Source organism: Lathyrus oleraceus, chromosome 3, assembly GCF_024323335.1.
Source record: "Lathyrus oleraceus cultivar Zhongwan6 chromosome 3, CAAS_Psat_ZW6_1.0, whole genome shotgun sequence".
NCBI classification, from domain to species: domain Eukaryota; kingdom Viridiplantae; phylum Streptophyta; class Magnoliopsida; order Fabales; family Fabaceae; genus Lathyrus; species Lathyrus oleraceus.
Genome location: NC_066581.1, coordinates 445,904,106 through 445,976,194, shown reverse-complemented (window position 1 = coordinate 445,976,194; position 72,089 = coordinate 445,904,106). Strand labels below are relative to the sequence as shown.

The 72,089-nt window shown below is 39.9% G+C and overlaps 2 protein-coding genes and 1 long non-coding RNA gene across 3 annotated transcripts; 2 read left to right on the top strand and 1 right to left on the bottom strand.

Moving 5' to 3' along the window:
* The first annotated feature begins 44,742 nt into the window (after positions 1-44,742).
* LOC127131622 (DNA mismatch repair protein MSH1, mitochondrial) lies at positions 44,743-46,640 on the top strand. The gene is made up of 2 exons (XM_051060537.1): positions 44,743-45,093; positions 45,201-46,640. The coding sequence occupies exons 1-2, from the start codon at positions 44,743-44,745 to the stop codon at positions 46,638-46,640; spliced, it is 1,791 nt and encodes a 596-aa protein (XP_050916494.1).
* Positions 46,641-48,107: 1,467 nt separating this feature from the next.
* On the bottom strand, positions 48,108-49,290 carry LOC127129378 (uncharacterized). Its single transcript, XR_007806322.1, has 3 exons — positions 48,849-49,290; positions 48,625-48,725; positions 48,108-48,515 (listed from the first exon to the last, which is right to left on the bottom strand). It is a non-coding gene; the product is annotated as an uncharacterized LOC127129378 (long non-coding RNA).
* Positions 49,291-61,371: 12,081 nt separating this feature from the next.
* On the top strand, positions 61,372-63,865 carry LOC127128112 (DNA mismatch repair protein MSH1, mitochondrial). The gene has a single exon (XM_051057358.1). It carries the CDS (start codon positions 61,386-61,388, stop codon positions 62,844-62,846), a length of 1,461 nt encoding a protein of 486 aa, XP_050913315.1. The 5' UTR covers positions 61,372-61,385; the 3' UTR covers positions 62,847-63,865.
* Positions 63,866-72,089: the final 8,224 nt, after the last annotated feature.

Sequence of the window (72,089 nt, the reverse complement as noted above, 5' to 3'; positions counted from 1 at the left end):
AACAATCACAACGTCAACCAGCTCAGTATCAATAGCAACAGCAACCGGGTAACATACCCGCTTATCAACAGAGGCAAAGGATGATGGACCGGCGTTTTGACACCCTTCCAATGTCGTACGCTCAGTTGCTCTCTAGTCATCAACAACTACAACTTGCGCAACTGCGCACTCTGGCTCCTCCTATTGGTAGACTTCCGATGGGTTACGACGCCAACGCTAGGTGTAGCTTCCACTCTGGGGCACCTGGCCATAACATTGAGAACTGCAAAGCTTTTAAGCACGTAGTTCAGGACCTCATAGATTCAAAGGCCATCGACCTTGCACCGGCTCCTAATGTCGTCAACAATCCCATGTCGCAGCATGGTGGTGCAAACATTAATATGATGGAAGGAAAAGCCAAGTCCATTAAGGATGTGTTGAAGTTGAAGACTCCATTGTTGGATATCAAAGGATGCTTGCTGACGGCCGATGTTTTCCCCGGTTGTGGGAAGGATTGTTTGGATTGTGCCACTCAGAGTGGAGGTTGTTTGAAGCTACAGCAGGGTATCCAGGCCTTGCTCGACAAAGGTATCCTCCAGGTTGAAGATTTGTCTGTCCAAGAGTCCGTGGAAGGGGTTGAGGAAGAAGTGTTCGAAGATGCTACTGATGAATTCGCAGATGTTGTTCCTGTTAATTTTGTGATTCCCAGTGAGGTCTCTGCGGTCAACGAAGAAGATGGGGATAGTAATTGTGACATCGATAACTGGGTGCGTCCGAGGATCCCGGGTGAAGTTCTCAACAATTGGTCTTCTGAGAAGATTGTCCAAGCCACTTGTCTGGAGGAGTAATTTTCTTTGTTTATTCATGCATATCCAAGTCTTACGTTCCGCCAGGGCGTAATGACTCATTGTAGGGCTCATCTATGTGACACTTGCATTTTTTATCATAAATAAAGGACGTCTTGTTGCATTCAAATATTTCGTTCCCTGTCTTTCTAGTTTTGTGGTTTTTCAAAATAAAAAAAAAAATGGCAATGTTTTGTTTAGTTTCCACTCTTTTTTTCACACTCATAAGCACATACCATCACTCATGCAGATGCACATCACCTGATCCTATTGATAACGGTTCTGCTATGGCTCGTTTCGACTTTGAAAATCCAATCTTTCAAGCTGAAGAAGAAGGTGATGAAGACTGTGAACTCCCTGAAGAGCTTACCAGGTTATTAAAAAAAGAGGAAACGGTTATTCAACCGCATCAAGAGTTTGTTGAAGTGATTAATCTCGGCACCGAGGACGCCAAGAGAGAAATCAAGATAGGGGATGCTTTAGAAGACAATGTGAAGAAAGGGCTGATTGAATTGCTGCAAGAATACGTTGACATCTTCGCCTGGTCTTATCAGGACATGCCTGGGCTGGACACAGACATCGTGGTACACCGCTTGCCTCTCAAAGAAGGTTGTCCTCCGGTCAAACAGAAGCTCAGAAGAACAAGACCAGAGATGGCTGTCAAGATAAAGGAAGAAGTGCAAAAGCAGTTGGATGCAGGGTTTCTAGCAGTCACCAATTATTCGCCATGGGTTGCAAACATCGTCCCAGTACCTAAGAAGGATGGAAAGGTACGGATGTGTGTCGACTACCGGGATCTGAACAGAGCTAGCCCTAAAGATGATTTCCCATTACCCCACATCGACGTTTTGGTGGATAATACAGCTCAGTTATCGGTATTCTCTTTCATGGATGGCTTTTCTGGCTATAACCAAATCAAGATGGCACCAGAGGACATGGAAAAGACAACTTTCATAACCCCATGGGGCACCTTCTGCTACAAGGTGATGCCGTTTAGTCTGAAAAATGCCGGAGCAACATATCAACGAGCTATGGTAACTCTGTTCCATGATATGATTCATCATGAAATCGAGGTTTATGTGGATGATATGATTGCCAAATCTCAGACAGAAGAAGAACATTTGGTGAATTTGCAGAAACTGTTTGAGCGTTTGAGGAAATTCAAACTGAGACTTAATCCGAACAAGTGCACTTTCGGGGTGAGATCGGGAAAATTGCTGGGTTTTATTGTTAGCGGAAAAGGGATTGAGGTGGATCCCGACAAAGTAAAAGCGATACAGGAAATGCCAGAGCCAAGAACAGAGAAGCAAGTCCGTAGTTTCTTAGGGAGGTTGAACTACATTGCAAGGTTCATCTCTCACCTAACAACCACGTGCGAGCCAATTTTCAAATTGCTGAAAAAAGATCAGGCTATCAGGTGGAATGAAGATTGTCAAAGGGCTTTCGAGAAGATAAAAGAGTATCTACAGAAACCTCCAATCCTTATACCTCCAGTTCCTGGGAGACCTCTGATAATGTACCTGTCAGTGACTGAGAACTCGATGGGGTGTGTATTGGGACAGCATGACGAGTTTGGTCGAAAAGAGCATGCCATATACTACCTTAGCAAAAAGTTTACCGAATGTGAAATCAAATATTCGCAGCTTGAGAAAACTTGTTGTGCTTTGGCCTGGGCTGCTCTTCGACAGAGGCAGTATATGTTGAACCATACTACCTTGTTGATTTCTAAGATGGATCCAGTGAAATACATATTCGAGAAGCCAGCTCTCACCGGAAGGGTTGCTCGTTGGCAAATGATTTTAACAGAGTATGATATTCAGTACACGTCACAGAAGGCCATCAAAGGTAGTATTCTTTCAGACTACCTTGCCGAGCAGCCGATTGATGATTATGAGCCGATGAAGTTTGAATTCCCTGATGAAGACATCATGTTCCTCAAGATGAAAGACTGTGAAGAGCCAGTTGTTGAGGAGGGACCTGATCCAAACGAAAAGTGGACTTTGTTGTTTGATGGGGCTGTCAATGCCAGAGGAAGTGGAATTGGTGCTGTCATTACAGCTCCGAAAGGTGCCCACATACCTTTCACCGCTCGTTTGACTTTTGAGTGCACAAATAATGAAGCTGAGTACGAGGCCTGTATCTTGGGTATTGAGCAAGCCATTGATCTGAGAATCAAGACTCTGGACATCTTCAGAGATTCAGCTCTGGTGATCAATCAAGTGAATGGTGATTGGAATACTCTCCAGCCCACTCTGGTCCCATACAGAGATTACACGAGAAGACTGTTGACTTTCTTCACAACAGTAAAATTGTATCATATACCTCGGGATGAGAACCAGATGGCAGACGCACTTGCTACTCTATCCTCCATGATCAAGGTAATTCGTTGGAACCATGCTCCCAGGATCGATGTGATGCGCCTTGACAGGGCCGCATATGTGTTTGCTGCTGAACTGGTAGTCGATGACAAGCCTTGGTATCACGATATCAAGTGCTTTCTGAAGAATCGAGAGTACCCTGCAGGGGTATCCAACAACGACAGAAAGACTTTGAGAAGACTTGCAGGAAGTTTCTTCTTGAACAAAGACAATGTGTTGTATAAGAGGAACTTCAACATGGTTTTGCTCAGATGCGTGGACAGACACGAGGCGGACATGTTAATGCAGGAAGTTCATGAAGGTTCCTTCGGTACTCATGCCGGCGAACATGCAATGGCTAAGAAATTGTTGAGAGCGGGTTATTATTGGATGACCATGGAGTCAGATTGCTTCAAATATGCTCGGAAGTGTCATAAATGCCAGATTTATGCTGATAAGGTGCATGTACCGCCAAATCCTCTGAATGTGATGACTTCGCCGTGGCCGTTTTCTATGTGGGGCATTGACATGATTGGAAAGATTGAGCCGACTGCTTCCAATGGGCATCGCTTCATCCTTGTTGCCATCGACTATTTCACCAAGTGGGTCGAAGCAGCGTCGTTCGCGAATGTCACCAGACATATGGTTGCCCGTTTCATCAAGAAAGAAATCATTTGTCGCTATGGGATTCCCGAAAGAATCATTACTGATAATGGTTCTGATCTCAACAACAAAATGATGAAGGAGTTGTGTCAGAACTTCAATATTCAGCATCATAATTCTTCCCCTTACCGCCCTAAGATGAACGGCGCTGTTGAGGCGGCAAATAAGAACATAAAGAAGATTGTGCAGAAGATGGTCGTCACGTACAGAGATTGGCATGAGATGCTACCCTTCGCCTTGCATGGGTACCGTACTTCAGTACGTACGTCGATTGGGGCAACCCCTTACTCCCTGGTGTATGGTATGGAAGCAGGCCTACCTGTTGAAGTGGAGATTCCTTCTCTAAGAGTCTTGTTGGATGTCAAGTTAGACGAAGCCGAATGGATTCGGACAAGGTTCAATGAGTTGAGTCTTATCGAAGAGAAGCGAATGGCAGCCATTTGTCATGGGCAGTTGTATCAGAATCGGATGAAGAGAGCCTTTGATCAGAAAGTGCGTCCTCGTTGTTTCCAAGTCGGAGATTTAGTGTTGAAAAGGATCCTTCCTCCTCAGACAGATCACAGGGGCAAGTGGACTCCTAACTATGATGGACCGTATATTGTCACCAAGGTTTTTGATGGTGGGGCCTTAATGCTTGCAACTATGGATGGTGAAAACTTCACTTCCCCTGTGAACTCAGACGCAGTTAAAAAATACTTCGCATAAAATAGACCCGCTGGACAGTAAAAAGAATAGTCCAGGCAAAAATGGGCATCCCGACGAACCAAGAAAATGAAAAGGTTCGGGCAAAAATTAGGGATTAAAAATGAAAAGATCGTACACCCGGTAAGTTGAAAACCTGAAAAGGCAACTTAGGAAAAAATGGGTATCCCGGTGGATTAAAAACCCGAAAAGGGCGATCCAGGCAAAAGTTAGGGATTAAGCGAATGACTGCGTTCTGAGTTAGTTCTGAATCTCATCTCATGTCGATGACTGGAAATTTTCGAAAGGTAGGAAACAGTCCAATCACCTTTTCAGAAGGCTGATCATCTGGAGGATCTTGAAGACGAGCAAGTCATAGCAGAATTGGAACCCAATAGAAATCCATTTCACATTGCCATTAGATTAATTTCTGTTTTTATATTTTGTGCGATTACCTCTTTCTAGGGATTGCTTCCTGATGTAAATGCCTATTCAGAGGCCATTCAATCAATAAAATCATGTTATTCAGTATATCTCTGTTTTCATTTTCATTTTACTGTTTTGTTTGCAAAACTGACGTCCGAATTTTTGATAAGCATTGCATCATGACACATAAGGGCTTCACAGGTACATGCTCAATAAACATTTAAAATTGCTGTAAATTTTAAGTGCTTTGGATCGTCTATTCAGAACAGGTACCCTCGGGGCATTTCCTTAAAATCCCCTGCAGATGATCGTGAATATCTTCCCTAGTGAAGTCGCCAACAGACGAATCTGGTGTCTTATCCCTGTAGAGCTTATCAAAGTGTTGGATTCTTCAATCCCCAGCAGGTTCTCACCACTGTACTTCCCCAAGCGTTTGTTTCAGGACATACACTCCCCAGTAGAGTTGACAGTGCCAGATTGTATACCCCCAACGGAGTTGACAGTGCCAGACTGTATCTTCCCAGCAGAAGTGGCTGCTCCTTAGAGTTCGAGGCCAGATCGATAATCCCAATGCCAGATCCATGGTTTCTTTCCTTGAAGCAGAACCTCGGTACCGTATCAGTGTTTGCTTCCCCTGTTGAGTCATCTCTCACAGATCGTGGTTGCCAGAACCACTATCGCTTTCCCCAACAGCAGGTGTTCAGTGTCGTTCTCTCCCCAGTCTGAATCTTGGCATTTCGTCATTACTTGAAAACCGTGTGGCGGGTCATTTCCCCACAGAATTCTTTGCGCTGTGCATCTCTCACAGATCGTGGTTGCCAGAACCACTATCCAGAAGATGGTGATCATTTCCCCAGTAGATCCCCTTGCCTCAACTTGGCATTCTACCCAGCATTTCGCATCCCTGCATGTAGAATCATATTGCATTGCATCCTCCCAAATCGCGTAGCATTTCCATTTTCATGGAGCATTACGCCATTGAAACATTCAAACATACGCATGTAAGCATAAAACATTCTCGGTATCCCAAGTGATAAGCTAGAAGTTGTTTCCAGTACTCAGACTGAAGATTGTTCATGACCCACCTTTGTTATCCCCAGCAAGTGTCATTGGCCCATGCGCCGCCTCTATTATCGTTCCCTATTTCTGTCGATGCTGACAGGCATGAAGTTTCTGGTATTCAGACCGAAGTGGCGTTCAGGCCAGTTTTCCGGTATCCAGACCGAAGTGGCATTCAGGCCAGTTTTCCGGTATCCAGACCGAAGTGGCATTCAGGCCAGTTTTCCGGTATCCAGATCGAAGTGGCGTTCAGGCCAGTTTCTGATATTCAGACCGAAGTGGCATTCAGGCCAGTGTTCCGATGTTCAGATCGAAGAAGTTTCCGATGTTTAGGTCGATGCAACTTGTGGCATTCAGGCCAGTTTTCCGGTATCCAGACCGAAGTGGCATTCAGGCCAGTGTTCCGATGTTCAGATCGAAGAAGTTTCCGACGGTCAGGTTGATGCGACTTGTGGCATTCAGGCCAATGTTCCGATATTCAGATCGAAGTGGAATTCAGGCCAATGTTCCGATATTCAGATCGAAGTGGCATTCAGGCCAGTTTTCCCGATATTCAGATCGAAGTGGCATTCAGGCCAAGTCTTTCCGGTGTTCAGATCAAAGAAGTTTCCGACGTTCAGGTCCATGCGACTTGTGGCATTCAGGCCAATTTTCCGATGTTCAGATCGAAGTCCTTTCCAGTATTCAGACTGATGAGCCGCATTCAGGCCATGGTTATTTCTGTGTTACCATTTATTTTAGTATCCAGTTTAACATTCTTTTTCGATATTCAGACTAACTCTCACCGTACCAGACGGATTCTTCTTTCAAGGCCACCTCTTTGCCGATTCTGATAGGCATTGTCACTTCACTTCACTTCAGTGCAAATTTTTGGGCTTTTATTGTATTCAATCCCTTGATACCTCGAAAGTAAGAAAGCAGCTGCCATCTTCTTTCCGGGTCTCCAGTTGATTGAATAGGGGAAACTGTAATACCCCAAAATTTACCCTTCATTTTTCATGAAAAAAAAAACAAAAAAAAAACAAAACAAAACAAAAAGACAAAAAAAAAAAACGAAAAAAAAAGTTAAAAATAAATAAATAAATAAAATTAATTAAATAAATAAATAAAATATAACAACTTTTTTTGGACTTGGGTCTCCCTCATTTGAGCCCACTACCCACGAAAATCAGTCTATAAATACTGAAGTTTCAGTAGAGGAAAACACACTTGGAGTTACACTAGGAGATTCATTGGAGAAAGATTTTGAGAGAAGGAAACCTAGGAACTACTCTGCAGCGACCTTCAGGCAGCCCTGAGAAGTTCACTCCGCCTCACACAAACCCTAAAGATTGTTTTGTAAACCTCACGGGTGCAACTCAATTTCAATCAAGCTCTCCAATCAGGTTTGCCATATATCCATCATCTTTATGCCTTTAATTTGAATGCTCTAAATGTATGAGGTATTATGGGTGAATTTGATACCCTTTTGATGCATGTGTTTGACAAGAGGTTTAGGCCTCTTACCCTTGATTGCTTTTTGTGAGCTTTTTGTGAATTTTGATGGAATTATTCATGTGGTTACATTTTGATTTAGGGGCAACTCTTAGTTACCCTATTTTGTTTCTCTAACCTGTTTGTTGAGTTTTTTTGTGAGGGCTCACATGACGTTTGCAGGGATAACTTGCGTGGTTTCCCATTTTATTTGTGGGATACCCCCTGGAGGTTCATTCCTATTACCTGTACTGACCCACTTTCTTTGATGATGTTAGCTTGGAAGGATCTCAGGGTTTATCGTTCCTTTAATTGATGTTACTTCGGATCTTTATCCGTGTGGTACTTTTACATTTTTCCCGCATTTTACTGCTTTCCTAGCTGGAAGACCTCGATAGGAGGCAATGTTTTTGTGTTTACTTTATGCAGGTTCCTTTGTCCAGGGTTAAGAGCTATGAGGTCTTATCCTCATTACCCTTTTGCATGCGCGTTCCTACAATGCAAACAAACCCTTCATTGATTTTTCTTCTCCATAACACACGTTTACTCCTTCTACAACAGGCGAGTACGTCTCCAAAGGTCGAGCATCCGGTAGATTGCGTAGTGACGTTGTTCGTCCAAAACCCAATCCATAACCCCGTAGTTAGCCGAACTACGGCTTGCTCTGATTCTCATTCCAGATGAGATACGTAGGCATAAGACACGATGTCTTAGCGAGCACACATCCCCCAACCCATAGGTCAGCCGAGCTACGAAGACTTTGATTCTCATATTCAGATGAGATACATATGCAGTGGATGCAACATCCGTGCGAGTCATTTCTCTTAACCTTTTTAGTAAATAAACACATTAGGTAAACCCACACCCTTTAGACGAAAACCATAAAAGTGGATCCCGTAGAGTACTATGGATGCGTAGGGGTGCTAATACCTTCCCTTCGCATAACCGACTCCCGAACCCAAGATTTGGTTGCGAGACCCTGTCTTGTCCTTTCTTTTTTCAGGTTTACTTCGAGCGTTTCCTTTCCCTCCTTTGGGATGAATAACGCACGGTGGCGACTCTTCTGTCTTTTTCTTTCGCCGGTTGTTTTTTTCGCGCACTGTATTTTTCAGGTTGCGACATGGAGTCATAGAGATGACTCAAGATGCTCCTTTGCTTTGGACTTAGCACACAAATAAGCAATCAATAATTTGAATTCAAGCTCATAAGATCTCCATTTGGCTTGGCTCCTAACTTGGCTACTCATGACAATGGTCCTCTTTTCATAATCTTAAGATGGGATCCCTATCACACAAAAGCAAACATAAAAAATCTCACAACACAATAAAGGGAATGGGCAAAGAATAAGTTGAGGAGAAGTCCTTTGAGGTCAACTTTGAATTTTAGCAATCTAAAGGCATGAGGCCTAGTTTCTCTTCAACACATTTTGCATTCTAAAGGCATGAGGCCTAGTTGCTCTTGAACTCCTTTAAGAATGGGTAAATCCTAATTCTAAGTCCTTTCTCCTTTGGCATTTGGTTCAAATCAAAACAAACATAAGAACAACACAAAATAACAATATATTTATGCACAATAATGGGCTCAAATGAGCAAAAGAAAAAATGACATAAACATAAAATATGTGCTCAAGTGAGCAAAAGTGAAAATCAAGATGAATAATGAGCAAGAAATAAATGACATTAAAAGTAAATGACAAGAATTTAAAAGCTTAAATTAAAGTTAGTAGTTAGTAGGGTTATGTTAGCTTGTCATAAGACAATGTAGCGCTATGTTAAGCAATCGTAAGTGGACTAATGTAGTAGTCACACCTATCTGAGACCGGTCAATAAGAATATAGACAAAGAACACAAGTTAGAGGTCATGACTAGTAAGCCAAGCACCATAAACTTGTCATGCCAAACAAAAGGGGAAGGGCCTTGTATTGACTTTTGGTTATTTGCTTTACAAAGAAGTAACCTATCTTTGACACAAACTAACTCATTTGATCATGGATCAAGTTAAGTTTGGTTTGGATCAAAGAAGGTTAAACTCCTATTTGTCAAAACAAACCTCAAGACTTTAACTTCTCGGCCATTGATGGAAAGAAAAGGATGAAGATGAAAGGGAGGGGGTAAGAAGTCAACAACCAATCCCAATTGATCAAGGGATAACTCATCGTTGATCAAATTCATTCATCTTTCTAGGTAATGATCCTTAAGGATTTTCAAACCACAAGATTCAATGAATTTGATCAAAGTTGAATCAATTCAACCTCAATCAACACCAAACAGAAGAGAAATGAAGATAACAAGTCAAGAAATCAATAATATTTTTTTGGTATTTTTTGAATTAAAAGAAACTAAAATAAAAAATAAACAAACCAAATGGAACCTCAAATTTAATTCAAAGCAACCTTAAAAAGTCTAATTAAATTCTCAAAGGTTCAACATAGTCAAACAAGCTTTGACTAATTTTCTCACAAATTTTTTAAATCAGAAAGTAATTAAAATCAATTAAAAACAACCAAAAATAGCATAATATGAATTAAAATCTCAAATAATCTCAAAACAAAAAATAAATTGTTGAGACTATTTTTCATTGATTTATCATGATCCATAGATGCTATGAAAATATTTTTGTATTTTTTAAAAGTCAGAAAGTATTTTAAAATGAATAAAAATCATTAAAAACCAAGTAATTCATAAAAAATATCAAATGAAGTCACAAAAATAATTAAAAATCATAATATGAAACTAGATTTTTCAAGAAAAGTTTTAGAGTTGGTCTCATATTTTTCTGACTTCAAATGAATTTTTAATGAATTAATGAAAGTGAGATTAATTAATAGAAAATAAAAGAAAAATGAAATAAGCGAAAAATACTCAGCCACCTGATCCACATTCATTAATTGACATGGCACAAGGCACGACTTAGATCTGATAGCGCACGCTACACTCTAGTCAAACGCGAAGCATGGTGCATTAATACAAGTAATTAAAACGGATGATCAAGATTACATCGTGGAAGCAAGATCCAAAGGCCCTAGTTAATACACATGGTGGTGGTGGTGGAAACCACCGTCTTCTCCGGCCAACCATACAAACTCCGGCCAAATTTGCAGAGAAATGAACTTCATTGAAAATGAAAAACAAGACCATGGAAATAAAGCTCTTGTGATGTAGATCATCACTGTACCAATGGATTTCTTTCAATCTTCTTATATTGAGAGAAAGATGAAGGAGAAAATCATGGTGTCCACACGGATTGTTCATGAAATCGCAAATTGAAAGCACCAAAGGCTTGCCTCAAGTATGAGGACTTCAGAGAACCACAGAAACACAAGCAAACTACATTGAATTAAGAGTTTCAGATCCAAAAAGTTTGGGATTATACCTTTGAATTGGTGAGTTTTTGTCCATGAATTCTCCAAGATCTTTGCTCCTTCTTGATCTATGAATGTAGTGGAACTGATTGGCTAAGGAATCTGGCTTTAAAACTCAGCTAATATTGCTGAATTTCAAGCTCGAAAATATTGAAGCAAGTGATTGATTCCTTTAGTGAGGGCTATGGTTTCAGTGCAGTAACATATGGGATCTCCAAAAGGTTGTGAAATGAAAAGCTCATGAGGTGTTTATTTATAGCTGAATGTGGCTGAGTTCACACTTTGCTTATGTGCATGAGAATTTGAAAATTGGATGCATGGGCCTTTGTGGACGTGTGAGAGGCCCATGAATGACTGCAGAAGCTTGCTGAGTTTACATGAAAGGCATTTGGTCATGCACATTGGATGGGAAATGCTTGCATACCAAGTTATAAAATAAAATATCAAGAATGCACCTAAATGAAAATAAATTTGAATCTCCCAAATGGTAGACCCCAAGGAAATTTGAGAGTAATGGTTGGAAAGCACTTGAAATAAGGAACAAAAGTCATGTTCGGCAAAAAATCATTTCGCATGTGTAAATTGATCAAAACTGGCTGGGAAAATTCAAGTACAAAACAAGCTGAAATCATTTTGAAAAAGTTCACCAAAAGTAAGCTTGGTTAAACCCCTTTGTCCTCATGATACAATCTTCAAATGAAACAATATCCAATATAAAAGTTGTATATCGTTTCAAGATAGTCAAGTTCGACTCAAAGTTTGCATCATTTGGATTTTCTATGACAAAGTTATGGGCATTTGAAGTTGGGTACTTTTTCAAATTCAATTAATTAGGTCCAAGATGACCTATAATGTTTTGCATTATCACATGTATTTCTTTTAGGATTATGAAATTTTGTCCAACATAACATTTTAAGTAGATATCTCAAGATTTCCAATTCCTTTGGTATCACCTCAAAATCATGAAAATTAAGAACGTTATACCCTTGGTAAGTTGACCCAAAATTAGGGTTTCAGTCAAAATTTCATATAATGTTTTGAAATAAATGATGACCTTCCAAGATTTAAATGGATTTTGTATGAATATGAAAGTTGTTCATATGGTTCTTAGGAACATGTTTTATTTTGGGTTCATCTTTATTTGACAAACACATCAAAAATGTATAGTTCATTGACCCTCAGCTTAGTAAGATGACTTAATTGGTCAACTTTTCAAGGCCAAACTTCCAATCTTGATGAATAAATAATTGAGGGGCCTCAAATAGGATCATATATGCGTAAAATGATAAATGAAAGAACTTCCCTTGATTAAATTTGATCAGAGGTTGAGATTGCTTCATGGGCAAGGCATAGTCAAAGCATAGTGAAATTGGGGTTTCATTGGGAAACAATCTTCAAGCCCTTTGGGTTATCTTGATCAAATTGGCCAATTAAGATACTTGGGAGACATATATGATGATTAGTATCTTTGTGGACCATTTCCATGCTTTTTCTCTTCTTCATCTAACCATTGCATTGGGCTTCGGAGCCTCTTAGGAGCATTGAGGAGCACATGATCACTTGAGCTTCAAAACAAAAAGAGTTAGTGGCATATTTTTGTGCTTTTGGTTAGTAATTAAATAGGAAAAGCAATAATATATAATACAAGCATGCTTGGTGATCCCAAAACACTCAAACAAGTCCCAACCCTAGGGTTAAGGAGCCAAACATGCTATGATCCTTGAGGCAATACACTTGTGCAATAACATGATGCCATGAGGGATCTTAGGTTCAAAATTAGGGTCTTACAAATGCCCCTATTTAAGGTCATTATAGCCGGAGATATGAAGGTTAAAATCTTCGTCTCGACGAGCTAAAATGAGCTTAAATAATAGCAAAGAGACAAATTTTGGTTTCTAAGAGACCTCATGATGCCAATGTATGCATGCAAAATAAAATCTTCATGGTGAATAATTACCACAAAGGAAAAGAAATTGGGAGAAATTGAATATCCATAGGATAACACACTCACTAGGGAGGCAGAGACTCTAGGGGAAATAAGGTAAAAATTCGCGAGCAGGTCACAACTTGAAAACTAGCTGGGAGACACGACGGGATTCCACGAAAATAAATCGATGGAGAGACTCGAGCTGACGCAAAGATGCATGTATTGGGGAATATGTCAATACAACAAAACTATCCACAAAGGATACATCGGATAAAAAATATGTACTCAGACGGGGACGTCCACAAAGGACTCAGCTGAGGAAGAAACCACGAGATATTACCGGTTACTGGGTAACAAACTCAAAGAGAGACATGATATAAAAACACCGGTTACTGGGTGAGAGGATAACACGCTCAGGGAGACAGAATATCTAAGACTGGTATAAGGGTGAAAGATATCAATCGTCCAAAACATATGAGGAGGACCTAAAAGGCACATCTCAACTCAGGAAAATCTGACTCCACAGGGGACAAAAAGTCATAATAGGGAGCTGAAGGATGCAACACCAGTAATATTGGTTACTGGGTATATAATAGGTGACCAACCATGCGTGAATTGGGAACATATCCAAGACACTCATCATCCGAAAGGAGGGATGAACAAGCAAACTCGACTTACAGGATGGAAATTCGATTCCACAAGGAAATACGAATCTTACTCGATAGGGGAAGAAAAAGACTTCGACTGAAGAGCGCATGAGATATATTATCTACTACCGTTATATGGGTAAAAACATAGATAACATACTCGCATGGAAAATTATCCGCAACCAGTTACTGGGTTAATAAAGGATGAATCGACCGCAAAGAAAGGATATCGGGATACCGGTTACTGGGTATAAAATGATGACCAATCAGAAGGAGAAACATTCATTACCAAACAAGGGTAAATGAAAGATGACTCACTAAGGGATAAATTGCCTGACAAAAGCAATTATCCAAGAGATATATCATCGGTTACTAGGTGGTATACTCAAAAACGAAGGAATATCAATACCGAATACTGGATAGAGATAACCAACAAAGAGGGGATTACATCTACCGGTTATTGGGTAGAAAACCATAGAAATAGGACTTACAACTACCGGTTACTAGGTAGAAGGCAACAAAATCCGTTGGGGAAAGGATTAACAATTACTGGTTACTGAGCAATTGAACAACTGATCCACAGGGAACTGCAGGGGATAACAAGAAAGGAGTCAATCCAGGAACAAACTAGAAAGACACAATCAAACAAGACTCAACTCGATGAGGATATAACTCAGGGGAGTAATTTCATCCCGATACACAACTGGGGAGGAAACTGAAACAATAATCATCCACAAGGACATAACTCAATGGGGAAGAAAGAAGAAAAGATAGACACTTTCTGCCTATGGGGCTGACTCTATATGGAGAGATCAGACACAAACATCTGCTTGGGGAAGAACTTTTCACCAATAGCAGGAGATAACAAGCAAAGATATATGGTAAAGAATGCGTCATGAATATCTGAATGCTATGATTATGCATGTATATGCATGATTTGTGTATGATTAATGCTGACAAACAGACATATCTAACACAAATAAGTCCAAGAATCACGAAAAGACACTAGGAAAACGTCTCGACAAGAAGGGTGAAGCCCATTGGAGAACTCAGCTAGGGAATAACCCAGAGAAGGATGAAAATAAATCATCGGGTATATCAAACCCTATCCCAAAGCTACACTCGCATAGGATACAAAGAAGATGTATTCAGGTGCAGCAAAGGAAGATGATCAAACATAGAACTCAACTCTGATGGGGATTATCTCTGGAACAAGGGGAGACTTTAACCACAACTGGGAATAGGCAAAGTCAAGGCTTCCAACTGCAGGATGCAACACTCTGCATAGGAGAAGTCTTCATGGAGCAAACAATCCTAAGATAAGGAAGATGCAAGAAATCTGTCAGGGAGTTTCCAGCAACTCTCTTGGGGACAGGTAGTTTATTAACAAAAGATCCGCCAGAGAAGAAACTCTACTGGGGAAGCTTATCAAGGAATGATGTAGAACTCGTTGGGGAACAACCACCAATCAGATGTACATCAATCAAAACACTCCCTACTGGAGAAGGAAACTCTACAAAGGGGAATAATAACATTTTCTCTACTGGAGAAGGAAATAAACATCTTCACCACCAGCTCTAATGCTAGAAGAAATCTTCAGACTCGGAGGAGATACAAACATCAAACTCTGATCTGGCAACCCTACTGGGGAACAAGCTGCAAATGCTCTCGAGGAAACTACCCTTGCTGGAGAAACTAGAAGTGAATCCTTCATCAACAAGCAACATGTCGGGGATACCTCGTTTCAAAATAAATGAAAAGGGAAACAAGCCCTCCATCAACTGCACTAGGCAACTTCCTGTTGAGGAGATAACTATCTGGAAAGACAGCTCTGCAGGGAACACATGCTTACTCCGGGAGATTCTTACTCATGCTGGGAAAAGACAAACTTCCTCGTGAGTAGACAGTCAGGATAGTGAGACAAGGGATATTCTCAACTTAAAGCATAACAACTTTTATCAATCTATGAGGGATTTTAGGTTAGTCCATGCAAGGGATGACAACCATACAAAAGATAAAACACAAATGCCAGTGCCTGATAATAGAGGGATACACATCTCTAAAAGATCGAGGCAAAAATTTGAAAAGAAGGGATCATTCACAGATCAACCACATACCAATCATGGATTGTTAAAACTCCACGGGAGAAACAAGTATGTATACACAAACAAAACTACCGGGAATGGATTGGATGAACATCCAACTAGGGGAATGCAATCCGTAAGACAAATCAATCCATTGCCATCAAGGAGAACTTCTCGTACCAGACTCTCTGGGAAGCTGATGATGTATTATTCTTTCTGCGCTCGCTGGGGAGACAACTTAAATACTGATGAAGAGGATATAAGAATGCCAGAATATGAACAAACGTCTTACCCTTTGGTGATCATACGATCCTTGGGAAAGCACTGAGGACATTTCACTTATCCTTTCAGTCATTGTGAATGTTCACTTTGTTTAAAACAATTTATTTATGAAAAATTTATTTGTTTAAAACAATGATATTCATCAGTTAAAACATGCAAACATTTGTTAAACAAAAACAAATAAGAGTGCAAAGAATTGGATAAAGGTTTAAATTTATTTAAGAGAATGGTAGTCCGTAAATGGCGAGACTCCATGGATCTTTACAAATTTGAAATAGGTGATATACATGGAAAAGGGCTACATTGAACATAATGACCGTTTCTCCACCAACTCTGAATCCACTGTATTCGAAACTTCAGTTGATGATGACTGAGCGAGAATCTTTGACAGATGACAGTTGTAGAACAAAGTCTTGTCAGGATGCAGTTACTTTCCAAATCCCTAATTTTTGCCTAGATTGCCCTAGGGTGAGGAACTCAATCTAGCAGGATATATATTCCTTTTTTTTATGTCTCTAACTTTTGCCTGGATCGCCCTTTCGGGTTTTCTATCCACCGAGACCCTCATTTATGCCTAAGCCGCCCTTTCGGGTTTTCAACTTAGCGAGCTATTCTGTTTTTATTTTTTTAGGCGAAGTATTTCATGACTGCATTTGAATTCACAGGACGAGTGAAATCCTCCCCATCCATATGGACCTTCATAGTTTGGGGTCCACTTGCCCCTGGAATCGGGCGCGGAAGACAAGACTTTCTTCAGCACGAGGTCACCTTCTCGGAACACACGAGGCTTGACCTTCTTATAAAAGGATTTCTTCATCCTTTGTTGATATAACTGACCATGGCACATGGCAGTTAATCTCTTCTCTTCAATGAAATTCAGTTGGTCATAACGACTCTGAACCCATTCAGCCTTAGTCAACTTGGCTTCCATCAAGACTCTCATTGATGGGATCTCGACTTCTATGGGGAGCACAACCTCCATGCCATATACAAGGGAGAAAGGGGTTGCCCCTGTTGAAGTGCGAACGGATGTACGATAGCCATACAAAGAAAATGGCAGCATCTCATGCCAATCTTTGTACGTAACAACCATCTTCTGAATAATCTTCTTAATGTTCTTGTTAGCAGCTTCAACAACCCCATTCATCTTGGGTCTATAGGGAGAAGAATTATGACGTGCAATCTTGAACTCGCTACATAGCTCTTTCATCATCTTATTATTCAAGTTAGATCCATTATCAGTAATGATCTTGTCTGGCACACCATATCGGCATATGAATTGGTTCTTGATAAACCTCACAACCACCTTCCTGGTCACATTTGCATACGATGCCGCTTCAACTCACTTGGTGAAGTAATCAATGGCTACGAGAATAAAACGGTTACCTTTTGACGCCTTAGGCTCAACCATGACAACCATGTCAATTCCCCACATGGAGAAAGGCCATGGTAAGGAAATAACATTCAAAGGTATCGGGGGAACATGAATCTTATCCGTATAAATCTGACACTTGTGGCATTTCTTAACAAACTTGCAGCAGTCAGACTCCATTGTCAGCCAATAGTAGCCTGCTCTCAACATCTTTTTCGCCATAGCATGTCCATTGGAATGATTACCAAATGAACCCTCATGGACTTGAGTCATCAACAGGTCTGCTTCGTGTCTATCCACGTATCTGAGCAGAACCATGTCAAAATTCCTCTTGTAAAGCACATCACGATTAAGGTAGAAACTGCCATATAATCTCCTCAAAGTCTTCTTATCTTTAACATATGCCCCAAGCGGGTAAGTCTGATTTTGGAGAAAACACTTGATATCATAATACCACAGCTTATCATCTTTCACCTCTTCAACTGCAAACACGTGAAAAGGATAATAAACATCCTATGGAGCCCTAGAAGCAGTCATCTAAAGCCTTCGAGATTGGAAGATATGTCGGACGAAGCTTCTTCTCCTCTCTCTCATAAGCTACTTCCATGCCAGCCTTCTCCTTGGCAAGCTGATCGTATCTCTTCTTCCAAAACCTAGACGAGTGAGGTAGGAGAGAATTAACGACATCATCAGGTTCATCAATAACCTGATGCTCTAGAAACTCTATCATTGCATCCTTATCCTTGAGTTGCTGAAGAAGCTCCTCACGCTCAAGCACGCGAACAGTCTTCGTCTCTCAACTCCTCTACTCCTTGATAAGGGAGGGTTGAAGGCCCAACCATAACCATAGGGGTAGGTCTCGGATACTCATACGACATGCGGTACTCGAGGGCTCTCTTCCTTACCCAAGAAGTGTAAGGCTCCAAAGCAACACAGTTCTTCGGACCAAGCTCATTCCTCCCTTTCCTATGAACCTTGCGCCAGGCGCGGACCATTCTATCCTTCAAGTTTTAGGGATCTTTACCCTCTTGAAAGAATAAGCCTTCCAACAAAATGTTGTTAGGTTTATCCTTTAAGGGGAACCCAAGCTGACGGCGAGCCAACGCACGGTTGTAGTTAATTCAACCACATGTACCAAGAAGAGGTACATTGGAGAACTCACCACAAGAATCAATAATCTTAACGTCATCATAAACAAGATTATACCAAGAGATATCATCATTAGTGAGAGACATAAGTCTCGTGGACCACCGTAGATATCCTTTGTTCTCCTTGAAGGCGAGCGTCTGAGGCAAGTGCGAAATAAACAACTTGTACAACAGAGGCAGACATCATACAATGTAACCACCACCCTTTTCATTCCTCATATGCAAAGAGAAATAAGTGTCACCCAACAGAGTCGGAACGGGATTAAGAGAAGAGAAAATCCTAATAGCGTTCACATCCACGAAGCCAATGTTGGAAAATAACACTAGCCCATAGATGAGGAGTACAAATATGGCTTCAGAAGATTCTTTACTCATGACCTTCCCAAACAAGGTAGCTTTGGTAATCAGAAATTCAGACGGGAGACCTTGAATTCCACCTTTGGTAGTCATATTGGCAACAATGTCAGATACCTCCAAGTGAAGCATGTCAGCAATCTCTTGAGAGGACGGAATCTTCTCCAAACCACTGAACGGTAATCGGTCAAGAACAGGTATACCCACATGGTAAGCGTACTCCTCCAATGTAGGCAAAAGCTGGAAATCCGGAAAAGTGAAGCACCGATATAGAGGATCGTAGAACTTCACCAACACACTCATCAGACCCTCATCCACCTTGGTAGAGAGAATAACTAGAAGCTTCCCATTGGGAGCTTTGAACTCCAAGGGCTCTAATACATAAGATGTCAGACGCCTTAACTCTTTCAAGTGGGGTTGTCTGAAACTGTACTTCTTCGTATTCCTTCTTTGCTTATCCATGTCTGAAAATTTGCAAATAGACCTTTTAAGTTCCTTGTAAAATCTTTATTATCGATGACATGAATGCGGATGAATGTATGAATGCATGGATGCAACAAACACACTCAAGGATCAAGCAAGTCACACCATACAAAGGTCACGGGATGGCTCAAGTCATCGTCAATATCAAGCATCCATTTTGGTGGATTATAGTTTACACCTTATCAACACCCAAGTTCCATTGATTTTGAGGATATACGAGAACGGATCGACCGCGAATCACGGGTTTTTTGTGAGTCACGAGCATGGAGTCTCGGTTAAGAACCACCCAACAGGAGTGTACTATGGTTAAACCTGACAATCATGTTCTAAAAAGGTTCCCATAGTCATCATCCCATCTTTCGGATATTATCGGATAAAACGACTACTCGTCTTCCAAAAATATTCTCAAGAGAGGATCTCATGAGTGTAGTATCGTGTAACAATCACATCAAGTCTTACACTTGAAAGACCTTCGCACTACGTCCTAAAATAGGCCAAGATGGGCTAGGTATCTAAGGTCCTTGGTTTCTAGGGTTCCTATTGGAAAGAGTAGTGCCTATGATAATATTCTTGACATGATCAGTTGTAGATTATCCTTTATCGAGAACTTTTAGTCCTGCAACAAGCATCTGAAACCTTGAGAACATATTCTCAAGTGTTTAATCATCCTCCATTCTGAATGCCTCGTACTTCTGGATTAAGGCCAATGCCTTTGTCTCCTTTACTTGAGCATTCCCATCACGAGTCATCCTCAGAGAGTCGAAAATGGATTTGGCAAAATCTTTGTGTGTTATCGTCTCATACTCAGTATAAGAGATAACATTTAGCATAATAGTTTTAGCCTTATGATGATTTTTGAAATCCTTGTTATGTTGATCAGTCATAGCACTTCTTGCTATATCATTTCTTTTAGCATTAACTGGGCGAACGTAGCCATCAACTACAAGATCCCAGAGATCAACATTGTAACCAAGAAAGAAACTTTTTATTCTATCTTTTCAATAATAAAATATCTCATCATCAAACATTGGTGGTTTTCCACTGTAGTGATCTCTTTTATTTTTGTTAACAATTTTAGCACCGACCATTATTTCTCACACAAAATGGATCGGTACTGAACACGGTAAAGTGTTGATAAATCTTTTATCACAATAAGAACCGAAGCTCTGATTACTAATGTGTTTTAATAATATGTGTTAATATATTCTATTCTATTATATCCCTACTATTAAAACAAATAATCCCCCTAATACTTATTATTATTTTTTACTAATGTGTTTTTAATAAGACAAAATGCCCTAGTTACTAATGGTAATATCCCTCTAGTATAACTCCCTAAATTATTATGTTCCAAGCAACATCCCTGAATTAAAATAAATCCCTAAGAGGGACTAAAAAATAAAAATGGTCCCCTTTTGAGTTTTTAGGTCATTGGGGTTGACCACATGCCTTAAAAAGGGCACTGAGCATGTCAATGACCTAGATTCTAAGTTAATAACAAGAAAGAAGTAGTGTTCAAAATTTGGGGTACGACAGTTGTCCCTACTTAATCAGCTTCAAACTGAGATGATGATGATGACGATTATTCATATTCTCAGGGAGGGGATAGTTAAATATACAGAGGAACCGTAATTTTGACCACAGGGTGGATAGACTTTGGAGCCGAGAAAGAATTAACCAATCCTTGGTTCTCTGTTGGCACCCAATTTGATGTATCCCTGATAATATCTCCATGCATACGATTCCCATAATCACTGAAATCGGGCAGGACTTATACGATCCTCCGGTCGTTGTTTGATAACCCTGGTAGAACCCTTGATGAAACTCTTAATAAAATCCCTGGAAATACTCTTGATGAAACCCATGATATGACTTCTGATTGAACCCCTGTTGATAAGACCTTGATGAAACCCTTTTGACAAATCCTTGATAGAACCCCTCAACTAAATCCCTGGTGATCAGTTTCAACCCCTACGAGTGACACTTGCCTATGATTCCTATGATCATCCGATCGTGTTACTAGAATCTGGTTGGACTTTAGTGATACCCTAGTCACTCTAGATGAAACCCCTTTGTGAAATCCCTTGATAAAATTCTGGTAGAACCCCTTTAATGGAACCCTTTGATGAAACTTCATATAGAATCCCTAGATGAAACCCTTGATAAAACCCTTTTGATGAAATACCTTGATGAAAACCCTTGATAGAAATCTAGTGACACGCCTTTATGAAACCCCTTGATGAAACTCCTGATAGAACCCCTTGATAGAATCCTTTGATGAAACCCCATGATGAAACTCTTGATAGCACCCCTTGATAGAATCCTTTGATGAAACCCTTTTTGATCAATTTTAACCCTTTTGGGTGAAACTTGCATAAGATTCCCATGATCATCCGATCATTTTACGGAAATTAGGTAGTATTCTACTGATACCCAATCTCTCTGGATGAAACCCCTTAGTAAACTTCTTGCATAACCCCTGATGGAATCTTTCGATGACATTCATGATAAACCTTTTTTAATAAAATCCCTTGACAAAACCCTTTTGATAAAATCCCTTGAAAAAATTCTGGTGGAACCCTTTTATAGAAATTCCGGTGAAACCTTTTGATAAACCCATGACGAAACCCCTTGATAATAACACTTTGTTGAAACTTCTTGGTAAAACCCTAGTGAACCCTTGGTAGATAATATTTTGATGAAAAACCCTTGATTAAACCCTCTTGATAAAACCCCTTTGATAAAATCCCTTGGTAAAATACCTTGCAAAACCTAGTATATGGAACGTGTCATGTGTGTGGGATTCGTTTTAATGAACAATTCATTTGAAATTGACGTCGTTTTTTTGCATTAACACTTGATACTTTAAAGCACAACTCTTGCGCAGTCACAACCCTAATCGCATAACTCTTTGACAACACAACCCTTGTGCCGTCATTAACCCTAATGTATAACTCTTTGACAACACAACCCTTGTGTCGTCATTAATCCTAATGCATAACTCTTTGACAACACAACCCTTGTGCCGTCATTAACCCTAATGCACAAATTTCAGACCATCAAACACATCTCGATTGTTGATTCTCTATGATTGATCAATATATCATTGCTTCACCATTCTAATGTCGGATCAAGAAGCAAACGACCATTGATCACTCAAAGGAAAACAACCATTATGTGTTTGAATGAATGAAACATAAATAGTATATCATATATATATCGTATTTTTCATCAGGATTAGTTATATCATATATATAACTTGATCGATCTCAATTTAATTACTCGTTTATTCTTTGATTCATTTTGTCTTTTAATCGTATTAATACAGAAAATACAGAAAATAAACAGCTATCAGATGCATGGTTTCGTAAGTGGCTCTGATACCACTGAAGAAGAAGGGCGATCCAAAATGCAACAGAATTTAAAAATTCTCTTTTAATGATCCTTACGAATGGGCATGATCAGTGATAGAATCGTTACCTCTTATGGGGATTGTAACCTTTGATGCAGATCTACAGAGCGATCACGAATGTTGAACGATGACAACACCTTTACTCAATCCACATGAACGAATTCCTTAAATCTTAGTGCTAGCTGCTACGAATGAAGGCTTTGAGTGAGAGAGAGAGAGAGAGAGAGAGAGAGAGAGAGAGAGAGAGAGAAAACGAAATTGCAATTGCTAAATGCTTCTACACAAGGGTTCTATTTATAGAACCACTTGTGTGGGCTTCAAGCTAAAAAGCCCACTTATGTGTATGTGGCCCATATCTTATAATATGCCAAATTCACTTAAGCACATGGTACCTTACCATATTTCGTATTCTACTTAAGTACATTGTACCTTACGATGTTCTACAATTCACTTAAGTGCACCGTACCTTACGGTGTTCCTTAGTTACTCTATCTCTCATCAATTTGTCCTTTGTGTGTGACCCTGTAGGTTTTCGCGGCATTGGAAATTATATTAAATAACGTATTTAACATAATAAACAGTGAGTGGTTTGTAGCAACACATCACTGCTACCCAAGACACGAAAATGTCATGTGATCTAACAAATCCTTCTATGATAAAACTAATGTGCATAATTACCCTTTTGCCCTTATGCCTATATTAAACAGAAGGCATAGACCGTGTCATCCTTGTCCAATTCAATATTGGGCCCATAGACATTTATCCTGTTACGCGGGATGGACAAATTCCGTCTAGGTCACTCATGTCCCTTAGCATGCTTCGTGGAGTACCCATCAACTGTCTTTATGGTCATCCAATTACGGACAATGTTTGATCAGCAATAAGGCACTCGACTCTACATCTAGGGTCCATAGTGGTTTCAGGTCGAAGGGTGGTATACACCATTATCACCATGAGAATAACTTATGACACTTTGCATAACATTCTATATAGTATTCTCATAGCGGGTCAATCCAGTATAAATATTATTCTTAATATTCATACCTATGTTTAAGACTTGATAACTCCTTATCCATGATCCATGAGATGTGATCATCAATCTATAAACATAATAGTCTTCATGCTTTAATGTTATCCCACTTCACAATAAAGCTCGACTACGGATACTTTAAGAATAGTGTCCTTATGTTTAATGTGATCTCATGATTAAGTCATACTTGTGTTAGGGACCAATTAGTACTACTTTTTACATCATTTTATTGGTACCTTTTACCAAGTTTTGATGTAATTACACACTTTTATTCTCACTATTTTGTATAAATGCAATTAGGTTCAATTTATTTTGTTTTGAATAGTTATTTCACATATTTGTTAGTTTTGTAGAATTTTTGGGCAAGAGAGCTTTGGAATGCACAATCATAAATTTAAAGAAGTGTTGAATGCAATTGGGAAGCCTAACTTGGAAGAATACCACTTGGAAGATTCTTGGGATGAAACTTGTAAAGCAAGGAAGCTGAGATAGCTTCAGTTCCCGCCGCGAAGGTTGCGAATCCAGCAAGCTAATTTTGGGCCAAGGGTGCTGTTTTTCATGACCAACTGTTTTTGCCATTTTGGTGTTTGCCTTGGGATAACTTTTCTATTTTGGATGGAAATGATCAAATGAGGAAATGTCAACCCTTTTAAGAATTCAGAATGGAAATTGATATGAATTCTAACATTGTAACATTTTATATTTCACACATTGATACTTGGATATTTTGTAAGAGAGAAAAATAGAGTTTTCTTCCATTGCATTTTGCTTTGTAAAATGATGATGAGGAGCTAAACCCCATTTTGTCAATATTGGAGGTAGTAGTTATTCTCATTTGTTTATGTATTCCATTTGATTTATATATATGATAAAAGATTGTTGATGTATTGAATGCTATTTTAGCCCTAAGTTGAAAATCAGATTTGAGTAGTTGTTGAAAGAGATTATTTGAGTCTTGACATAAAATAGATTTTCAAGTAGTGAATAAGTTGTAGAGATAGATTGATTCATTACTCTTCTTTTGTATCAACCGTGAAAGATTGCTATATTTATAGTTAGGTGGAGAGATCGTCTACGGATCAATATAGTGATTATCACAATATCATTTAGACATAAATAACTTTGAGAGGAAACTTGAACATCATTAATAATATTAAATCTATATAGTTATCATAAGGAATCATAAGCACTTAGAATAGTGAACTCCAATCTTGCCAAGCTTTTACATTTGATTAAAACCATTTTTACTGTTTTTAGTGACATTTTACTCAAAAGATAACTTTCCAAACAAACAACTTTGCAACTTTCTAAACTTATAACAATTTGGATTATAGAACGGCGGTAATAACAACCAATCTCTGTGGATACGATATAAAAATATTTGCCAGAGATATACTTTTCAATAACTTGATACATTAAACGGACTAGCTATTCTAGGGACTTTATTAAACAAACATAATAAAGAAAAAGCCTTATATTATTAATAAATAATTCGATACAAGTACCAAAAGTATTGGCCTCTAGGGCTTACACCAACAATCTCCCACTAGCACTAGAGCCAATCAGGCATTCCCCTAATGCCCATAGATCTAGTATGGCCATCATGCTTCTGCTGCGCAAGAGGCTTTGTCAGTGGGTCAACAATATTGTCAAGTGTAGGTACTCTGCATATTTTCACATCTCCTCTATCTATTATCTCTCGAATGAGGTGATAACGCCTAAGTATGTGTTTGGATCGTTGGTGAGATCTAGGCTCCTTAGCTTGTGCGATAGCACCATCGTTATCACAATAGAGACCAATGGGATCCACAATGCTAGGAACTATGCCAAGTTCACTAATAATTTTTTTGATCCAAATAGCTTCCTTTGCTGCACTTGAGGCAGCAATATACTCGGCCTCGGTTGTTGAATCAGCAACTGTATCTTGCTTTGAACTTTTCTAGCTCACAGCGCCACCGTTTAAGTAAAACACATAACCAGATTGCAATCTAAAGTCATCCTTATCTGCCTGGAAGCTAGCATCGGTGTATCCAATTACAGCCAACTCTTCCTGACCTCCATATATCAAGAATGAGTCCTTAGTCCTTCTCAAATACTTAAGGATATTCTTGACAGCTACCCAATGGGCATCACCAGGATCAGATTGGTACCCACTCGTTGCACTTAAAGCATACGAGACATCTGGTCGAGTACATAACATGGCATACATGATAGATCCTATTGCAGATGCATATGGAATCTTATTCATGCGATCCCTTTCTTCCTTAGTTGAAGGGGATTGTGTTTTTGATAGACACATACCATGTTGCATAGGTATGAATCCTTTCTTGGAATCATGCATATTAAAGCATCTCAGCACTTTGTCTATGTACGTACTCTGACTTAGGCCAAGCAGTTTTTGTGATCTATCTCTATAGATTCTGATTCCTAATATATAGGCTGCTTCACCTAGGTCCTTCATAGAAAAGCATTTCCCCAACCAAGACTTTACTTGTTGTAGGCTAGGGACATCGTTTCCAATGACTAATATGTCATCTACATATAATACTAGGAAAACGATCATGCTCCCACTAACCTTGTAGACACAAGGCTCATCTTCTTTCTTGATGAATCCATATTGTTTTACCGTTTGATCAAAATGAAGATTCCAGCTTCTAGAAGCTTGCTTCAATCCATAGATTGATCTTTGTAACTTACGTATCTTTTGGGCTTCTTCTAGTATGTCAAATCCTTCAGGGTGTGTCATGTACACATCCTCAAGAAGATTCCCATTAAGGAAAGCAGTTTTGACATCCATCTGCCATATTTCATAATCATTATATCCTTTTGCAACCAGTCTTGCCTTATAGGTATGTACCTTACCATCCATGTCAGTCTTCTTTTTGAAGACCCACTTGCATCCTATAGGGTTAACTCCTACAGGAGGCTCTACCAAGGTCTAAACTTGGTTTGTGTACATGGAATCCATTTCAGATTTCATGGCTTCTAGCCACTTCTCAGACTCGGGACCAGTTATGGACTCTTGGTAGGTCACAAGCTCATCTTGATCCATGAGTAATACGTCACCTTGATCAGTTATGAGATATCCATATCTCTCAGGTTTGTGACATATCCTGCTTGACCTACGCTGGTCTTGTTCTACTTGAGCAGGTTGCTCATCCACAACTACTTGTGTTTCCTGCTCTAATTCCTCCATAGGTGTATCAATGCTTTGTGATTCTTGAATTTCTTCAAGCTCTACTTTCCTCCCACTAATTCCTTTGGAAATAAAATCCTTTTCTAGGAAAACTCCACTTCGAGCGACAAACACTTTGCCCTTAGAAGGACTGTAGAAGTAATACCCTCTTGTTTCTTTAGGATACCCCACAAATAAGCATTTGTCAGATTCGGGCTCAAGCTTAGTTGAAATTTGTCATTTCACATAAACTTCGCAACCCCAAATCTTCATGTAAGACATATGTGGTTTCTTACCACTCCATATCTCATATGGTGTCTTCTCAATCTTTTTGGATGGAACATGGTTAAGTATGTAAGCTTCTGTCAATAATGCATGTCCCCAAAAGGAGTTTGGAAGATCGGCGTGACTCATCATGGATTGGACCATGTCTAACAGGGTTCAATTTCTTCTCTCAGATACACCATTCCATTGGGGTGTTCCAGGAGGAGTAAGTTCGGATAGGATCCCACACTCTTTCAGATGGTCATCAAACTCTAGGCTTAAATACTCACCACCTCGATCTGATCGAAGAGTTTTAATATTCTTACCTAGTTGGTTTTGTACTTCATTCTTGAATTCCTTGAACTTTTCAAAGGACTCTGATTTGTGTTTAATTAAATACACATAACCATATCTACTAAAATCATTAGTAAATATGATGAAGTACTGAGAACCTCCTCTAGATGGTATGTTCAGTGGTCCACATACATCAGTATGTATGACGGCCAAAAGATCATTAGCTCTTTCACCTTTTCCTGTGAATGGAGACTTTGTCATCTTTACAATTAGACAAGATCTGCATGTCTCATATGATTCATAATCAAAAGAGTTCAATAATCCATCTTTATGGAGTTTGGAAATGCGTTTCTCATTTATGTGGCCTAATCGACAATGCCAAAGGTAAGTTGGATTTAACTCATTAGGTTTCATCCTTTTAGTATTAATGTTATAAATAGGCATTTCAAGATCAAGGACATATAGTCCATTGTTCATTTGTGCAGTAGCATAGAATATGTCATTCAAATAAATTGAGCAACAATTGTTCTTTATTATAAATGAAAAACCAAACTTGTCCAAACAAGAAACGGAAATAATATTCCTACTAATTGCAAGTACTTAATAACAGTTCTCTAACTGAATTATTAAACCACTAGGTAAAGTCAATACATAAGTTCCTACGGCTAAAGCAGCAACCTATGCTTCATTGCCAACTCGTAGGTCAACTTCACCTTTTGCCAAATATCTACTCCTTTTTAGTCCTTGCACATTGGTACAAATGTGAGAACCGCATCCAATATCTAATACCCATGATGCAGAAGTAGATAAATTAATTTCAATAACAAAAATACCTGAAGTTGAAGTCTCTACTCCATTCTTCTTATCTTCTAGGTACTTTGGGCAGTTTCTCTTCCAGTGTCCGGTCTTACCGCAATGGAAGCAAGTGCCTTTTTTTGCTATGCCTCCACTAGGCTTCAAAGCAGCAATAGTGGGTTTGGGTTTGGCAACTTCCATGCCTTTCCCTTTATCACCCTGCTTGGTGGGCCTTTTGTTCTAACTCTTTCCATTTCCGATCATCAGAATGGAGTTCCCTTTTGACTTCAGATACTGCTCAACAGTTCTTAGCATGGCTAGCAGTTCAGGAAAAGATTTGTCCATATCATTCATATTGAAATTTAGGACAAATTAACTGAATCTATCTGGCAACGAATTCCAGATCAAATCAGTCGCAAGTTCCTTTTCGAGGGGAAAACCCAACCTCTCAAGGTTTTCCACATACCCAATCATCTTGAGCACATGGGGACCTACAGGGGCTCCCTCAGCTAACTTGCCTTGAAAAAGGGCTTTTGAAACTTCATACCTTTCATGCCTTGCTTGCTCTTGATAGAGCATCTTCAGGTGTTTGATCGTATCGAACACTGCCATGTTCTCATGTTGCTTTTGCAACTCTGAGTTCATGGTAGCTAGCATGAGACAAGCAGTTTCATTTGCGTCATCGACATGCTTCTTATAAGCATCTCTTTCTGCCTTAGGTGCAGAACTAGGAGGTTCCTCTTCAGGAACAGGTTTCTCCAAGACATACAGCTTTCCTTCATGTTTGAGGACAATCCTCAGATTTCGGTGCCAATCCAGAAAATTTGTCCCAAACAATTTTTCCTTGTCAAGGATTGATCGCAAAATGTTGTTAGAGGTGTTTGTTGTCATGGTAATCTATATGAAAATAATGAAAATATAAGTATCAATAACATATTTAATTAGGCCTTTAATTAAATATGCTCCCACTATTTTACTCAAAACAAATGACCATCACCATTTGATTAGGAAAATCCCGTTGGAAGATTTTCTAGTGGGTCGAGATCCATATTTCACTTTGTTTTAAGTCTGTGTAGGCGGATTACACAAAACTAGGTTATTTAGGTAGGAACTCCTTCCAATTGTATCTAATACAACTCTCGAATATTTTAGTTGGGTGAATAACTCCTTATTCCAATCCATCACATGGATCATTTCCAACTCTTGCTTCTAAACATATATAATCTTATTATAATTTGTTTAGTTAAGTTTGACCCATTGTTTTAACAATTGGATACTACAATTATCCCATCGCACCTTACTAATATAGAACATGCACCTCGCGTAGGCGAAACCTACATTATCCGATACTAGTCTTGATGAGTGTTAAAACTTGGAAAGCATAAACTTAATATTTAATTTAAGGGAATTTGCAATTATACTGATCTCACCGGCTTATTTATCATATAAATCGTCTCTCACATGCATCAACATACATTCACATGCATCAACATACATACATAACGAAACAGTTATGGCCCCTAGCGCAATTATTCTCCCAAGCCAATGAGAGAACCTAAGCTAACCTAATAACGATCTAAGCTTCTCCAAGCAAGATCTTCAAGGTTGTCCTCCTTTGATTATGAATTCTTTTCTTTCTTCATAACATTACATTACATAAAAGAAACTCGTTTTACATACGAGGGAGTGAGATGAGAAAAGAAGTTACATTAAGAGATTGAAAGAGAGGCACGACACGGAGGTTGTATTTTAAAACCCAAAACAATATAAAAGAAAACTAAGGCCATAACCGATCACCACAAGACAATAATAATAAACACATTATTATTATTAATTTTAATTCTTTTAATTAATTAAAACCAAATTAAATTTCGGCGACTGATCACACTACACAGAGTTACCCGGGGTTCCGATGACCGTTCAGCGGACGGGGGTCAAGGGGGCAGCGCCCCTTGCGGGGTTGTAGGGGCAGTGCCCCTGGCCGAAATTTTTAATGAACAATTCATTTGAAATCGACGTCGTTTTTCGCATCAACACTTGATACTTTAAAGCACAACTCTTATGCAGTCACAACCCTAATTGCATAAATCTTTGACAACACAACCCTTGTGCCATCATTAACCCTAATGTATAACTCTTTGACAACACAACCCTTGTGCCGTCATTAACCCTAATGCATCAACTTCAGACCGTCAAACACATCTCGATTGTTGATTCAGTATGATTGATTAATATGTCATTGCTTCACCATACTAATGTCGGATCAAGAAGCAAACGACCATTGATCGCTCAAAGGAAAACAACCATTAAGTGTTTGAAGGAATGAAATAGAAATAGTATATCATATATACTGTATTTTGCATCAGGATTACTTATATCATATATATAACTTGATCGATCTCAATTTAATTAGTCTTTTACTCTTTGATTCATTCTGTCTTTTAATCGTATTAATACAGAAAATACAGAACATAAACAGCTATCAGATGCATGGTTTCGTAAGTGGCTCTGATACCACTGAAGGAGAAGGGCGATCCAAAACGCAACGGAATTTAAAATTTCTCCTTTAATGATCCTTACGAATGGGCATGATCAGTGATAGAATCGTTGAACGATGACAACGCCTCTACTCAGTCCACACGAACGGGTTCCTTCAATCTTAATGCTAGCTGCTATGAATGAAGGCTTTGAATGAGAGATAGAGAGAGAGAGAGAGAGAAAACGAAATTGCAACTGCTAAATGCTTCTACACAAGGGTTCTATTTATAGGACCACTTGTCTGGGCTTCAAACTAAAAAGCCCACTTCAGTGTATGTGGCCTATATCTTATAATATGCCAAATTCACTTAAGCGCATGGTACCTTACCATATTTCGTATTCTACTTAAGTACATCGTACCTTAAGATGTTCTACAATTCACTTAAGTGCACCGTACCTTACGATGTTCCTTAGTTACTCTATCTCTCATCAATCCGTCCATTGTGTGTGACCCTGTAGGTTTTCGCGGCATTGGCAATTATATTAAATCACGTATTTAACATGATAAACAGTAAGCGGTATCTAGCAACACATCACTGCTACCCAAGACATGAAAATGTCATGTGATCTGACAAATCCTTTTGTGATAATACTAATATGCACAATTACCCTTTTGCCCTTATGTCTATATTGAACACAAGGCATAGACCGTGTCATCCTTGTCCAGTTCAATATTGGGCCCATAGAATTTATCCTGTTACGCACGATGGACAAATTCCATCTAGGTCACTCATGTCCCTTAGCATGCTTCGTGGAGTACCCATCAACTGTCTTTATCGTCATACAATTACGGGCAACGTTTGATCAGCAATAAGGCACTCGACTCTACATCTAGGGTCTATAGTGGTTTCAGGTCGAAGGGTGGTATACACCATTATCACCATGAGAATAACTTATGACACTTTGCATAACATTCTATATAGTATTCTCATAGCGGGTCAATCCAGTATAAATATTACTCTTAATATTCATACCTATGTTTAAGACTTGATAACTCCTTATCCATGATCCATGAGATGTGATCATCAGTCTATAAACATAATAGTCTTCATGCTTTAATGTTATCCCACTTCACAATAAAGCTCGACTACGGATACTTTAAGAATAGTGTCCTTATGTTTAATGTGATCTCATGATTAAGTCATACTTGATACATTAAACGGACTAGCTATTCTAGGGACTTTATTTTTTATTATTAATAAATAATTCGATACAAGTACCAAAAGTATTGGCCTCTAGGGCTTACACCAACAATAAATCCCTGCAAGGATCTGGTGAGGGAATTGTTTACCATTAGGGCACAATGGGGACAATGCTACTAGGTGTTTTCTTCTTGGAGAATGAGTTACAAGGACACTTGCTGGGGAATTATCCTTAAGACCGACTTACTGGGATGTACAGTGAGAAAATATATGGGGAGAAGCTTGGACAAAGATTTATCGCTGATTTAGCTGGGGATTGATCCAGACTCTCACGATGAGTCTCGAGTCTCAGCATGTGTTATGTTATGCATGTTATGTATGCATGTTTAGAGTTTGTATGGATTGATACTCCACATTCATGGATATGCTACACGTGATATAATGTATTAATGTAATTATTGATGCATGCAATGTATTAGTCTTGGGTTGTACCGCTAAAGATTGCATCATTTGTATGTAATGAGTGCCAAGCAAGGTTGGACTTTTGTGAGATGCTAATTAAAGTTGGGCTTTTAGGGTGAATGCTAAATGAGGTTGGGCTCTTGTAGATGTTAGATTCATGCTATGGGAATATGCTAGATGAATTAGATGATATGCATGGTTAGAGGCTAGAGCGTAACAACATGATTAATGCATGACAATGATTTGAATGTTTAAACGAGTGCCCTTGTGGCGAGTCAGGGATTGTCAAGGCTTAGAGAGGTTGCTTATATAACCAAGATATTTTTTCAAAAGGTGGTACAGTGTTACGCTAGCATGGCTTCCCTATACTCATTTCAAACTTGACGATTGTTGAATGACAGAGCTTGTAAGTGCATCTTGAAATTATTGAGAGGGTTTGCCCCTGCAGTATCCCATAGTTGCCCCAGCCTGTTGGGTATTAAAAGAAATTTGCCTCAATATGAATTTGAAGCGGCTTAGCCATACCATTCACTTGAGACTTCATGTCATAGTATTATCCTTGGAGAGATTTATCCTTGACTAATCGACCCTTGGAATGATATTCCCCAGATGAACTGTTCTTTTGAAGCGGTCTCTTTTGATCAAGCCTTGCGGCGGTTTGCCCTAGATTGATTGAGCCTTGAAGGGTATTGACCTTATTTCTAGGTCTTCATTAAAAGATTTTACTGAAAAGGAAGTTAGAGCCCACCATGCTTTGATACGACCTTGAGTTGGTATGCCCTAATATTATAGTTTTGAAAAGTATTCCTCTGATCACGAGGCTCATGGAAGTGATTTGACATAAGTGTCTCAAATCTTGGAAGGCTTGAGAATGAACTTGAATCCCGCGATGTTGTAACCTTAATATAACTTTCCATAATATTTGAATCTTGAAAGGCCTGCCCCTGAAAATTAGGATCTTAAGGTGTTGCCTAAAAAGGAACCTGGATATTGCCATGATGTGATATGAACTAGATATAGGTTTCCCCAATATTTGAGTTTCGCAAGGTCTTCCTTTGATTAACTAATGCTTGACCAATTCTTAGAATGATTTGCCCCATGTCGCTAGGATCTGAAAGAGTTGCATGAAAAAAGACATGAGTCCCATAATGATGCGATTTGACCTTCATATAAATTGCTCTAGTCTTAAAACTTTTTGAAAAGTATGCCTCTGACTAACCGACTTTCAGAGTGGTTAGTTTCAGTGGGCTCCTGAGAGGGCCTGCCCCAGTATGGGCTCTTGAAAAGTTTTCCCCTTATCATTAGGGTCATAGAGTTGATTCATCATCAGTGGGTCAAATCTCGAGGTGCTTTGCCTCTAGTTGGTAGGATCTTCGGATGATCTATCCATGATTATAAGGATTTTCCCCTAACTAGAAGGATCCTTAAGTTTCTTGCCCCTAGTCAGCGATGTCTCGAAGTGGTAAACCCATGATCAGACCATTGTTGATATTTCCTTGGTGCTAAGTATTGATTTTTGAGAAAAATGTTCTCTTTGAAAAGTAGTTCTAACGCCATTCTCATGCAAGTTTTTGAATTCGGAAATTATTATGGAAAACGGATATGGTATATATAGATGATATCTGGACACAATGTGGTCACAAATGAAGATGTGAAAATGTGATAAAACAAGATGGTTATAAATGATTTAACAAATATTTGGAGTCAGTTTAATGCAGATTTTACTGAGTATGCTTTCATAGTAAACCTGGCTTAAATTAAGACTTTTGGAGGTTGTAACATGACCTGGTTCACGGTTTAACAAACAAAGGATATAATGTAACACCCCGATAAAAATAAGATAATTATTTAATTTAAGTTAATATTATATTTATTAATTTAATTAAATAATTGGAATTTTTGGATTATTATTATTATTATTACTATTATTGGAATAATAATTATTGGAAAATATATAAGTTGGAAATAAGGAAAAAGAGTTCTATTTTGGTAAAAAGAGTTTTCAAGTGAAAACAGAGAAGCGGCTCAAAAAGAGGAAAAGGGCAAAGAGGCAGAGCAAGAGGAAGAAGGTTGGAGAAGAGAAGAGCTTGAGGCTAAAGGATTGCTGGATTAACTCAGGTAAGGGGGGTTTATCATCGTTTAATGGGTATTATGGGTTAACATGTAATGGGTAGTGATAAACCATTGATTTGCCTCTGATTTGAATGATGTATGCTGGAATTTGTGAAATATTGGATGGACGAAATTTGGATTATAATTGAAGGAAATTCGTAGGAATTAGATGTAATAATGTTAGAAATGGTGAAATCGAATAGGGTATGATTCGTGTTAGGTGATATGAATGAATACTGTGTAAAATTGGACTGTGGAAGGTTGGATCTGAAGAATCTCGTAGCAGAGAAAACCCATTGCAGATCTGGAAAATTGGTTTCTGGTCATACGCGTATGGCACTAGGCAATACGCGTATGAGATGGTCTGGTACGCGTATGGCACTAGGCAATACGCGTATGGATGAAGAAGATGATGTTTTTAACGTAGTTTTGTCTCTGTTGGTACGCGTATGAGGATGTGGTACGCGTAGCATACGCGTATGAGGCAGGCAATACGCGTATGGGATTGGCTGAGAAATGGGCCATACACGTATGGGACTAGGCAATACGCGTATGGGCAGGATTGTGATTTTTCTGAGTTGTTGTTGTGCAGTTTTGGTCATTGCAGCTGGGTGATGTAATTTAGCTGATGTATGATATAGTAGGGATCATTTCCCGTTGTTTGAGCAGTGTAGGTATTAGTAGAGTGTGCTAATACGGTGATTTATTATTTAGCATGTTATGATATGATTCTGTGATAAACATGCTGATGATGTATGATGGTATGCATAATAATGTGAATGTATCTGTTATGTATGCAATTGTGAATGGACTGTTTATGGCTTAGAGTGTGAGCATATGTCTATTTTGAATTGTTGTTGATGTTTGCGTGCTAGGTGATTTAGCATGTATATTATGGCCTTTATGGTGGTAGCTAATTCCCATGTTGAGGAATTAGTGAGTGAGTATTGTGGATTGTTGTTGATGTTTGCATGCTAGGTGATTAGCGTGCATATCATAGCCCTTGGGGTGGTAGCTAATTCCCATGGTGAGGAATTAGTGAGTGAGTCACTAGGTCTCAAATGAGTGGGACTAGTGAGCTTGGTAGCCGTATCTGGATTTGATCGGTGAGGTTGAACTATATGTTCACGAATAGTCGGTACCGCATGCATGGAGTCTCATTGCATAATGTATGTATGGCGTATAATATGAATGGATGTATTCCAATATTATACGTGTGTTTTGTGTTTGTGTTGAATATGATTTTGAGTTGATGATACTATTGCTGAATGTGTAATCTGATTTGGGTGATGAATGCGTTAAGTTACTTAGCATTACATGATATTTTATAATGCTTATTATATCGATTGAGGAACTCACCCTTACAACTATGTTTTAGGTAACGAGCAGTGATTGAGTAGAAGCTAGTCCTTGGAGTCTAGTGTAGTTCCTTAGTGGGTCATGCTCTGGTAGATGTAACATCGGGACGGGATGTTTTACTTGTTTTTCATTGTTGATTGTTGAACAAGTTTACATGTAATGTGTTACATGTTTTGCATGATTGATTTGATTTCTATCCGCTGCGTATTGTGCAAATGCTTTATGTTTTGAATTAATAAAAGAGCATGACAGATATTATGGTGAATGGTGAGAAGTGTTTGTGTGACACCCTTAATTGCACCTTTACTCTGATGTATATATTTGTTGTTTTAATTAAATATTTGGGGTAATTTAGAAGGGTGTTACATATAAGTCTCAAATTTTGATTTTAATCTCACCTCATTCTTCTTGATGTTCTCCCTTCCTAAATCAAATTAGCTCAAAAATACGTTCAACTTGCAAGAGAGCTTTGGCAGTCATGGTGACGAAAGAGATACAACGGTTTAAGCACTTGATGAAGGTGGCAGTCACCTATTTTTGTTTACAACCTTGTTTCCATTTTTTACTTTTTATTTTCTTGTTTTTTTGTTTTTGATCCCTATTTTTGCATGGACTTATTTTTTGAATTGCGGTCCATCGGGATGCCCTAACTTTATCCTAAGTCAAATCCTTTTTAGTTTTTGACTTAATGGGCTCTTTTAGAAACATGATGCCCAAACTTTTGCCTAAGTCAAATTTTTAGGTTTTCTTTTTGACTTAGCAGGCTTTTGCTTTTTTAAAAAACAAATCTTGAGTTTTTGCTTTTGGCTTAGAACGGTTCCGACTACCATGTTGACTTTTATGAACTTTATCTTTATTGCTTCCTTGATGTTTTGTGGTGTGAGGAAGAAGATGTTGTGAACTTTATCTTTATTGCCTCCTCGATCATTGGTGATGTACGTGAGAAAGAAGATATGATTAAACCTCCTGCTTAGATAGAACGTCTCTGTTGAGATTAGAATGAATCGTTGAACTAATTGAAATCTATCATGCCCCTAGTTAAGATTGAGGGTTTTTTATCAATAGAAAAAGAAACACCGACTTCTGGCTCGAGGGGGTTGACTACAGATTATCTCCTTATTTCTTAAGTGTTTGGGAAGTGAAATAATGCCTTACATCGTCAGCCCGATCTTAATATTAAAGCATACATCAACAAATTCAGATCTTTCTTTATCATTCCCCTCATAAGTTAGTTAATAGGTGAGAAGTGAAAATAAAAGGTTTGGTTGGTTTTTATTTTTATTTTCATGATGGCATAAGAAAGAGAGTGTAAATGAATGGATTGATTTCAAAAACATGCATGCTCATCTTATTAAAATTATTTCCCAAAGAGTACAACTTTTAATACAAAAAATATTTAGCAAAAAAGAAATTACAATTGGAACTTATAAAGTATATTGATCCCAGGGATGACCTTCATTGTTGATCCATTGTCTTCCACATATAAAGGTAAACGGTGATTTTTCACCAATGGGACACCGGTTTCAAGATTCAATGGCTTGTCGTCGATCCAGTCTTGGACATTGTATTCACATCGGGAATTTTCTTCATAACTGGAAGGATATGGCCAAGGAGGGAGATCATTTGGTTGGAATTCCACTAGGGAACCTCTGAATAAGTCATGAGACATTAGTATAGGATCCAGTTTCCTTAAAAGCTTCCTTTGTTATGATTGATGAGGCGGATGTGGCTGCTACTGAAGAAGATACTATTGCAGACCTTGTTGCAGCGACATCATCCAGGGTTGTTGTAATTAAAACATTGGGTAGGTCGGTGGCTTGCATGGAGAAGACTTACCTTCTCTTTTAAATGGTACTTGCCACTCTTGAGTCCTTTCATAGCTTCTTGAGACATATGCAAAGTTCATTTGTGAGCATCGGGAGACTTGCTAGCATGATGACGGTTGGATAAGGGCGAATGTGGAAAGGATATGCAAATGTATGTGTATGTATACAAACGCATGAAAATGAATGGGTATGAAAAAATATTTGTCCTTTGTTTTTTAGGTATGTTAAAAGTTTTTTTTTGGAGGTGAAATGCAATGTAGGGTCAGGATAAAGACATACCTAAGGAATCCCTAGGGGTAGTGACTGACAAAAGGAAACCCTTACGGGTTCAGGGATTGTGATGGATATAGAACCCACATATAGGTTTAAGGTTAATGGTGAATATAAGGACACCTTGTTTAAGAACGTTGCTTATAGATAGGGATAATGATTGGCATGGAAAACCCAAATGGGTTTCGGGATATGTAAGGTAATATGCGAGCATGACCTAGTTAAGGGTAGGTTCCTTATGATAGGTCAGATCTAGGTTTAGACTACCCAATCCCCTCACTTGTAGGATATAAAGTTTCCTTGTAAGATGATAGCCCTATAGTCATGGCCTATACCCTTGTTTTACCATGAGAAAGAGCAAGCCTTCCTATGGTAATCCTTCGGGATAAGTCTCATCTAGGAGGCACCTTAGTAATGACCCTTGCATGTTAATAACATAAGATTACCCTGAGTTAAAGGGGTTCTAGAAGAGGTCCCAAGAGTCATGGAAAAAATTCAAGGTTTCGTCATGAATAAATGCTAGTCTTATTATGATAAACTCTTTGAATTGATTTACTATAGGCAAAATAATCATCAAAGTGTTGGTGTAAGCCCTAGAGGCCAATACTTTTGGTACTTGTATCGAATTATTTATTAATAATAAAAAGGTTTTTTCTTTATTAAGTTTTTTTAATAAAGTCCCTGGAATAGATAGTCCGTTTAATGTATCAAGTGTGACTTGATCATGAGAGCACATTAAACATAGGGACACTATTCTTAAAGTATCCGTAGTCGAGTTTTATTGTGATGTGGGATAACATTAAAGCATTAAGACTATTATGTGTGTAAACTGATGATCACATCTCATGGATCATGGATAAAGACTTATCAAGTCTTAAACATAGGTATGAATATTAAGAGTAATATTTATACCGGATTGACCCGCTATGAGAATAATATATAGAAAGTTATGCAAAGTGTCATAAGTTATTCTCATGGTGATAATGGTGTATGCCACTCTTCGACCTGAAACCACTAAGGACCCTAGATGTAGAGTCGAGTGCTTTGTTGCTGATCCAATGTTGTCCGTAACTGGATAACCATAAAGACAGTTGATGGGTACTCCACAAAGCATGCTGAGGGACATGAGTGTTCTAGATGGAATTTGCCCATCCTACGTAACAAGATAAATGTCTATGGGCCCAATATTGAACTGGACAAGGATGACATGGTCTATACCTTGTGTTCAATATAGACATAAGGGCAAAGGGGTAATTATACACATAATCATTATCACAGGAGGTTTTGTCAGATCACATGACATTTTCGTGTCTTGGGTAGCAGTGAAGTGTTGCTAGTTACCGCTCACTGTTTATTATGTTAAATGCGTGATTTAATATAATTGCCAACATCGCGAAAACCTACAGGGTTACACACAAAGGACGAATTGATGAGAAATAGAGTAACTAAGGAACACCGTAAGGTACGGTGCACTTAAGTGGAAGACGAAATATGGTAAGGTACCAAATATTTAAGTGATTTTGGCATATTATGAGATATGGGCCAAAATACACTTAAGTGGGCTTTTTAGCTTGAAGCCTACACAAGTGGTTCTATAATTAGAACCCTTGGGTAGAAGCATTGTCACTCAGACTAACACTCAAGTGAAGACTTGGAATTTTGTTTCCCTCTCTCTCTCACTCAAAGCCTTCATTCGTACCAGCTAGCACTGAGATTGAAGGAACCCGTTCGTGTGCACTGAGTAGAGACGTTGTCATCGTTCAACGTTCGTGATCGCCACAAGAGGTAACGATTCTATCACTGATCATGCCCATTCGTAAGGATCACTAAATGGAGAAAATTTTAAATTCCGATGCACCTTGGATGGCAATTCTCCTTCAGTGGTATCAGAGCCACTTATGAAACCATGAATCTGATAACTGTTTTTGTTCTGTATTAATATGATTAAAGACAGAATGAATCAAAGATTAAATTGAGATCAATCAAGTTATATATATGATATATTTAATCCTGATGCAAAATACATTATATATGATATAGTGTTCTCGTTTCGTTCATTCAAACACTCAATGGTTGTTTTCCTTTGAACGATCAATGGTCATTTGCTTCTTGATCCGACATTAGTATGGTAAAGCAATGACGTGTTTATCAATCATACTGAATCAACAATCGAGATGTGTTTGACGGTCTGAAATTGGTGCATCCGGGTTAGTGACGGCACAAGGGTTGTGTTGTTAGAGAGTTATGCGATTGAGATTGTGACTGCACAAGAGTTGTGCTTTCTAAACACTTTTTGGAACAGTGTTAACCGGTTAACGCATATGGTTAACCGGTTAACGCAATACGAAATAATTTTTCTTAAGTTTTTCAAACAGTGTTAACCGGTTAACGCATTTGGTTAACCGGTTAACGCAAGACGGAAAACAGTTTTCCAAGAGATTTTCAAACAGTGTTAACCGGTTAGCACATTTGGTTAACCGGTTAACACAAGGCAGAAAACAATTTTTTGAACAGATTTCAAACAGTGTTAACCGATTAACGCATTTGGTTAACCGGTTAACGCAAGGCAAAATTCACCCGTTCGGCCAAATCAGTGCTTTAAAGTATCAAATGTTGATGCGAAAAATGACGTCGATTTTAAATGAATTGTTCATTAAAAATTTCGGCGAACACCCATTCCCGCTGACCGGGCAGCGGACCCCCGGCTAACTCTGCGTAGTATGATTGGTCGTCGAAATTTAATTTGGTTTTAATTAATTAAAAGAATTAAAATTGATAATAATAATGGGTTTATTATTGTCTTGTGGTGATTGGTTATGGCCTTAGTTTTCCTTTATTTTTTTTTGGTTTTTAAAATACGACCTGCGTGTCGTGCCTCTCTTTTAATCTCTCAATGTAACTTCTTTTCTCATCTCACTCCCTCGTATGTAAAACGAGTTTCTTTTATGTAATGTAATGATATGAAGAAAGCAAAGAAGTCAGTGCCAAAGGAGGACAAGCTTGAAGATCTTGCTTGGAGAAGCTTAGATCGTTGTTAGGTTAGCTTAAGTTCTCTCATTGGCTTGGGAGAACAATTGCGTTAGGGGCCATAACTGTTTCATTATGTATGTATGTATGTTGATGCATGTGAATGTATGTTGATGCATGTGAGAGGCGATTTATATAATAAATAAGCCGGTGAGATCAGAAAAATTGCAATTCCCTCAAATTAAATATTAAATTTATGCTTTCCAAGTTTTAACACTCATCAAGACTAGTATCAGATAATGTAGGTTTCGCCTACGCGAGGTGCATGTTTTATATTAGTAAGGTGCGATGGGATAATTGTAATATCCAACTGTTAAAACAATGGGTCAAACTTAACTAAGCAAATTATAATAATATTATATATGTTTAGAAGCAAGAGTTGGGAATGATCCATATGATGGATTGGAATAAGGAGTTATTCACCCAACTGAAATTTTCGAGAGTTGTATGAGATACAATTGGAAGGAGTTCCTACCTAAATAACCTAGTTTTGTGTAATCCGCCTACGCGGACTTAGAACGAAGTGAAATATGGATTTCGACCCACTAGAAAATCTTCCAACGGGATTTTTCGAATCAAGTGATGAGGGTCATTTGTTTTGAGTAAAATAGTGGGAGCATATTTAATTAAAGGCCTAATTAAATATGTCAATGATACTTATATTTTCATTAATCCTTATGTAGATTACCATGACAGCAAACACCGCTAACAACATCCTGCGATCAGTCCTTGATAAGGAAAAATTGTCTGGGACAAATTTTCTGGATTGGCACCGAAACCTGAGGATTATCCTCAAACATGATAAAAAGTTATATGTCATCGAGAAAGCTGTTCCTGAAGAGGAACCTCCTAGTTCTTCACCTAAGGTAGAAAGAGATGCTTATAAGAAGCATGTCGATGATGCCAATGAAACTGCTTGTCTCATGCTAGCTACCATGAACTCAGAATTGCAAAAGCAACATGAGAACCTGGCAGCGTTCGATATGATCGAACACCTGAAGATGCTCTATCAAGAGCAAGCAAGGCATGAGAGGTTTGAAGTTTCAAAAGCCCTTTTTCAAGGCAAGTTAGCTGAGGGAGCCCATGTAGGTCCTCATGTGCTCAAGATGATTGGGTATGTGGAAAACCTTGAGAGATTGGGTTTTCCCCTCGGAAAGGAACTTGCGACTGATTTGATCTTGCAATCGTTGCCAGATGGGTTCAGTCAATTTGTCCTAAATTTCAATATGAATGATATGGACAAATCGCTTCCTGAACTGCTCGCCATGTTAAGAACTGTCGAGCAGAATCTGAAATCAAAAGGGAAGTCCATTCTGATGATCGGAAATAGAAAGAGACAGAACAAAAGGCCCACTAAGCAGGGTGATAAAGGGAAAGGCAAGGAAGTTGCCAAACCCAAACCCACAGTTGCTACTTTAAAGCCTAGTGGAGGCATAGCAAAAGAAGGCACTTGCTTCCATTGTGGTAAGATCGAACACTGGAAGAGAAACTGCCCAAAGTACCTGGAAGATAATAAGAATGGAGTAGAGACTTCAACTTCAGGTATTTTTGTTATTGAAATTAATTTATCTACTTCTGCATCGTGGGTATTATATACTGGATGCGGTTCTCACATTTGTACAAATGTGCAGGGACTAAAAAGGAGTAGAGATTTGGCAAAAGGTGAAGTCGACCTACGAGTTGGCTATGGAGCAAAGGTTGTTGCTTTAGTCGTAGGAACTTATGTATTGACTTTACCTAGTGGTTTAATAATTTAGTTAGAGAATTGTTATTATGTACCTGCAGCTAGCAGGAATATTATTTCCATTTCTTGTTTGGACAAGTTTGGTTTTTCATTTATAATAAAGAACAATTGTTGCTCAATTTATTTGAATGATATATTCTATGCTTCTGCACAAATGAACAATGGACTATATGTCCTTGATCTTAAAATGACTATTTATAACATTAATACTAAAAGGATGAAACCTAATGAGTTAAATCCAACTTACCTTTGGCATTGTCGATTAGGCCACATAAATGAGAAACGCATTTCCAAACTCTATAAAGATGGACTTTTGGACTCTTTTGATTATGAATCATATGAGACATGCAGATCTTGTTTAATTGGAAAGATGACAGAGTCTCCATTCACAAGAAAAGGTGAAAGAGATAATGATCTTTTGGCCCTCATACATACTGATGTATGTGGACCACTGAACATGCCAGCCAGAGGAGGTTTTCAGTACTTCATCACATTTACTGATGATATAAGTAGATATGGTTATGTGTATTTAATGAAACACAAATCATAGTCCTTTGAAGAGTTCAAGGAATTCAAGAATGAAGTACAAAACCAACTAGGTAAAAATATTAAAACTCTTCGATCAGATCGAGGTGGTGAGTATTTAAGCTTAGAGTTTGATGACCATCTGAAAGAGTGTGGGATCCTATCCCGACTTACTCCTCCTAGAACACCCCAATGGAATGGTGTATTTGAGAGAAGAAATTAAACCCTGTTGGACATGGTCCGATCCATGATGAGTCACGCCGATCTTCCAAACTCCTTTTGAGGACATGCACTATTGACATCAGCTTACACACTTAACCGTGTTCCATCCAAAAGGGTTGAAAAGACACCATATGAGATATGGAGTGGTAAGGAACCACATATGTCTTACATGAAGAATTGGGGTTGCGAAGTTTATGTGAAACAACAAATTTCAACTAAGCTTGAGCCCAAATATGACAAATGCTTATTTGTGAGGTATCCTAAAGAAACAAGAGGGTATCACTTCTACAATCCTTCTGAGGGCAAAGTGTTTGTGGCTCGAACTGGAGTTTTCCTAGAAAAGGATTTTATTTCCAAAGGAACCAGTGGGAGGAAAGTAGATCTTGAAGAAATTCAAGAATCACAAGGCATTGATACACCTATGGATGAATAAGAGCAGGAAACACAAATAGTTGTGTAAGAGCAACCTGCTCAAGTAGAACAAGACCAGCGTAGGTCAGGCAGGATACGTCACCTACCTGAGATATATGGATATCTGATCAAGGTGATATATTACTCATGGATTCATAAAAAACGAAGACGAGCCTTGTGTCTACAAGAAGGTTAGTGGGAGCATGATCGTGTTCCTGGTATTAGATGTAGATGACATATTACTCATTGGAAATGATATCCCTACCCTGCAACAAGTAAAGTCCTGGTTGGGGAAATGCTTTTCTATGAAGGACCTAGGTGAAACAGCCTATAAATTAGGAATCAGAATCTATAGAGATAGATCACAAAATGCTAGGCCTAAGTCAGAGTACATAGACAAAGTACTGAGACGCTTTAATATGAATGGTTCCAATGGTTATGTGTTTTTCTTAAATGGTGGCGCTGTGAGCTAGAAAAGTTCAAAGCAAGATACAGTTGTGTCATACCCCGATTTTGCTCCTGAATTTTTTATGTTTGTTTAGCATGCTTGGCCTAACCTAACTTTGGTTTTACATGAGGATTGGTTTTGATCCAAAGTCATGGTGTTGTGATTGTAGATACCTCTATGGTTTGGGTCATCTGAACAACCAACCTTCTTGTGTCACAAGCCAATTGCCAATCACACCATTTGATTCATGAATATCCCTTTCAAATCCTAATCTTATACCATCATTTCATGGCCTTGTTAACGCACACTACCAGTCAAGTCATGTTCTTTTCAAAGTCAAGCATTCAAGTCATAAAATAAACTCATGTCCATATCCAAATTACGCCAAAGAAACCAATCACACATACAAAAAAAAACCTGTAAATAATATAACCATGACCCTTTAGTGTTGAAGAAAAATCTCTAATCATCTTCCATTGCCATTGGACAAAATTTAGTTTTTGGTTTTGACACAAATAAAAGGTTTCATTTTTATTCTTACACTGATGGCACCGAATTCAGTTACAATTTCAACTGACAAAACCAATTATTTCACTTTGTTACAAGTTCATGATTTGGATTCTCCAATCTTTCAAAAGAAGCAAGAAAAACTAGCACGCTTCAGTTCTTTGTTTCCTGAGAAGGTGTGCTTCAATCTACCAAAGCTGAATGTGAGTTTTGAACATAGCAAGCATGGTCTTTCTGTTGAAAATAATATCACTGGCATTCAATTTAATAGCATCAAATCACGTTCCAATAAGGCTATTGGGGAGAGTACTCGCTTTCATTTTCAACTGGAGTTCAGAGAAATTCATCTTCTTAGAGAAGCCGGCGCTCCCGTCCTGGAGATAACGAAGGTGAATTTGATCTGCTTTGTCTATGTCCCAGTGCAGTCAATCTTACTTGCTAGTGCTGAAACTGAAATCAAACTAGGACATTTTCAATGCAACATCATAATGAGCAGATTGAAACCTTGGTTGCTGGATCTGAAGTCGCATCAAGTATGATTGACGGAATAATATATCTGGATGGTGAGAAAGATCAGAAAATCAGCTCCTTCTCTGTTATTCCTGATGAATTTTTTGAGGATATGGAGTCTGTATGGAAAGGTCGAATAAAAACAATCCACATAAATGATGTACTTACTTCTGTGGACAAAGCAGCTGAGGCCTTGGATTTAACAGTCACTGAAGATTTCACTCCCGTAGTTTCTAGAATAAAAGCTTTCGTATCTCCACTTAAAATTCTTAAGGGAGAAATATCTTATTCTCGGGATCAGGAAGCAGTGTGGTTCAAGGGTAAAGGCTTTATACAAAATATATGGGCCGGTGGCCCTGGAGAGGAACCCATTAAACAGCTTAAGCATGCTTTAGATTCTAAAGGTAAAAAGGTAGGTGAGGAATGGTTTACAACTATGAAGATGGACGCTGCCTTATCAAGGTACCATGAAGCAAATGCCAAGGCAAAAACTAGAGTTTTGGAAGTTCTAAGGGAACTTGCTGCTGAACTGCAATCCCATATAAACATCATTGTATTTTCTTCCACATTGCTTGTGATCACCAAAGCTTTATATGCTCATGTGAGTGAAGGGAGAAGAAGAAGTTGGGTTTTTCCTACAATAGTTGAGTCCCAGAAGCTTGAGGATGGGAAGCAATCCAATAAAAACCGTGAGATGAAGATAGTCGGTTTATTACCATATTGGTTCAACATAGCAGAAGGAGGTGCCGCGCATAATACTGTTGATATGAAATCATTATTTCTATTGACAGGGCCCAATGGTGGTGGTAAATCAAGTTTGCTTCGGTCAATTTGTGCTGCTGCACTACTGGGGATATGTGGACTTATGGTTCCTGCTGAATCAGCCATAATTCCATATTTTGATTCCATCATGCTTCATATGAAGTCATATGATAGTCCAGCTGATCACAAAAGTTCATTTCAGGTGGAGATGTCCGAACTTCGATCCATCATGGCTGGAACCTCTAAAAAGAGCCTTGTACTTGTTGATGAAATATGCCGAGGAACAGAAACTGCAAAAGGGACTTGTATTGCAGGCAGCATTATTGAAACACGTGATAAAATTGGTTCATCATTGATTGCTCAAGCAGCAGATGTGCCAACCCTTCCATGGAGTGGTTCACATGTGAAAATTCCTCCTGAAAGCTCCTTGAGTAGTATTCCCGATGAAATTTACCGGGCAGCATGTGTTTATACAACAGAGGAAGCAATTGCAAGTTGTCAAGTCGTTGGATACCCTGCAATGATCAAGGCATCTTGGGGTGGTGGTGGTAAAGGCATAAGAAAGGTTCATAATGATGATAAGGTAAGGGCATTGTCAAGCCAAGGTTCACAGTCTGAAAAATGGTCCTGTTCCAAGCTGTCATGCGAAGCTCCTCGTGATTAAAATGGGAAAGGAGAGAAAGAGCTGCAGTTTTATGCCGTTACAGGTGTTGGTTTCCAAAGCTATCATGTGGCCGCTGGATTATGTTGCTGCATTTCCTGCAGCTGGTATGCTTAGGCCCATTTTGTTGTTGTAGAGTCCGCGGTTGAGGTAACTGTTATATCAATTTTCATCTGCACGGCAGTTTCAATATATGTATTTCCGGGGGTTATAGTCATCAAGTTGGACAGTGATGATATTGCTGCTTCCTGTTCTAGAAGATTAGCACTACTCAAAACCCTGCTAACACCTACAAAAACACCATCCTACGTTAAGTCCCAATGAAGGCAGAAGCAAATACGGTAGTTCCATTCCGTTATTCAACAATGTCAGCATCAAATTGGTTCTCGCAATCGGTTTCTTCACATTCTTCATCATCTTGTTTTTCATTCGGCATCTCGTCAATTCCGTTGCGGAACCTCACTGTCTAATGAGCTGAAATATAAAGAACAAGCATTTGATGAAAAGATTGAGAAAATTTTCAATTTGGCTGAGAAGGTGGACTCGGAATCCATTTCTGTTGGTAATGCTGCCGTTGGAAGCTTATTAGACGGCATTGGCTACTTCTATGGCCAGTCAAAAATCGCTCTGTCAAGAACCCTTAATTTTAGGAAACATGTTGATTATGTATCATATTGGCCTGCTGAGCCTTACACAGCGGTACCAAGTCGGTCTTTCTTTCCAAGAGGATTTTTATGAGATGAAGGTTTTCATCAATTTCTAATCTGGTGTTGGGATATTCATATTTCATTGGATATCATTGGACACTGGTTAGATATGATGAACATTGATGGATGGATACCACGCAGACAAATTAGGGAAATTGAAGCATCATTTGAAGCAGCCAAGTCACGCCCTATTCACGCGACTAAAAAAGGATTTGTATCCTGTTGAGTTCATGCCATTGTTGCCTAATATTGATAGATATCCCACAAATACAGTTTGATATAGGAACAGAATTAGTCCCGATCCTATATTTTTTTTTTGACGCCAGAAGCTACATCAGTGGGAGGCTTTTATGCCATTAACAGACGAGGCCAGGTGTTACTGGCTACCGTTAATGAGCAAACAATTGTGAATTTTGTCAGTGGTCAATTAAACAATTTGGAGCTAGCAGTAAGTCTTGCCAAGAGAGGAAACCTTCCTGGTGCTGAGAAGCTGGTAGTGGAACGTTTCCATGAACTATTTGCTCAAACAAAATACAAAGAAGCAGCTGAGCTTGCTTCTCAGTCTCCGCAAGGAATCCTTCGTACACCCGATACCGTTGCCAAATTTCAGAGTGTTCCTGTACAAGCTGGGCAAACTCCACCACTGTTGCAGTATTTTGGAACTCTTTTAACAAGAGGAAAGCCGAATGCCTTTGAATCGCTGGAATTGTCACGGCTTGTTGTGAATCAGAATAAGAAAAATCTTTTGGAGAATTGATTGGCAGAGGACAAGTTTGAGTGCAGTGAGGAGCTTGGAGATCTTGTGAAGATTGTGGACAACGATCTTGCTTTAAAAATATACATCAAAGCCAGAGCCAACTCCAACGGTTCTACTTCAAAACAAGAACATGAGCAAAGGTTACTGCAGCAACATTGTAGAACCAACACAAGGCCAAATGCAAACCTCACACGCCCTGTAAAACTAAGTCTGAATGGCATTGGAGCAGGTCCCCAAATCATTCTGCAATGCAAGGATTCACCTACCAAGCTGTGAACCATGAGCCAACCTCAGCATATTCGACCCACAAGTCACCGAAGACCAAATCCAGAGGGATCTGTCAATGAACAAACTTGATTGGGACCATCCACTCCACTTGTAACTGATTTTCGCTCCACTTGTAACCGAAATTCACTGCAGTAAAAAGTGGAGAATTACTCAAAGCAGTAAAATTCAAAATCCAGAAATTCCCAAATTGGAATTAAAACAAAAACAGAGAGGAATGCTCAGATGCTCAGATTACCTGTCTCAAATCCATACACCATAGGGGTCAATCCAGTTTCTGAACATCAAAAGTGCTTTGCAGAGTTACTCTTCTGGATTACCAAAGGCACCTTTGAAACCCTAATTCACAGAAATATAAAAGGAGAGAAATCAGTAAGAGAGGAGGGGATTTTTTTGAAGAAAACAACAGAAACAAGGAGGCGAAAAATCTGAGAGGAAACCTAAAGTCCCAAATTCGTTTACCTGGAGGCCAGTTTCTTCGCATCCTTCACCACCACTGCAGTGACACTCTGTAAGGACCTCTCTTCCTCTCTCTTTATGCTTGTTGTTTGATTTTTTTGTGAGAGCTGAGAGTGATTAAAAAGGGTTCGTTTGAGTACATTTGAGAGACGTTTGGGTAAGTTTGAGGGATAGTGATTCTGAGAGCAGGGAGAAATCTTCGCTTGAGAGAGTTTGTAGAGAGCGTGAGAAAGTTCGAGGGTAGCGCTTGAAAGCGAATGAGAGATTATGAGAAGCGAGTGAGGTTAAGCGAAGGGAGGTGACGACTAAGAGCAGAGAAAGATCTCGATTTAGAGATGCTGGGGTAGAAGGCCATTGTTGGGGAAGGTTGAGCTCGTGAGGTGGGGGAGAAGAGAGGAAGACGAGTTCCTGTCTCCATTTCGTTTTTTTTCTTTTTTTTAAAATTTTCTTTTATTATCTAATTTATTTTGTTTTTTAATACAAAAACCATAAAAATATTTATCTTGTTTTTTTATTTTTTATTTTTAAATCTTTTTATTTTTTTTATCCCGGTTCATATATTTAACGTAGTATCTTAGTAGCAGATAATGATGAGTGGCCTGGTGGAGAAGGGCAGGGTTCATATTCTTGAGTGGGGTGGGTTCAATACTCATGCGTGGCATTTTTTTTGGCATTTTATTTCTTTTAGCTATATTTTTTTTTTTTTTTTTTTTTTTTTTTTTTTTTCTTTTAGCATCTTAGTTTCTTTTTATGTTTATGCCTTTATTACACTCATATGTTTCATTTTGTTAATGATGTGAAGTTGTTGTATTTAGTTCAAATCCACTTTTTCAAACCTTAAAAATCATACTTTTCTCGATTTAATATCGAGCCCCTTTTTTCACACCCTCGTAAGTCGATCGCTTTTTAAGCATCGCCGTCGACCTCACATAGCTTACTCTTGGGCTTTCTTACAATGAGCCGGTTTCTTTGCACTTACACTCATACATTGTTTAATGCTTTATTATTTCATTCTTTGATTATTTGATTTGATTATATACTTGTTTATATCTTAATTGTTTGATTAACTGTGGCCTACTTGTATGGTGTATGAGGCATGTATTATTATTGTTTGATTGCCATGACAACCCCCATTCATAACAAATGTACCCCTCTCCCATGAAATGTATAATATTTATTTCTTTCATTCTTTATTCACCTGTTAATACAAGAATTAAAATGAACACTCGATAACCATTTCAAAACAAGATTAAAACCTCGATCCAACGTCGAGTAATCATTTTTCAAAACCTAACAGAACAAGCACGTATTCATCCACCCTTTTGTAAGCCGATTGCTTTATGCATCGCCATCAACCTTGTAAGTCGATTGCTTCATGCATCGCCATCTACCCTTATCCCTAACACTTCTCCTTGCTCCATTCGTCGATTCTTGTTCCGATTAGGTAGCACCCATTAGATAGAACCCTTTGCATGATAACATAAGGTAGGATTCCCATATCCTTTTGTATCATAACATAGGTAGAATTCCCATATTCTTTGCATGCTAACATTAGGTAGATATTCCCATTTGTAAATCCTAACACTTAAGTACACATTGCATGACAACATTAGGGCAGAGCTTCCCCACTTCTAGACCTTTCCGAGCGTCTCCGATCTTGTGGCATGTAGTCCGTTCTATTGCAAAGAGGTAACTGCCTAAGACTCGATTCAGCGAGCTGCGACACCTACTGCCAGGACGTGAACACATTGCCCACTCTCCTTTGACACAACTGGTGTCCTCCTTTTCTAAGTCCATGTTCAGATGGCAACCCCTAGTTAGGGGAACTACATCGCCCTGATCCTTGTTCCAGACGAGGTATGTAGGCAGGTGGTCGTGCGAGACCACTCCGGGCAACTTTTTTCCTTTTTGCGTGTGTTTGTTTGACAATTGCTAGGCTCGAGTTCCCGACTCCTTGGCAATCTGTTGTTTGTTGTTCTTGTTGTGTGCTTGGAAGTTGATGTAAGTCCATCGAGTGGCATTCGGGTTCCAGTGTGGGTTTGTTGGGTTCGGATGCTGATGTAAGTCCAGTGATTGGAAGTCAGGCTCCACGTTTGCCCTTTTGTGTGTGTTTTGGTTCGGATGCTGATGTAAGTCCAGTGATTGGCAGTCGGGCTCCATGTTTGCCACCTTTTTGTGTGTAGGTGCCATGTTCAGATGGCAATCCCTATGTAGCCGAACTACGGCAACTCTGATTCTCATGTTCAGATGAGATACGTAGGCACAAGATGCAATGTCTTGCCGAGTTTGACTAACGACTAATAACTAATCCTTGTTTGCTTTCGCCCTCGTTGCGATCCTTTCCCTCGCCCTCGTTGCGATCGAGACCTTCCTTTTCTCTTGCCCTAGTTGCAATCGAGACCTTTTTCCCGTAGTTAGTTTGAACTACGTTTTGCTCTGATTCTCATTCCCGATGAGATACGTAGGCATAAGACGTGACGTCTTAGCGAGCACACATTTCTTTCACCCATAGGTAGCCGAGCTACGAAGACTCTGATTCTCATATTCGGATGAGATACGTATGCAATAGATGCGACATCCGTGCGAGTCATTTTCTTTGACCCTTTCTTTTAGTAAATAGTACATTAGATAAACATACACCCTTTTAGACAAGGAACAAACAAGAGTGGATCCCGTAGAGTACTACGGATGCGTAGGGGTGCTAATACCTTCCCTTCGCATAATCGACTCCCGAACCCAAGATTTGGTTGCGAGACCTTGTCTTTTCCTTTCCTTTCTCCAGGTTTACTTCGAGCGTTTCCTTTCCCTCCTTTGGGATAAATAACGCACGGTGGCGACTCTTCTGTCATTTTTTCTTTCGCCGGTTGTTTTTTCGCACCTCCGTATTTTTCGGGCTGCGACAGCTGGCGACTCTGCTGGGGATCCAGTTTCCCTAAGCGAGTCCCTCCTAGCTTTTGTAGTTTTCTTGTTTGTTAGGTGTTTATTCTTTTGTACAGTTATTTATTTTCAGCATTTACCTGCTTTACCTTATTGCATTCATGTACATATGCTTGCTGTATCTGTGGGTTGTTTGTTTGTTGGGTTGGGACTGTTCTACGAGAGATAAGCCCACTGCCCAGGCTTGAGTGTACACATAGGTGTTAGAGTGGATAGTCATGAGGCTTGCGTGGTATGTTGCTACGTTAAGTCGTTCATGAGACCCACATTCCAGACGAGGTTTCTTTTGGATATATTCTGTCCTATGGGTGTTCCATAACGACAGATATTCCTCTAGAAATCGTCGACTCTGGTGACCATTTCCCGAGAACTCAGTCGAGGCCTCTCCTCCGAGACGTGATTATGTTAGCTCTGGTGGGCGCATTCTCGTTGCTCAATCCGAGGACCCCGAGACTGGGAACTTGCTTTAGGATGTCCTGTTGAGGTGAGTCAGCAGAGGTCTTTTATCCCGTAATAATGCCAAACCTTCAGTGGTAAACGTATTATTCTCGACTAAAGGGCTGAAGCTGACAAACTTCTGTTCTTAGAACCTACCAGTGAGGGGAGGGTTTGATCTCTACAGATACGGTTTCTGCCAGTGGTGCTGTGATGGTGACTTTGGTTCAGCCGAATTTATGGACATTTATTTCTGGGACGCCGGAGTTCTGTCCGTGGTTTATCAATGGGTTCCGTTTATTTCGGACCCCCCGGGTTGATTTTGAAAGTACCTGTTCAGAGGATCTGACTGTCATCCGTTCAGTGGATGTTCTTGTGATGATAGTGATGTAATCCCCAGTTCCGTTTATTTCGGAACTCCCCAAGTCGGATTTATGGTGACTTAGTCCCGATGACTGTGACTAGTTCAGAGAATGGGTCTTCAGATGGCTTGGTGGCGCAGTGACTTGCATTCATGCATTTGCATCGCATTCATCTGCATTCAACTCGTGTCTATCCGTACTCAGGGTCCACTTTTTGATTAAGATTCTGGTTGAGAGATAGCCAGATGTCAGAATGTTATTGATGAAAAATTATCTCTCTCTGTGAAACCAAAATCAAAGGAATATTCCTGGTACGGATAGACATTGCATGCGTGAGTCATACTAACCCATTTGTTGTTTTGTAGGTGTCAACCGGTACGCATAGTTCTTCCATTCAGACATACAATCAGACTCAACAAATCCAAGCTGATGGATCTTCCCAACGCCGACATCCTTGAACTGAAAGAGATGATGAGGGGATTGTTCAGTATTGTGCAAGGGCTTGCCTTGGGGCAGAAAGCCATGTCTGAGAGATTGGAAAGGATTGAGAGCTGGATGATCAAGGAGAAAGTTCAGGGAAAGGCTTCATCATCCGATGTAACAAATCCCTCTGGCTCGGTAGCAAAGAAACTCTCTGACAGTGGTCCGCTCAAAAAGGAGGTTGAGTCAAGTGGTGTGCCAGCAAAGAAAGAACGCAGTAAGGATCGTTATCATCCTTATGCTGTTGCTGTAACCACTCTTGTTGGTAACTCACCTGTACCCCCGCAACAACCACCACTTCAACAGAAGGCACCGAGAGCTAAGATCCAGGTGAGGAAGAAGAAGGAGGATCGTCAGTTTGAGGAACCACCTGTGACTTATACCCTTTTGTTCAGGAGATTGAGAGATCTGGGATTAGTTCGGCCGAGGATTTTGATTCCTGTAGAACAGCAGCGGAGGCTTCCAAACTATGACGAGAATGCCAGGTGCGAGTTCCATTCTGAGGCACCCGGGCACAGTGTTGAGGGTTGTAGGGCTTTCAAGCATGTTGTCCAAGACTTGGTGGACTCCAAGATCATCGGTTTGGCACAAATCATGGAGGGGGATGTCAACCCTGTACCCAGGCAGGGTCCTGTAAAGATGAAGATGGTGAAGAAGGTCAAGAAAGGAATGGAGATGACTGAGGAAGATCAGTTAAAGGTTCCCATGTCTGTGGTCCCAGAACCTCTGGTGCAGGATGGAGTCTTCCCTGTGGTTGATAATTGCTGTGCGGCCGTTGCCACAGAGGGGTGTGTATTGATGGGAGACACGACCCAGAAGATGAAAGAAGTAGAAATGGACATTGGAAAACTTGAAATACCCAGGCAAGCAATCGAAACCGTCCAGGTGGAGAGCGCTCTTGTCGTCGAGAAAGAGAAGAAGTTGTCCATTTCCTCCTATAAACAAGCTCTAGAGGTGGTGAAGAACCAAGAGGCCCGAGGTTGGGGCAGGATCATCGACATAGTGGTAAAGGCAGACATGTTCGGGATTGGTTATCCAGATCAAGAGTCGTCTAGACCAAACAGAGGACGTCGTCCACCGTACATCTTTGTCAGTGCAGGAATGATGGATTCTGATCATGCTTGTTCAGTGAGTGAAGAGATCGACCGCGACCGCGAGCTCGAGCTGTGGATAAAGTCGTGCGTACCAGGCAACTGGAAGGCCTCCAAAAGCATTACTGTCGCTCATCCGGAAGTGTAGTATTTCTGTTTTAATTTTGTTTGCATGAAAGCCATACGTTTTGCCCGAAACGTACTGGTCCATTGTAAGGGCCATCTCATGTGTTTCATTTTGCAACGTTTTGCATCAGTAATAAATGGATGTTTTTGTGTTTAAAAGCGGTGTTCCCTGTTTTTCATTTTTTACAGTTTTAAAATAAAAATAAAAATGGCAATGTTTTTCGTTTTTCTTTCGAACTTGTCTCGTTCCAACCTTAAAAGTGATTACCCTCCTGATCTCATCGATAACAATTTGGTTACACCTTTGTATGACTTCGACAATTCGATCTATCATGCCGAAGGAGAAGGCGAAGAAGATTGTGATTTGTTGGAATTAGCCGGGTCGTTGAAACCAGAGGAGAAGGTGATTCAACCGCATGAGGAGTGCTCAGAATTGTTGCTCCAAGCACCGCCGAAGTCAGAAAGTGAATATTGAGGCCGCTTCAGATGCAGGTCAAGAACAGGATGGTATATGTGCGCCTGGTTGTATCTAGATACACCAAGGTAGGATGCCAATGTTGTGGAGGCACGAGTTACCATGGAGAGAAGACTGTCCTCCAGGGAAGCGGAAACCGGTGTTGAAAGATGAGAATGTGTGTGGACTGTCGAGATGTGAGCTGAGCTAATCTGAAAGATGAATTCCCGGTACGTCACAACGAGGTATTGGATTGGTTATAATGCTCAGTTTATCTTCATGGATGGCTCCTTGGCCGAGACCAGATTGAACTGTTGCCAGATGATATGACGTAAACCATGTCCATCACACAAGGGGCACCTTCTGGTTATAAGGTGATGTCGTTCAGTATCGAGAAGGCCGGTGCCAAGTATCAGAAGTCTAGGGTGACTTTGTTTCATGATATGATTCATCGTGAAAGCAAATGCCATGTTGATGACATGATGGCAAAGTCCCAAGCAGAAGAGGGGCATCCGGTGGATTAAGTTGTTTGACAGGTAGAGATAACTCATACTGTTGAGTTCGAATTAGCGCACTTATGGAGTGCAGTCCAGCAAGCTGCCGAGGCATGTTGCAAACGAAAGAGGAGTCGAGGTCGATCCTGCAAAAAAAAAAAAAAAAAAAAAAAAAAAAAAAAAAAGGAGTAGCAGGAACCTTTGATTCTGATACCTTCCGGGGAAGAAACGACTGCTAATCTGAGGGGTCTATGAGGCGCGTATTGAGTCAGTATGACTAGTCTTGTCGAAAAGAGCACGCAATTTACCTAAGCAAAAAGTTTATAGACTGTGAAACAATATACTCACTGCTCGAGAAAACTTGATGTACTTTGGCATAGGCTGCTCGCCGATTGAGACAGTGTATGCTGGTTCATACCATCTTGTGGATGTCCAAAATGGATCTGATCAAGTATGTGCTTGGGGAGCTAGCATCGAACGGACGGGTTGTGAGAGGGCAAGTGATGTCAACTGAATACGATATTCAATATACCTCCCAGAAAGCAACCAAGAGGAGGGTATTGTATGGTTATCTCGCCCAACAACCCACTGATGATTGTCAACCAAGGAAGTCTGAAGTCCCTGATGAGGACATCTCGAGGTACTCGAATCGAAAGATTGAGAGTGACCGATCCCGGAGGAGGGGCCTGACCCCGAATCCGAATGGGTTTAGATGTCTGATGGGGAGAGTTTAAAGAGAGTGAGCTAGTGCTTCCCTGATAACATGTGAACGCACCAATGTTAGTGGCTGAGTACGAAGTTGGTATCCTGAGTGTCGTACTTTGGTACGTGCATCTACTGGGGCAACGTCTTCCTCATGCGGTATGGGATGGAAGTGATATGGCCTGCTGGAGGCTAGATTTCATTGTAAAGAGTCCGGATGGATGAGAAGTTAGAAAAGGGCGAGTGGATGAGAACTCGGTATAACGCGTTGAGCCTGGTTGGGAAAAGAGGCTGACAGTTACTTGTCATGGGGCAGTTGTACCCAGTAAATGAAGCGTGTTGTTGACCGAGAAGTGCGACCTCGTGGGTAGCATGGAAGAGATGTGGTGTTGAAAAGGATCCTTCCTCCTCAAGACGATCGTGGGGCAAGTGGGTAAACAATTATGAATGTCCGTTCGTGGTCAAAGAGGGTTTTCTCTGACAGAGCCTTGTCGCTGACGACCACGGATGATGAGGATTTTCCATCCCCTGTGAATGCGGACGCAGTTAAAAGATACTTCGTGAAAAAGAGGCCTGCTGGACAAAAAGAATAAAAGAGTCCAGGCAAAAAGGGCATCCCGGCGAACCAAAAAAAAAAAGAGAGAAAAGGTTCGGGCAAAAGTTAGGGATAATAAATGAAAAGAACTGTACACCCGGCAAGTCGAAAACCCCACAAGGGCGACTTGGGCAAAAAAGGGTATCCCGGTGGACTGAAACCCGAAAGGGCGGTCCAGGCAAAAGAGGGAATGAAACGAACAACTGCGTCTAGCATGATCGTTTGTGCTCATGATGACTTGGAGAATCTCCGACAGAGACCGATCGGAAGCGTTTTGTTCAGAAGACAGAAAGTGCGGAAAGTCTTGAGGACATATGGGGTGTAACTGAGTTGGAACCCGATGAGATCACAGTTTCACGTTGCCATTAGGATAGATTTTTTCCTTTTATGTGCAATCACCTCTTTCCAGGGTTTGCTTCCTGTGTGTTGCTCGGTTGTGAGCCATCTTTTATTCCAGTCAATAAAGCGTGTGTTCGGTCAAATAAATTTTGTTTTTGTGTCATTACCGTTTTGATTACGAAAACATCCGTTTATTTTGATAAGAATATTTTCATTTTGAAACATAAAGGTCCCTTCCGATGCATGCTTATGAGGTTGAAATCTGGAAATCTTATTCGGAAGTTTGAGTGACTTAGGCGTTGAAATATCGGAACACCTGGGGCATACCTGGGGCGCGTTTTTATCTAACGATCTCTGCTGCAGAGCCTGATCAGGGGAAAGAGATAGTTGAACGGTGAAGAGACAGTGAAGGATTACGACGACAGTCCTGGAAAGTTAATCAAGAAGACTCTTCAAAGTCTAAGGACCGGAAAGTTTGTATGAATCCCAGGAATTCGATCTTCGTGGGATGAATCAGAGGAGTCTAGGCGAGTCTGGGTGTTCTCATAAGAGGAAAGCCGACACTGTGGGTGGACGATGGATGCCGCTGTTCGGCGACTCGACAGGTGTTCCGTGTCCAGTAAGCTGTATTTCCCCAGTAGGTGTGAGAGGGTTACCTCCCTAACAGATTCAAGATCAGTGTCTCCTCAGCGAGCCTAAAGGTTACTGCCTTCCCAGTAGGGTTTGTGTTGATGGTTTTCCCTCAGCGAGGTCCCCAAGCGGATCGGGTTCGGAGAAAATCATCCCCAGTAGAGATAAGAATGGGTTGCCTCCCCTAGCAGGATAATCTCCAAGCAGTTCAGGTTCGATGGAGTGCATCCCCAGCAAGGTTTGTCTTTCCCCAGCAGGATGGAAGTTGACATGGTTATAGGATCCTCAGCACAATTCCTGGAGTTCCCCGGTGTTGTCTCTGGAGGAGACGTGTGTTTATGCATTCATCATTTAGATAAGCATAGCATATTGCATCATTAGTGCATAGCATTTCCAGGATCATGGGGCATTGTGTAAAACAAAAAAAACTCATGCATCAACATTGCAAACATATCCATTAGCCCTAGGCCGTGGTGACCAACCGAGTTTGGGTTGTTGGAAAGAGTTTAGCATCGCGCCATTGGATCGGCTTCAGAATTGGGTTCATCAGCATGGTTGAGAAGTTGGTGTTTTCCCAACAAGTGACTCCTTAGTTGAGTGGGTATCCCCAGCAGTGTTACTCCCCGAGGTTGGCAGCATCTTGCAAGCTTGGGTCCATTCCCTTAGCAGAAGTGGGTGTGTCTGATCTCTCCACGTAGAGTCTACCCCTTAAGCAGAAAGTGTCTACCATTTCCTTCTGCGCTCCCCACTGAGTTACATCCTCGTGGATGACGGTTGTTTCCGTTCCCTCCCTAATGGGATGGGTTTTCCCTATTGAGTTCTTTCCTCATTAGGATGAGTCCTGATTCAGTCTGCCTTTTTGGATCGATCCTAAACTGGCTTCCTGTTGGCTGTCGCCCGTGCTTCCCTGGGGCATAAATGAATAGTCGCTCATTAACCGGCACTCATTCATCTTATCCTCGGCAGACTTTGTGGCTTCTACCAACGAACCGGTAGTTGTAAGTCCTATCTTTGTGGTTTTCTACCTACTAACTGGTAGTTGTAAAATCCCACTTTCATCCCCTAGCAGAGGTAACCGTTGTGGTTCATTCTGATTGTTGGCGGATTTTGTGGTCTTCTACCTACTACCCGGTAGTTGTAAATCCTTTTTTCTCGCTCGGTCTCTCAGCAGACTGTTTGTGGCTTCTACCAACGAACCGGTAGTTGTAAGTCCTATCTTTGTGGTTTTCTACCTACTAACTGGTAGTTGTAAAATCCCACTTTCATCCCCTAGCAGAGGTAACCGTTGTGGTTCATTCTGATTGTTGGCGGATTTTGTGGTCTTCTACCTACTACCCGGTAGTTGTAAATCCTTTTTTCTCGCTCGGTCTCTCAGCAGACTGTTTGTGGCTTCTACCAACGAACCGGTAGTTGCAAGTCCTATCTTTGTGGTTTTCTACCTACTAACTGGTAGTTGTAAAATCCCACTTTCATCCCCTAGCAGAGTTAACCCTTTGTGCTCATCCTGGTCGAGGACTGGTTACTTTTCTGTGGTTTTCTGCCTACAAACCGGTAGATGTAATCCCCTCTTTGTGGTATTGATAGTCTTGTCCCCTTTGGATACTTGCCCTGATCAAGCAGTATTGTCCCCAGTGGGTCTTCCCCTTTCTTTTGGGTATTTGCTCCGAGTTAGCCACTTTATCCTCTTTTGATTGGTCATCTTTTGCATGCCTGGTCCTGGTACCCTAATGCCTTTCTTTTTGGTCGATTATTCATTTAACAACCTGCAACCCGGTTATGGATAATCTTCCATGCGAGTGTATTATCTACGTTTTGACGGCTACAGATAATATATCTCATGCACTCTTTGGTCAATCTTTCGATTGTTATCCCCAGCTTGGGTCTTTGGCATGCGTGCCGGCTCACGTATCACTGTTTTGTTATCTTCGCCGATGATGATAGACATGAAGTTTTCCCGGTATCCAGACCGAAGTGGCATTCAGGCCAGTTTCCGATTTCCAGATCGAAGAAGTTCTCAACAATCAAGACGAAGAACTTGTGGCATTCAGGCCAGTTCCCGGTATCCAGACCGAAGTGGCATTCCAGGCCAGTTCCCGGTATCCAGACCGAAGTGGCATTCAGGCCAGTTTCCGATTTCCAGATCGAAGAAGTTCTCAACAGTCAGGACGAAGAACTTGTGGCATTCAGGCCAGTTTTCCTGGTATCCAGACCGAAGTGGCATTCAGGCCAGTTTTCCCGGTATCCAGACCGAAGTGGCATTCAGGCCAGTTTTCCTGGTATCCAGACCGAAGTGGCATTCAGGCCAGTTTTCCCAGTATCCAGACCGAAGTGGCATTCAGGCCAGTGTCCGATTTCCAGATCGAAGAAGTTCTCAACAGTCAGGACGAAGAACTTGTGGTGTTCAGACCAGTTTTCCCGGTATCCAGACCGAAGTGGCATTCAGGCCAGTTCCCGGTATCCAGACCGAAGTGGCATTCAGGTCAGTTTCCAATTTCCAGATCGAAGAAGTTCTCAACAGTCAGGACGAAGAACTTGTGGTGTTCAGACCAGTTTTCCCGGTATCCAGACCGAAGTGGCATTCAGGCCAGTTTTTTTGGATTTCCAGATCAAAGTGGTGTTCAGACCAGATTTCCGGTGATCAGACCAACATTGATACTCTCATATTCCTATGCTTAGTGTTCAGACTAATGTGCGGCGTTCAGGCCGTGGGTATTCCTGTGTTACCATTTATTTTGGTGTCCAGGTCAACTTTCTGTTTCGGTATTCAGGCCGATTTTCACCGTACCAGATGGATTCTTCTGGGATTGCTTCTTTGCCGATTCCGACAGACATGGTTAATTATTTCATAGGGATTCAGGATCAAAATCCGAGTCTTCTTAGTATTTAACCATCTCCCACTATGATCATATGAAAAGTGTCCTGCCTCATATTCTCTAGTTGAAGACGCTTAAATAGGGGCAACTGTCATACCCCGATTTTGCTCTTGAATTTTTTATGTTTGTTTAGCATGCTTGGCCTAACCTAACTTTGGTTTTACATGAGGATTGGTTTTGATCCAAAGTCATGGTGTTGTGATTGTAGATACCTCTATGGTTTGGGTCATCTGAACAACCAACCTTCTTGTGTCACAAGCCAATTGCCAATCACACCATTTGATTCATGAATATCCCTTTCAAATCCTAATCTTATACCATCATTTCATGGCCTGGTTAACGCACACTACCAGTCAAGTCATGTTCTTTTCAAAGTCAAGCATTCAAGTCATAAAATAAACTCATGTCCATATCCAAATTACGCCAAAGAAACCAATCACACATACAAAAAAAAAACCTGTAAATAATATAACCATGACCCTTTAGTGTTGAAGAAAAATCTCTAATCATCTTCCATTGCCATTGGACAAAATTTAGTTTTTGGTTTTGACACAAATAAAAGGTTTCATTTTTATTCTTACACTGATGGCACCGAATTCAGTTACAATTTCAACTGACAAAACCAATGATTTCACTTTGTTACAAGTTCATGATTTGGATTCTCCAATCTTTCAAAAGAAGCAAGAAAAACTAGCACGCTTCAGTTCTTTGTTTCCTGAGAAGGTGTGCTTCAATCTACCAAAGCTGAATGTGAGTTTTGAACATAGCAAGCATGGTCTTTCTGTTGAAAATAATATCACTGGCATTCAATTTAATAGCATCAAATCACGTTCCAATAAGGCTATTGGGGAGAGTACTCGCTTTCATTTTCAACTGGAGTTCAGAGAAATTCATCTTCTTAGAGAAGCCGGCGCTCCCGTCCTGGAGATAACAAAGGTGAATTTGATCTGCTTTGTCTATGTCCCAGTGCAGTCAATCTTACTTGCTAGAGCTGAAACTGAAATCAAACTTGGACATTTTCAATGCAACATCATAATGAGCAGATTGAAACCTTGGTTGCTGGATGTGAAGTCGCATCAAGTATGATTGACGGAATAATATATCTGGATGGTGAGAAAGATCAGAAAATCAGCTCCTTCTCTGTTATTCCTGATGAATTTTTTGAGGATATGGAGTCTGTATGGAAAGGTCGAATAAAAACAATCCACATAAATGATGTACTTACTTCTGTGGACAAAGCAGCTGAGGCCTTGGATTTAACAGTCACTGAAGATTTCACTCCCGTAGTTTCTAGAATAAAAGCTTTCGTATCTCCACTTAAAATTCTTAAGGGAGAAATATCTTATTCTCGGGATCAGGAAGCAGTGTGGTTCAAGGGTAAAGGCTTTATACAAAATATATGGGCTGGTGGCCCTGGAGAGGAACCCATTAAACAGCTTAAGCATGCTTTAGATTCTAAAGGTAAAAAGGTAGGTGAGGAATGGTTTACAACTATGAAGATGGACGCTGCCTTATCAAGGTACCATGAAGCAAATGCCAAGGCAAAAACTAGAGTTTTGGAAGTTCTAAGGGAACTTGCTGCTGAACTGCAATCCCATATAAACATCATTGTATTTTCTTCCACATTGCTTGTGATCACCAAAGCTTTATATGCTCATGTGAGTGAAGGGAGAAGAAGAAGTTGGGTTTTTCCTACAATAGTTGAGTCCCAGAAGCTTGAGGATGGGAAGCAATCCAATAAAAACCGTGAGATGAAGATAGTCGGTTTATTACCATATTGGTTCAACATAGCAGAAGGAGGTGCCGCGCATAATACTGTTGATATGAAATCATTATTTCTATTGACAGGGCCCAATGGTGGTGGTAAATCAAGTTTGCTTCGGTCAATTTGTGCTGCTGCACTACTGGGGATATGTGGACTTATGGTTCCTGCTGAATCAGCCATAATTCCATATTTTGATTCCATCATGCTTCATATGAAGTCATATGATAGTCCAGCTGATCACAAAAGTTCATTTCAGGTGGAGATGTCCGAACTTCGATCCATCATGGCTGGAACCTCTAAAAAGAGCCTTGTACTTGTTGATGAAATATGCCGAGGAACAGAAACTGCAAAAGGGACTTGTATTGCAGGCAGCATTATTGAAAAACGTGATAAAATTGGTTCATCATTGATTGCTCAAGCAGCAGATGTGCCAACCCTTCCATGGAGTGGTTCACATGTGAAAATTCCTCCTGAAAGCTCCTTGAGTAGTATTCCTGATGAAATTTACCGGGCAGCATGTGTTTATACAACAGAGGAAGCAATTGCAAGTTGTCAAGTCGTTGGATACCCTGCAATGATCAAGGCATCTTGGGGTGGTGGTGGTAAAGGCATAAGAAAGGTTCATAATGATGATAAGGTAAGGGCATTGTCAAGCCAAGGTTCACAGTCTGAAAAATGGTCCTGTTCCAAGCTGTCATGCGAAGCTCCTCGTGATTAAAATGGGAAAGGAGAGAAAGAGCTGCAGTTTTATGCCGTTACAGGTGTTGGTTTCCAAAGCTATCATGTGGCCGCTGGATTATGTTGCTGCATTTCCTGCAGCTGGTATGCTTAGGCCCATTTTGTTGTTGTAGCGTCCGCGGTTGAGGTAACTGTTATATCAATTTTCATCTGCACGGCAGTTTCCATATATGTATTTCCGGGGGTTATAGTCATCAAGTTGGACAGTGATGATATTGCTGCTTCCTGTTCTAGAAGATTAGCACTACTCAAAACCCTGCTAACACCTACAAAAACACCATCCTGCGTTAAGTCCCAATGAAGGCAGAAGCAAATACGGTAGTTCCATTCCGTTATTCAACAATGTCAGCATCAAATTGGTTCTCGCAATCGGTTTCTTCACATTCTTCATCATCTTGTTTTTCATTCGGCATCTCGTCAATTCCGTTGCGGAACCTCACTGTCTAATGAGCTGAAATATAAAGAACAAGCATTTGATGAAAAGATTGAGAAAATTTTCAATTTGGCTGAGAAGGTGGACTCGGAATCCATTTCTGTTGGTAATGCTGCCGTTGGAAGCTTATTAGACGGCATTGACTACTTCTATGGCCAGTCAAAAATCGCTCTGTCAAGAACCCTTAATTTTAGGAAACATGTTGATTATGTATCATATTGGCCTGCTGAGCCTTACACAGCGGTACCAAGTCGGTCTTTCTTTCCAAGAGGATTTTTATGAGATGAAGGTTTTCATCAATTTCTAATCTGGTGTTGGGATATTCATATTTCATTGGATATCATTGGACACTGGTTAGATATGATGAACATTGATGGATGGATACCACGCAGACAAATTAGGGAAATTGAAGCATCATTTGAAGCAGCCAAGTCACGCCCTATTCACGCGACTAAAAAAGGATTTGTATCCTGTTGAGTTCATGCCATTGTTGCCTAATATTGATAGATATCCCACAAATACAGTTTGATATAGGAACAGAATTAGTCCCGATCCTATATTTTTTTTTTGACGCCAGAAGCTACATCAGTGGGAGGCTTTTATGCCATTAACAGACGAGGCCAGGTGTTACTGGCTACCGTTAATGAGCAAACAATTGTGAATTTTGTCAGTGGTCAATTAAACAATTTGGAGCTAGCAGTAAGTCTTGCCAAGAGAGGAAACCTTCCTGGTGCTGAGAAGCTGGTAGTGGAACGTTTCCATGAACTATTTGCTCAAACAAAATACAAAAAAGCAGCTGAGCTTGCTTCTCAGTCTCCGCAAGGAATCCTTCGTACACCCGATACCGTTGCCAAATTTCAGAGTGTTCCTGTACAAGCTGGGCAAACTCCACCACTGTTGCAGTATTTTGGAACTCTTTTAACAAGAGGAAAGCCGAATGCCTTTGAATCGCTGGAATTGTCACGGCTTGTTGTGAATCAGAATAAGAAAAATCTTTTGGAGAATTGGTTGGCAGAGGACAAGTTTGAGTGCAGTGAGGAGCTTGGAGATCTTGTGAAGATTGTGGACAACGATCTTGCTTTAAAAATATACATCAAAGCCAGAGCCAACTCCAACGGTTCTACTTCAAAACAAGAACATGAGCAAAGGTTACTGCAGCAACATTGTAGAACCAACACAAGGCCAAATGCAAACCTCACACGCCCTGTAAAACTAAGTCTGAATGGCATTGGAGCAGGTCCCCAAATCATTCTGCAATGCAAGGATTCACCTACCAAGCTGTGAACCATGAGCCAACCTCAGCATATTCGACCCACAAGTCACCGAAGACCAAATCCAGAGGGATCTGTCAATGAACAAACTTGATTGGGACCATCCACTCCACTTGTAACTGATTTTCGCTCCACTTGTAACCGAAATTCACTGCAGTAAAAAGTGGAGAATTACTCAAAGCAGTAAAATTCAAAATCCAGAAATTCCCAAATTGGAATTAAAACAAAAACAGAGAGGAATGCTCAGATGCTCAGATTACCTGTCTCAAATCCATACACCATAGGGGTCAATCCAGTTTCTGAACATCAAAAGTGCTTTGCAGAGTTACTCTTCTGGATTACCAAAGGCACCTTTGAAACCCTAATTCACAGAAATATAAAAGGAGAGAAATCAGTAAGAGAGGAGGGGATTTTTTTGAAGAAAACAACAGAAACAAGGAGGCGAAAAATCTGAGAGGAAACCTAAAGTCCCAAATTCGTTTACCTGGAGGCCAGTTTCTTCGCATCCTTCACCACCACTGCAGTGACACTCTGTAAGGACCTCTCTTCCTCTCTCTTTATGCTTGTTGTTTGATTTTTTTGTGAGAGCTGAGAGTGATTAAAAAGGGTTCGTTTGAGTACATTTGAGAGACGTTTGGGTAAGTTTGAGGGATAGTGATTCTGAGAGCAGGGAGAAATCTTCGCTTGAGAGAGTTTGTAGAGAGCGTGAGAAAGTTCGAGGGTAGCGCTTGAAAGCGAATGAGAGATTATGAGAAGCGAGTGAGGTTAAGCGAAGGGAGGTGACGACTAAGAGCAGAGAAAGATCTCGATTTAGAGATGCTGGGGTAGAAGGCCATTGTTGGGGAAGGTTGAGCTCGTGAGGTGGGGGAGAAGAGAGGAAGACGAGTTCCTGTCTCCATTTCGTTTTTTTTTCTTTTTTTTAAAATTTTCTTTTATTATCTAATTTATTTTGTTTTTTAATACAAAAACCATAAAAATATTTATCTTGTTTTTTTATTTTTTATTTTTAAATCTTTTTATTTTTTTTATCCCGGTTCATATATTTAACGTAGTATCTTAGTAGCAGATAATGATGAGTGGCCTGGTGGAGAAGGGCAGGGTTCATATTCTTGAGTGGGGTGGGTTCAATACTCATGCGTGGCATTTTTTTTGGCATTTTATTTCTTTTAGCTATATTATTTTTTTTTTTTATTTTTTTATTTTTTATTTTTTTATTTTTTTTTTTATTTTTTTTCTTTTAGCATCTTAGTTTCTTTTTATGTTTATGCCTTTATTACACTCATATGTTTCATTTTGTTAATGATGTGAAGTTGTTGTATTTAGTTCAAATCCACTTTTTCAAACCTTAAAAATCATACTTTTCTCGATTTAATATCGAGCCCCTTTTTTCACACCCTCGTAAGTCGATCGCTTTTTAAGCATCGCCGTCGACCTCACATAGCTTACTCTTGGGCTTTCTTACAATGAGCCGGTTTCTTTGCACTTACACTCATACATTGTTTAATGCTTTATTATTTCATTCTTTGATTATTTGATTTGATTATATACTTGTTTATATCTTAATTGTTTGATTAACTGTGGCCTACTTGTATGGTGTATGAGGCATGTATTATTATTGTTTGATTGCCATGACAACCCCCATTCATAACAAATGTACCCCTCTCCCATGAAATGTATAATATTTATTTCTTTCATTCTTTATTCACCTGTTAATACAAGAATTAAAATGAACACTCGATAACCATTTCAAAACAAGATTAAAACCTCGATCCAACGTCGAGTAATCATTTTTCAAAACCTAACAGAACCAACACGTATTCATCCACCCTTTTGTAAGCCGATTGCTTTATGCATCGCCATCAACCTTGTAAGTCGATTGCTTCATGCATCGCCATCTACCCTTATCCCTAACACTTCTCCTTGCTCCATTCGTCGATTCTTGTTCCGATTAGGTAACACCCATTAGATAGAACCCTTTGCATGATAACATAAGGTAGGATTCCCATATCCTTTTGTATCATAACATAGGTAGAATTCCCATATTCTTTGCATGCTAACATTAGGTAGATATTCCCATTTGTAAATCCTAACACTTAAGTACACATTGCATGACAACTTTAGGGCAGAGCTTCCCCACTTCTAGACCTTTCCGAGCGTCTCCGATCTTGTGGCATGTAGTCCGTTCTATTGCAAAGAGGTAACTGCCTAAGACTCGATTCAGCGAGCTGCGACACCTACTGCCAGGACGTGAACACATTGCCCACTCTCCTTTGACACAACTGGTGTCCTCCTTTTCTAAGTCCATGTTCAGATGGCAACCCCTAGTTAGGGGAACTACATCGCCCTGATCCTTGTTCCAGACGAGGTATGTAGGCAGGTGGTCGTGCGAGACCACTCCGGGCAACTTTTTTCCTTTTTGCGTGTGTTTGTTTGACAATTGCTAGGCTCGAGTTCCCGACTCCTTGGCAATCTGTTGTTTGTTGTTCTTGTTGTGTGCTTGGAAGTTGATGTAAGTCCATCGAGTGGCATTCGGGTTCCAGTGTGGGTTTGTTGGGTTCGGATGCTGATGTAAGTCCAGTGATTGGCAGTCAGGCTCCACGTTTGCCCTTTTGTGTGTGTTTTGGTTCGGATGCTGATGTAAGTCCAGTGATTGGCAGTCGGGCTCCATGTTTGCCACCTTTTTGTGTGTAGGTGCCATGTTCAGATGGCAATCCCTATGTAGCCGAACTACGGCAACTCTGATTCTCATGTTCAGATGAGATACGTAGGCACAAGATGCAATGTCTTGCCGAGTTTGACTAACGACTAATAACTAATCCTTGTTTGCTTTCGCCCTCGTTGTGATCCTTTCCCTCGCCCTCGTTGCGATCGAGACCTTCCTTTTCTCTTGCCCTAGTTGCAATCGAGACCTTTTTCCCGTAGTTAGTTTGAACTACGTTTTTCTCTGATTCTCATTCCCGATGAGATACGTAGGCATAAGACGTGACGTCTTAGCGAGCACACATTTCTTTCACCCATAGGTAGCCGAGCTACGAAGACTCTGATTCTCATATTCGGATGAGATACGTATGCAATAGATGCGACATCCGTGCGAGTCATTTTCTTTGACCCTTTCTTTTAGTAAATAGTACATTAGATAAACATACACCCTTTTAGACAAGGAACAAACAAGAGTGGATCCCGTAGAGTACTACGGATGCGTAGGGGTGCTAATACCTTCCCTTCGCATAATCGACTCCCGAACCCAAGATTTGGTTGCGAGACCTTGTCTTTTCCTTTCCTTTCTCCAGGTTTACTTCGAGCGTTTCCTTTCCCTCCTTTGGGATAAATAACGCACGGTGGCGACTCTTCTGTCATTTTTTCTTTCGCCGGTTGTTTTTTCGCACCTCCGTATTTTTCGGGCTGCGACAAGTTGCTGATTCTACAACCAAGGCCGAGTATATTGTTGCCTCAAGTGCAGCAAAGGAAGTTGTTTGGATCAAAAAGTTCATTAGTGAACTTGGCATAGTCCCTAACATTTTGGATCCCATTGGTCTCTATTGTGATAACAATGGTGCTACCGCACAAGCTAAGGAGCCTAGATCTCACCAATGATCCAAACACATACTTAGGCGTTATCACCTCATTCGAGATATAATAGATAGAGGAAATGTGAAAATATGTAGAGTACTTACACTTGACAATATTGCTGACCCACTGACAAAGCCTCTTGCGCAGCAGAACCATGATGGCCATACTAGATCAATGGCCATTAGGGGAATGCCTGATTGGCTCTAGTGCTAGTGGGAGATTGTTGGTGTAAGCCCTAGAGGCCAATACTTTTGGTACTTGTATCGAATTATTTATTAATAATAAAAAGGCTTTTTCTTTATTATGTTTGTTTAATAAAGTCCCTGAAATATATAGTCTGTTTAATGTATCGAGTGTGACTTGATCATGAGAGCATATTAAACATAGGGACACTATTCTTAAAGTATCCGTAGTAGAGCTTTATTGTGAAGTGGAATAACATTAAAGCATTAAGACTATTACGTTTGTAGACTGATGATCACATCTCATGGATCATGGATAAAGAGTTATCAAGTCTTAAACATAGGTATGAATATTAAGAGTAATATTTATACCGGATTGACCCGCTATGTGAATACTATATAGAAAGTTATGCAAAGTTTCATAAGTTATTCTTATGGTGATAATGGTGTATGCCACTCTTCGACCTGAAACCACTATGGACCCTAGATGTAGAGTCGAGTGCTTTGTTGCTGATCCAACGTTGTCCGTAACTGGATAACCATAAAGACAGTTGATGGGTACTCCACAAAGCATGCTGAGGGACATGAGTGTCCTAGATGGAATTTGCCCATCCTAAGTAATATGGTAAATGTCTATGGGCCCAATATTGAACTGGACAAGGATGACACGGTCTATACCTTGTGTTCAATATAGACATAAGGGCAAAGGGGTAATTATACACATAATCATTATCACACGAGGTTTTGTCAGATCACATGACATTTTCGTGTCTTGGGTAGCAGTGATGTGTTGCTAGATACCGCTCACTGTTTATTATGTTAAATGCGTGATTTAATATAATTGCCAACGCCGCGAAAACCTATAGGGTTACACACAAAGGACGGATTGATGAGAAATTGAGTAACTAAGGAACACCGTAAGGTACGGTGCACTTAAGTGAAAGACGAAATTCGATAAGGTACCAAATACTTAAGTGATTTTGGCATATTATGAGATATGGGCCAAAACACACTTAAGTGGGCTTTTTAGCTTGAAGCCTACACAAGTGGTTCTATAAATAGAACCCTTGGGTAGAAGCATTGTCACTCAGACTAACACTCAAGTGAAAACTTGGAATTTCATTTCCCTCTCTCTCTCTCACTCAAAGCCTTCATTCGTACCAGCTAGCACTGAGATTGAAGGAACCCGTTCGTGTGGACTGAGTAGAGACGTTGTCATCGTTCAACGTTCGTGATCGCCACGAGAGGTAACGATTCTATCACTGATCATGCCCATTCGTAAGGATCACTAAGACCCCACAGGATGAGAACCCCAATGGCCAAGACAGGATGACCAGTTACTTAAACTTATTTATTTTTCCTCAAGCCTGAGTTTTGATTTCACACATGTAACAATCCCATCCACATGATATATAATAATAATAATAATACAATGAAGGAAGTGAAAATAATACAAATAATAATACAATGATGGGTAAAATTTCTGAAGCACAAGAGTGAGTCTCACTCTGTATTCACTAACTTCTGTTCTAAAGTGCAAAACAAATTTGACTCTAAAATCATCAGAGTCAGAAGTGTTCATCGTGGGGAATTTGTAAATAAGTTCTTTGAGGAATTGTTTAATTCAAATGGAATATCCCATGATTTTTCCTTCCCTAGAACTCCACAACAAAATGGAGTTATATAGAGGAAGAGTAAGACATTCCAAGAAATGGCCAGAACCATGATCAATGAAACAAATGTGGCTAAGCACTTTTGGGCTGAAGCAGTAAATACAACGTGTTATATTTAGAATAGAACCTCTGTAAGACTTATTCTGGAGAAGACTCCCTATGAAATGTGCAAGGGAAGAAAACCCAACAATTCTTACTAACATCCTTTTGGATGCTCATGCTTTATTCTTAATACTAAAGAACATCTTAACAAGTTTGATTCAAAAGCAAAAAAAGGTATTATGTTAGGATACTCGGAAAGATCTAAAGGCTACAAAATATACAACACAGAAACCAAAATTATGGAAGAATCAATACATGTTAGATTTGATGATAAGCTTGACCCTGGAAAGTCAAAGCTAGTTGAGAAACTTGCATGTTTGGAGATAACTCTTGCAGGTTCTAACGAAAAGACTAAAGCATCAGAAGAAGCTGAGAAATAAAGCGCAGAAGCAACTAAAATCTCAACCATCCAGAAAAGATCAAGAAAAAGCCCAAACATCTCTGAAGAAACTCCTCTGGGATTAGTATCTCTGGTTGAGCCTACTTCTTGTGATGAGGCACTTCAAGACAATGACTGGGTTCTGGCAATGAAAGAAGACCTTGATCAATACTCAAAGAATGACGTCTGGGATCTTATCCCAAAGCCTAAAGGAACTCATATTATTGGAACAAGATGGGTATTCAGAAACAAATTGAAAGAAAAGGGAGAAGTAGTCAGAAACAAGGCACGACTGATGGCACAAGGTTATAGCTAACAAGAAGGAATTGACTACAACAAAACCTTTTCTCCAGTCCCCAGGTTAGAATCCATTCATTTACTTGTTTCATTCGCTGTAAATCACTCCATTAAATTATATCAGATGGATGTTAAGAGCGTATTTTTTAATGGTTATATATCAGAAGAAGTGTATGTTCATCAACCCCCAGGTTTTGAAAACTCTAAATGTCCAGAACATGTATTTAAATTGAATAAATCACTATATCGTCTAAAACAAGCTCCTAGGGCTTGGTATGAAACACTAAGGAACTTTCTTCTAGAACATGACTTTATTATAGGGAAGGTTGACTCTACACTCTTCTGTAAAAACATTAGAAATGATCTCATGATATGTCAGATATTTGGTGATGATATAATTTTGGGTTCAGCTAACCCCTCTGTTTGTCAAGAATTCTCTGAGCTAATGCAGCCAGAATTTGAAATGAGTTTGATGCAAGAACTAAAGTTCTTTTTGGGAATTCAAATTAATCAAGCTTTAGAAGCTACATATGTATATCAAAGTAAATACATAAAAGACATTCTGAAGAAATTCGAAATGGCAGAATGCAAACCAGCAAAGACACCCATGCATCGAACCTGCATTCTAGAGAAAGAAGAAGTTAGTCAAAAGGTTTGTCAGAAGCTCTATCGGGGTAAGATAGGCTCTCTCCTCTATTCGATGGCTACCCGTCCTGACATTCTTTTTAGTGTATGTCTCTATGCCAGATTCCAATCAGATCCAAGGGAATCTCATTTAAGAGCTGTTAAAAGAATCCTAAGGTATATGAAAGGAACTCCTATCCTTGGCTTGATGTATGAGAAAACATCAGAGTATAGGCTTTCTGGATATTGTGATGCAGATTATGCAGGGGACATAATGGAATGTAAAAGCACATCTGGGAACTGTCAGTTCTTGGGAAACAATCTCATATATTGGGCCAGCAAAAGACAGTCAACCATCGCTTTGTCTACTGCAGAAGCAGAATATACATCAGCTTCACTATGCACTACTCAGATGCTCTGGATGAAAAATCAACTAGAATACCTTCAAATATTTGAGGGTAACGTTCCTATCTTCTGTGATAATATTGATGCCATATGTTTAAGTAAGAGCCATATCTTGCACTCTAGAGCTAAGCACATAGAAATAAAACATCATTTTATCAAAGACTACGTTCAGAAAGGGGTAATATCTTTAAAATTTATTGATACAGACCATCAATGGGCTGATATTTTCACTAAACCCCTCGCTGAAGATAGATTCTCATTTATTCTGAAACATTTAAAAGCTGAAA

Bases quoted from the DNA above. Each gene is read 5' to 3' on its own strand.
- LOC127128112 (XM_051057358.1), top strand. From the start codon at position 61,386: ATGCAACATCATAATGAGCAGATTGAAACCTTGGTTGCTGGATGTGAA.
- LOC127131622 (XM_051060537.1), top strand. From the start codon at position 44,743: ATGGCACCGAATTCAGTTACAATTTCAACTGACAAAACCAATTATTTC. The intron at 45,094-45,200 runs GTGAATTTGATC...CATAATGAGCAG, and splicing joins CCGTCCTGGAGATAACGAAG to ATTGAAACCTTGGTTGCTGG.